The sequence below is a fragment of the Miscanthus floridulus genome, chromosome 15, assembly GCF_019320115.1.
Source record: "Miscanthus floridulus cultivar M001 chromosome 15, ASM1932011v1, whole genome shotgun sequence".
NCBI lineage: Eukaryota > Viridiplantae > Streptophyta > Magnoliopsida > Poales > Poaceae > Miscanthus > Miscanthus floridulus.
The window spans coordinates 34,876,179-34,944,521 of record NC_089594.1 but is presented as its reverse complement, the minus strand read 5'-3'; the positions used below and the strand labels follow the sequence as shown (position 1 = coordinate 34,944,521).

The following is a 68,343-nucleotide window of genomic DNA, read 5'->3' as shown; positions in this document are numbered from 1 at the left end:
TTCTAGATGTTTTCCCCAAAGATTTACCCGGTCTACCACCTGATAGAGATGTTCAGTTTGGAATAGATCTAAAGCCTGGAACAGCTCTGATCTCTAGGAGAGCTTATAGGATGCCTCCTAAGGAATTAGCTAAGTTGAAGACTCAATTGCAAGAGTTGATTGATAAAGGTTTTATCCAACCTAGTTCATCACCTTAGGGATGTCCTACAATTTTTGTGAAAAAGAAAGATGAAACCCTGAGATTGTGTGTTGACTATCATCCATTGAATGAAGTGACAATTAAAAATAAATATCCCTTACCTCGTATAGATTTACTTTTTGATCAACCAGCTGGAGCCAAGGTTTTCTCCAAGATTGATTTGAGGTTGGGTTATCATCAAATCAAAATTAAGCCTGAAGATATTCCCAAAATGGCATTTACCACCAGATATGGATTATATGAATACTTGGTAATATCTTTTGGTTTGACGAATGCCCCAGCTCACTTCATGTATGTAATGAATTTAGTGTTCATGCCTAAGCTGGACAAGTTTGTAGTGGTCTTCATTGATGACATCTTAATATATTCTAAGAACAAGAAAGAACATGTTGACCATCTCAGAGTTGTTCTAACACGCCTAAGAGAACATCAGTTATATGCCAAGTTCAGTAAGTGTGACTTCTGGTTAAAGGAAGTACAGTTTTTAGGACATGTCTTGTCAGCAGAAGGAGTTGCGGTAGATTCAAGCAAAGTTAAGGATATACTAGATTAGAAACCACCAACCACTGTTCATTAGGTTCGAAGTTTTCTAGGAATGGCAGGATATTACCATCGTTTTATTCTAGATTTCTCTAGAATATCCAAGTCCATCACTGGATTGTTGAAAAACCAAGCTAAGTTTGTTTGGTCACCTGACTATGAAGAAGCTTTCCAGACTTTGAAGAGATTGTTAACCACTGCAATAGTGTTAGCATAGCCAGATATCGAGAAGTCGTTCGACGTTTATTGTGATGCTTCTAGTATTGGTATTGGGTGTGTATTAATGCAAGAATGCCGAGTCATTGCCTATGCTTCCAGACAACTTAAGCGACATGAAGAACATTATCCAACTCATGATCTGGAGTTAGCAGCAGTTCTCCATGCTTTGAAGATTTGGTGGCATTATCTGCTTGGTAATACTTGTCATATTTATACAGATCACAAGAGTTTAAAATATATCTTTACTCAATCAGAATTAAACATGCGGCAAAGAAGATGGTTGGAATTGATTAAAGATTATGACTTGGAGGTGCATTACCACCCTGGTAAGGCAAATGTGGTTGCAGATGCACTCAGTCGTAAGAGTCATTGCAATTGCATGACCATGAAGACAATGGATCTAACTTTATGTCATGAGATGGAAAAGTTGAATATAGAGATAATTCAACAAGGTAGTTTGACCAATCTAACTGTTGAATCAACTATTCGAGACCAAATTATTGCCGCTCAGAAAGAAAACAAGGGTATAGCCCATATCAAAGAAAGAGTCAGGGATGGAAAAGCAGCATGTTTCAGAATAGATGATGCAGGTGTGCTATGGTTCAAGAATCGTCTTGTGGTACCAAAGGTTCCGGAGTTGCGATAGTCAATTCTTGAAGAGGCACATACCACCAGGTTCTCTATTCATTCGGGAAGTAATAAAATGTACCATGACTTGAAACAGAGATTCTGGTGGACCAAAATGAAGATAGAGATTGCTCAATATATAGCCAAGTGTGATACTTGTCAAAAAGTAAAAGCTATACATTTGAAGTCCGCTAGAGAGTTACAGCCATTGCCTATTCTAGCTTGGAAGTGGGAGGATATTAGTATGGACTTTATCGTCGGTCTACCCAAGACATCAAAAGGTTTTGACTCAATATGGGTTATTGTAGATCGACTAACTAAGTCAGCACATTTTCTTCCAGTCAAGAGTATATATCCCAGTATCCAATATGCCAAGTTGTATTTAGCACGAATCGTGAGTTTACATGGTGTACCAAAGACCATTGTGTCGGATAGAGGTACATAGTTTGTCTCCAACTTTTGGAAACATTTGCATGCTTCATTGGGTACCAAACTTCTACATAGTATCGCTTATCATCCATAGACTGATGGTCAGACTGAAAGGGTAAATCAAGTACTTGAAGATATGTTAAGGTGTTGTGTCCTTAACTATTCCAATAAGTGGGATGAATGTTTGCCTTTGGCTGAGTTCTCATACAACAATAGTTATCAAGAGAGCATTAAGATGGCTCCATTTGAAGCACTCTATGGTCATAGGTGCAGAACCTCATTAAATTGGTCTAAACCCGGGGAAAGATGGTTCTTTGGAGTTGACCTTGTGAAAGAAATAGAAGAGAAGGTTAGGCAGATACAAAATAATTTGAAGATAGCTCAGTCTCGACAAAAGAGTTATGCAGATAAACAACGTCGACCATTGGTGTTTAATAAGAGAGATTATGTATATCTGAAGGTATCACCAATGAAAGGAGTCAACCATTTCGGGGTTAAAGGCAAGTTGGCACCTCGTTATATTGGACCATTTCAAATTTTGGAGAGGTGTGGAAAAGTGGCATATCGCTTGAAGTTACCGGAACATCTCTCAGTTGTACATGATATGTTCCATGTTTCCTAATTAAAGAAATATCTTCGAGTGCCTGATCAAAATGTTGATATTGAAGGAGTAGAACTTGAACCTGATTTGACCTATTCTGAATATCCTATCCAAGTTCTGGATCAGAAAGACCGTGTCACTCAAAGGAGGGCAATCAAGTTATATAAGATACAATGGAATCAACATTCCGAAGAAGAAGCTACTTGGGAAATTGAAGATTACTTGCTAGAATAGTTTTTGGAGTTCCTTGCTTCTATATAAAATGCTATTAGTTGTACTCTATCTTTATTAACCATGTTTTATGAAAGGACCTTAGCTGTTTTATGGTCAAGTATAGAATGTTTTTGCTTGACACATTTCCTTTTCCATTACTTTATCCTAGGACTTTAAATCTCAGGATGAGATTTCTTTTAGGGGAAAAGGTTGTAACACCTCTAGTGTTTTAAACACTAAAATATGTCATGTCATCATATGCTTTGCACATCATCCTTGTGTTAGTGAAAACTTTGATATGCATTCACTAAAACAAGTTTACTTTTATGATTATATGTGTTGAATTATATGGGATGAATCAAGTTCATAACTTGAGTGTTAAATTGGAATTCCAAAACCCTAATTTCTAGCATTTAAATTCTACCCTAGAAAACCTAATTCAAAATCTAAGCACATTTTGGGGTTGAGCCTAAAAAGAAAAGTGTAGAGCTTGTCAATGTGTACAAAGTTGGTTTTTAGAGTTTTCAAAGTTGTTATATAAAATTTGAAGTAATTTGAAAGGGGATAAATTCTTAAAGTGTCCCCTTTTGATTTCATACTTGCATTTTCAAATCTAGATAGAATTTGGGTATGGTTATTAAAGAAAAGTTGTAGAACTTTGAATTTGGAGCAACTTTTATTTTTGGAGATTTTTGAGTTTCCATACAAATTTGAGAGTAATTTGAGAAATGAGGCGAGTGGCAATTCGGTAATTTGCTTGAACAGTGCAAGCAGGCAGCTCTCGCCGCCGACCAGCTTCCACACGCGTCCGCGAGCGCCACCTCCTGCTTCGATGTGTCGCATTGCCATAACGTGTTGAGCGCACCTTCTTCCGCCGCCCTCCGCTCGCCTGATAACTCTAGAGCGCCGTCCAGACGCTCTCTCCCTTCCCTCTGTTTTCCGTCAGCACCGCCCAGCTCCGATGAGCTCGCACCGGAGTCATAGAGCTCTCCTAGCCTCAACTGAGCATGTCACCATGATCGCCATCACCTAGCGCCTCCATATCACCCACTTGTGCAGCTTCATTCCCTCTAGTTTGCCCGGCGCAACCTCGTCTTCTCCAACTTCGGCAAGGAGCCGCCGTGATCCATTCCACCATGGACAGGGAGTTCAGGTGGGCTTCTTGCTTCATCCTTTGCTATTTCTTGATTTCATTCTCTTGTGATGTTCATGAGCTTCATCATTGATCAGTTGGTCAATTACTTTCCTCAGAATGAAGCTTTGTCGTGAGTTCACACCGCCGCTGTCGTCTCCAACGCCAACGACCTAGCTCTGCCTCGACTAAGCCGTCGTTCTCATGCGCATCAGCTTCAGGGTGAGCCACCGATCATGCCTGTGTGCTCTATTTTACTTCTACCACACCGTATCCATGGGACCGTAGGTCGCCGGCGAATTTTGCTCCACCGTGCCGCTGCGTGCGTCGTTGCTTGCGTTAGGGATTTTGGTTGGCTCAATTAACTACTCGGTTAGGTCCATTAGGAGGTGCTGAGTACACCAGAGACTTTTTGTTTTGCTAGCAAGGCCGTAGTTTGCCATCGCCGTCTTGGCGGGACACTGTCGTGCCGCCATCGTCGCCGGCGAGGTCACTACAGCCGCCTAGATGCTCAACCAGTACCCTCAGTCGAAGCGCAGCGCTGAGGGGGTTATGTTGGTGCAATCCTTACCGTCGGAAACCTCACTGTCGGTGGGTAGTTGCCGGTTAGAGGATCTCGCTACCGTGGTCAGCACGGGCTGACCGGTGGGGTCACCCTATCAGTGGCCGTTTTAATGAAAATGAATTTCTCTATTTTGCAGAAATGGTTAAATAGTGCTGTGAATTGTTTATTTTGTGTGGAAATAAATAGAGCTCCAAAAATTATGAAAAGTTTTGTGTGACCTCTCTGAGATGTGAACTATTTAGGAAAAATATTAAATGTTACTTTTCAGTACATTTTAAATGTGATAAAAATTGCTCAAATTAATTAATAAATGGGATTCCATGATTTTTCTAGGCTTAAATAATTATCCAAAAATTATGAAAATTGTTTTTCCACTTAGTTATCATGTAATGAGTCTTCACAAAAATTTGGAGCTCATTTGGAAAAGGTTGATTTATTTCATAATTTTGAATTAATTAATTAATTGATAAAAACAAATAGTAAACCTTAATGACTTAGATTTTGTTTGAATTTGGGATTGAGTGATGACCTTGGGTCGTTAGCATAAAATGATCCTTGTCACTTTAAGTGAGTGTTTGAGTTTATGATCAAGTTGTGATTAAGAAATGTTGATCTAAGTAAACCCTAGAGAAGGTTTAGTTAGTGGTTAGTTTGTAACTATACCGTGAAGGAAAGTTGTATCCAAGTTAATAACTTTTGCATCCATCGTCAAGTATCATGTTTCATATCTCGTATCATATTAAACATGGCATTATTACCATGTGTAGTGAACTAAAATGAGAACTTGGTAGTCAACCAAGTTGTTGAGGAAGTCAACCCACCGGTTGAGGTCGGGTTTGATATCTGTGGAACATCTCCGGAACCTGACTTTTCTGACAATCAAGGCAAGCCCTGGATGCATTTAAACCTATCATGTGTTTTATAAATTTACATCACTTTTATTATTAAATGTTGCATTAAGTGATTAGGAGTTGAGTGGAAACCTAATTGGTGCATTACCAACCTTGTTTTTCCATATCAACCTTGTTACCAGTTTTAATTCGAGAATGCCTAATTATGCTTTGCCATGCTTAGACCAATAAAAGTCGGGTGATTACCTGTCACCTGCGAGATATAAATGAATTTTTCGTTATGATTGGTTATTTATGTTATCATGAGATATAATTATGTGGAGTAATAAATCTAGACCGGGCGGACTCGGTGTATGAGAGCCACAAGACATGGATGTCTTGTGAGCGGGTTCTTTCCGCCTGTGTCGGTTAAGAACCGTCCGTTGTTGAATTGCATGAGGTGAGACTTTGTAGTACTGGCCACATACTCCGGTAAGCCTAGACTCGACTATTCTATTACGAGAATGGCTACTCATGCACTGGGAGTGGAGAGATGGTGAGAGTAGCGTGTACCCACATGGCAATGGGCTGGATTGGTGGAGTATTGTGCTCTCGGGTGGCGCGGACCCATTCTTGTTTTAGAGAATCTGAGGGTAGGTTGGTATATGTAGGTCAGGGACCTACATATGTCATGTGGTTGGGAATCCCCAGCTAGGTTATAATTGGTTTGAATCGTCGTTGCTCCTCGGTTATGGAGACTCAACTCACTATTCATCATTGTAGTTAACAAATGGAACTTGAGTAGGATTTGAGAAAGAGTTTGATATGAAATTCATGATCTCAATATGGATCATGTCAGCTTTATATATGATCCGTATGAAGATTTAAATGTTGAAAGAAAGAATCTTGTTAGAGAGCTTTTACGCAAAAGAACTTTGATTCTTGCTAAAGCCTTACCTTGAATCCCTGAGCCTACATTCCTGAGTCTTCTCCGTTTTTACGTCGGTTAATTCTTGTTGAGTACTTTTGTACTCGGGGTTCTTTAACCCTTGTTGTAGGTGAGCCTCATGAGCAGGTCTGCCTTAGACCGTGTTATATGACGGTTGTTCAAATCGAAGATGAAAAGTAAATGTGTGGCCGTTGGGTAGGGCACTTTAATTATGTGTTTTGTTTTATGTTACTTAGGCTACTCCACTACTATGGTTTATAATAATAATCATACTTGGTTTGTAAAACAACTGTTTTGTAACTAAGTTATTATAAGACTTCCGCTATTTTACTCTGATGTAAATTAATGAATAAACTATTGTAATACTGCAATGACTCTATAATGGATCCTGCTCGGAATAAATCGTGGATGATTCAGGTTTCCCGAGGACATCCGACAGACTTCTTAAGTTACCGGGAACATATGCATAGTCGTTAGAGGTCATTGGACATTGACAGGTGCATGTGGGCCCTATAATTTAGGAGGTTCTGCCACACTAAGGTCTTACTTATGGTGTTGATCATCGGATCATCACATTGCCTTCATCCAAGTCACATCTTGCACCCTATTGAACTACAAAACAATCACTTACAAATTCATTAGTCCAATTTGGTCGTGTTGGTCATCAAACACCAAAATCCAAAGTAAATGGCCCTAGGGTCCATTTTCCTTATAATCTCTCCCTTTTTGGTGATTGATGACAACACGACCAAAACAAGCAAATAATAAAAATTTGGAATTTAAAAACTATCTACTTGCTAGGATGCAATGCGAGGGGCAAGGTTATATTATGCTAAAAGATACTACTTATAAGACTAAAAGATACTACATAAAAACTTATCTTGCCCTTGCAAAATGTCCCCATGTGGCATTATAGATTTAAGCCTTGCTTCCTACAAATTCTCCTCATTACATAGACTAATCCATAATCCACTATCCTCCCTTTCTCAGACCATTACCACTTGTAGACCATTACCACTTGTAGACCATTACCACTTGTAAATTATTATGATCTGGCTTATGGCCCTACAAATTAATGCTTGCTTTTGGTCCTCTAAGTTCTCCCCCTTTGGAATCAAACACCAAAAAGGAAAACATTAGTAGCACACAGGAGGGTCAAACTTTGTGATCCTTTTGTGTGTAGAGTGGAATAGGTCATAAAATTTGACTCACTTTATATAGATTAAGCTCCCCCTAAATATATGCATACATATGGTAGGAAGCAAGGCATATGCATATTTGGCAAATTATTGCTTAAGGAAATTTAATCTATATAATGCATGGAGAAAGCATATAAATATCAAAATGAAATCAACATGATGATATTGGTTTAGAAATACCACATGTGGAAACCAATTTGATTTCTACCACTTGCAATAGGTGGTGGATATTTGAAGTATGATGCTTAACTCCGGGGACTCTATTTTTCTTGCAATGAGACTACTACACACATGATAAGCTTGAAAAGGTGTTAGTCTCAAAGCATCCAACTTGTAGAGTAACCTCCTAAATTTGTGCACACAACTGTGGGATACTTGTAGAAGTCATGCACATTGATTTTAGAATCAATAATACCACTTGAAAGATGACATCTCATGAATGTGAGAATCATTTTCGAAGATGATATTCGGGAGAAATTATCTACAATTTGGACTTTGGCACATATTAGATGAACAATCAAAAGACAAGCTATGTGTCGTGCTCCTAAACAATTTTAAACCATGTAGGTTTGTTCCAAGGGTTAAGAATGAAACCGAGCAAGCCTACCATAAGATATAACTAGTGTATGCATGACAAAAGATATAAGCATGCAAATGCAAATATAGGCATGAAAAGTAACTAGCTGCTTAACGATACCAATTTGTTAGCACTATGCAAGTGGAGATCAACCTAAGCACTTCGCAAAGCACCTACGCTAATCACCTAATGAATCACTAAGCACTATGCAAGTGGAGATCACTAAAATGGTGTATCAACACCCTTGGTATGTTTCCTCAGCTCCACCCACTTCAAATGCCCGATTGGAGGTCTATTTATAAGCCCCACTGAGAAAGTAGCCGTTGAGGACAAAATCCCACTTTTCTACTACTGATCGGAGGTTGATCATGTCCTGACCGAACGCGTTCGGTCGTCCCGACCGTTGGAGCCACGATCAACTGATCAGCACATGCCACCAGACGCGTCTAGACGCATTTTTGCTGCTCTGGAACCTCTATGTACTCAACCAGACTCTACTGTCCTACGTCTAGTCGATTTGCTGCCAGTGTCTGGTCCAACGTCAGGTCACTGCTGCTGTCAAACCTCTTGATCGGGCATCCGGTCACTGTGCTACCAGTGTTCGGTCCAGCGTTCGGTCACTTCTGTGAGCTTGTTTCTTCGCGATCTTGCATACGTCTTGGTTCCTATCTTTATGCCTAGACTTTGCTTGATATCTTGGGTCTTCTCTTGTGCTTCTAAGGTCTTGCTTATGGTGTTGATCATTGGATCATCATGTTGCCTTCGTCCAAGTCACATCTTACACCCTATTGAACTACAAAACAATCACTTGCAAATTCATTAGTCTAATTTGGTTGTGTTGGTCATCAAACACCAAAATCCAAAGTAAATGGGCCTAGGCTCTATTTTCCTTACATTGTGTCCTCTCCACAGTCTCTCATAGAACAGAGCCAAGGGAAGTCCCTGTTACTTCATCACGAGGAGGATGTTTGGGACCGCCTCGCCGAAGAGAAGTGATGGTGGGAGGAACTAGAAGCATAGCTCGCTGCCACCCATCAGGAGGTGGTTAAGCTCACTCCCATCTGCTAGGAGTTGGCTGATCTCTGGATCAAGGAAGCGGAGGCTCACATTGATGCCCAAGAGGCAGGGGAGAAGCTCGCAGCCATGGTTGAGAGGACACGTGTGGACGAGGCAGAGGTCGAGCGGCTAAGAAAGGAGCAGGATGACCTGCTCCAAACCTTAGAGGGGTTCTGCATGGAGCGTGCCGACGCCCAGCAGCGGATCTGCCTCCTGGAGGGTGAGCTCCAGGAAGAAAAGGACCTAAAGATTGCGGTGGAATCGGTGATCGTTAGACTCACCATGGAGGTCATTCAGTGCCGGGAGTAGATATAGAAACTAGTGGCTGAGGTGACCCGGTGAGGCGCGCAAGCTCCAGACGGACGTGGATAGTAATCCTCTAGTTTGCCTTGTTGTCCTTTTCCCTAGAACATGTGGTGAGTCCTTTGATGTGGTTGTTGTGTGACTTAGACAGAACTTGACGGCAGGCTCACGATGGAGGTGATGAAGAGCCGTAGCCTAGAGAAGGAGCTTGGTGAGGTAAAGGCCACCCTCCTAAAAGAGAGCGAAGAGCACGATGCCCTATGCGTTGCCGTCTAGCTTGTCTACAACGACCTTGAGCTAGCCCCGACGTAGGAGATGAGCTCACTCGTGGTTTGCCCCGTCTAGATCACGGATCGGGTGCATGACATTGCAAGGGGTGGTCTTCGCTTTGGCGTTAATCGGTCGTTCGTGATCACTCGCTCTCACTATGAGAACATCGATCTAGCGATGATGAGCCAAGGCTCCACGCTCGCTACTCCAACGCCGAGCTAGAGAACATCAAGAAGGAGGTGGCCCCTATGGCATAGGACATATCTGCCAAGATAGAGGATGAGATCATCCCCCCAAAAAATTAGTTAGATAAATGAAGTGGTGGTCTTGTAATAAATGAACAAGTTTTAGTTCTTTTGTTTCGGTCAAACAAACTTTTGGGTACATTTTTCTTTTTGGGTTATAAAAAATGTTACTACATTTCGACCCTTTTCCATTGTTAAGGCTACAAAGCTTAAGGCACGGGTGAAATAACCCTGATCACACTGGTGAGCAAGAACACCATAGCCGTTGGGGCATAGGTTCCTTGCAGTCCGACCAACTTTACTTAGTGTTTGTTTTCACAGCTCTCGCTTTTAGATCATAACATGAGAAGGGGTTGGGCATAGTGATTGTTTCTAAATAGGTATGCTCTTATCAGCCCCCGAGTAAGGCCCGGCCCCATGCCATTGCTGGGGGCGGGTGTCACTAAGGATCGAGGATGAGATAGCAAAAAAGAAAGCATTTTTGTACTTCAAAAACACCATTCTTAGATTTCTTGGGTACATGCATATGCTAAGGGTAAAAAGGACATAGCTACTCGATGTTTCATGCGTTGACGAAGACCTTGTCGTCAATGGTCTTAAGCTTGTAGGTGTCGGGTTGGAGCACTTCTGCGACAACGTATGGTCCCTCCCACGACAGAGAGAGCTTGTGATGGTTTTTGTTGCTCTAGACGAGGCGAAGTACCAAGTCCCTGACATTGAAGGCCCGACCTGGCACCCCATGGCTGTGATACCAGTGCAACACCAACTGGTACTTAGCCAAGCAGAGGAGGGCAACATCACATGCCTCGGCTCCCTACTCGTTGTACGCCCTAACCCTCAGCACTCCATAGTCAAGGTCGATCAGGAGGATTGCCTCAGAACCATAAACCATGAAGAAGGGAGTGTAGCTGGGGCCCGGCTGGGGGTCGTCCTTAGGCTCTAGAGCACTGATGGAGCTTCGCAACCCATCATCCACCAAACTTGTTCAACCGGTTGAAGATCCTAGGCTTGAGGCCTTGTAGGACCATGTTGTTCACGCGCTCGACCTACCTGTTCATGCGGGGGGGTGCCACGGCAGCCCAATCGATGTGGATATGGTATTCATCGTAGAATCAGAGGAACTTTTCTCGGTGAACTGCGTGTCTTTGTCCGTGATAATGGAGTTTGGGACTCCAAAGCGATGGACAATGTCAAGGAAGAATAGCACGGCTTGCTCGAACCTTATCATGAAGATCGGCCGAGCCTCTATCCACTTTGTAAACTTGTTTATGGTGACAAGCAAGTGCGTATAGCCCCTGGACGCTCTCTTGAGAGGTCCGACCATATTGAGCCCCCAGACCATGAACGGCCACGTGATGGGGATCGTTTGGAGTGCTTGGGCCAGCAGGTGGGTCTATCGAGCATAGTATTGACACCCTTCGTAGGTGCGCACAATCTATCTAGTGTCAGCTACTGCAGTCGGCCAGTAGAAGCCCTATCAGAAAGCATATCCGACTAGGGTCCTAGGTGCGGCATGGTGCCCGTAGACCGGGGTTTGTTTCCCTAGAGTATTTCAGGATGTTGGTCGATGGTTGGTACCGTAGTGGGAAGGTAGTGTTGAGGATGTGTTGGACGAAGGCCTAAGGTCCTAGCAGGTCGGGCTCAGGCTCCGGTCCTCGCCATTGTCATAGCGTCCATCACGATGAGGGTGGTAGCCACGGCCGGCTTCCTATCTCTTGTCGCTTCGTCCATGCCTACTGGCATCTAGGGTGTTACGTGCATCATGGTGGAGGCCAAGACACTCATGCACCTGGGCCACGGTGCACCCCCCACCACCGCGCGGTGCCTAGTGGACAGACACATCCCTGACATGTTGTCCTGAGGGCGTGCACTGACTAGCGTTGAGCTCGCGTCGCTAAGACAGCGAGCTCTTCGCCTGCTGCATTGTCATGTGCTTGAGCAGCGTGCGGATCTTGTGATGGGCCTGATGATCCCTAGGTGTTGCGGGCTCTAGGAGCCCTCGGAGCAAGGCTGCCATGGCAGTGATGTTCTGGCTTGCCTAGGCAAAGTGTGGGAGGGCTCCATCATCTTTGATGATCCTCCAGTTCACATCGTGAGCCATGGCATGCGCACGCCCACCATCTCTATAGCGCTCGAGCTCTACACGCTCCTGCTCAAGTTGGAGTCATGCATCCTCGAGCTCCTAGTGCCGCACCCTTAGCTGTTCCACCCGCATGCGAGGAAGGGCCCCTACATCTTCCTTGACCTCGTCATTGAGGTCATTTGTTGGGGTAGCCCCTCCCTCATGGACGCTTTCGACGCGTCCCTCAGGTGATGGCTCCACTTGCTAGAGTTAGAGTCGGAGAGTGACTCTGAATCTCCCACGAGAAGGTCATGGAAAGATTCTGTGATATATTCAGTCATCCCCATGAACTCATCATTCATAGGGGATGGGTGCATGCGCTGTGTCACGAGGTGGACAATGGTCCACACAGCATTGCACAAAACCAAATGAGAACACTGCTGAGGTGCCCCGGGTGAGGTGTTCTGGGGAGAGCGGTTCCCCTCCGGTGAGTTATAGCATGGCTTTGGCGAAGGAGAAAGTAAGGCAGCAGAGCTCCTCTCAGGATAGTCAGGGTCCCAGGAAGGCGTCGAGTTGGCATTGCAACCTCCCGTAGTCAAAGCCGAGGAGCCGGTCGCTCTCGGAGACACGGGCCTCTGATGCATGCAGCTGCAGCTCCTCAAGTGCCTCGATGGGCATCGAGGCCGGCGGGGTGGAGAGGCTGGACGGTGGCGGGAGCCTGCGCCAACTCTCCCTCCATCGTGACATTAAAGTCTAGGCTCCCAAAGTGCATGTGCATGCCTAGGACCTAGCTAATGCCTTGACTAGCCATCCAAGGCCTGATGTGGACGTCGAGACGCACAAAAAAACCCAACCAGGCACGCCAGCTGTCGGTGTTTCGGATCACCGGCTAGTAAATTTTTAGTTTGCGCGTCTGGCCCGGATGGTGTGCTCGGAGGACACAAGGATTATACTGGTTTGGGCAGAACATCCCTACGTCCAGTCTATTGTTGCTCATGTTGTCGGCTCTATCTATAGTAGGGGTTACAGATGGGCGAGAGAGGGAGCGGATCCCAGGTCTCTGGTGGAAGGATTGAAAAGTGCTGAGAGTTTGTTCAGCTGCTCAGCCATGTGCTTGTGCCTATGTCCCCCCATCTTGTGTTGCATTGTGTTCCCCCTTTTATAGAAGAAGGGGAAGATGCAGGTTACGTCAGAAAAAGAGAAGAGAGAGAGAGAGAGAAAGAGGGAGGAAATCAAGGAGAAGAAGCCCTCTGGGACCACCGCGTCCTTCTTCTCCTTCATGCGGGTCCTGCCAACGCTGTGGATGGAGACGGGGATGGCTCCACATCGGGCTCCTGTTCACCACTGGTGCTATGCCTTGATGTCATTAGCTAGTCGTGGTGTTCCATCCCATCCCGGTGGACGGCATGGTGAATCAATGTGCTTGTCAGTGGCCGTACCGAGATTAGGCAGCACAGCGCCCACGCACCCATCACTATTGGTGATGCGAACCCCTGGGCATGGCCTGTCGTGGCCACGGGTCATGTCAAGGCATGCCCACGCCCCTTCTGGTGTCAGAGGCTTGACCTAGGCCCACACAGTTGGACCCATAGTGGTTGGGGGTGGTATGGACCCCGCCGGGCAAGGCGGAGCCCACGCCCGAGGGGTCGGGTCATGTGAAGGCATGCCCACGCCCCTTCTAGTGTTAGAGGCTTGACCCAGGCCCACACACTTGGACCCATAGTGGTTGGGGGTGGTACAGACCCCACCGGGCGAGATAGAGCCCTTGCCCGATGGGTCGGGTGACATGGAGTTCATGCCCTCAGGGTTGGACGAGACGGCTCTCATACCCTCGGGGTTGGGCGACATGGGGGCTGTGCCTGAGGGGTCTAGCAAGGCAGAAACCATCCCTTCAGGGTCGGTCAAGACTGAAATACACCCTTGATTATCTAGCCTGAGGGATCCCTCCTTCGAGTATCCCTAATACTGATACCCGACAGCGGTGCACCACCCTGCCCTATCCGGTGGCACCGCCACTTTTTACCCAAGGCTGGTGAGTTCAAGTTTGAGCCGGGGTGGCCACCGCCATGGTGACGGCAGTGCACTGCCACTTTTTTCCAGAGAGGTAGGTAACCGAGGGGTTAGCTTGGGTGGTCTCTGCCACCCCTAGGGTGGTGCCACCGCCACCCTATCCGGTGACCAATGAGTTTATAGCCGTTGGAATTTGACCGTTGGGAGGGGCACCACCGTGTCCGGTGCCCTCGTAGAAACCAGCAACTTTGCTCCAACGGCTCTATTTGGCTTGGGGATATAAATAGAGGTGGAGCTCGACCTTAGGCTGGTTGCTGAGCACCCGTAAGCCTTGGTGGCTTTGTGTAGGTGTGCTTGGGAGCCCTCTAACTCACATACGCTTGACAGTGATCATCCGATTGAGTGTTAGTACGATTCTAGTGCGATTGCATTATGAGGTTGCATCGAGTGGCACTAGGTGATCGAGTTCCAAGTTGGTGGTGCTTGTTACTCTTGGATGTTGCCACCTCCTAGATGGCTTGGTGGTGTGATGAGGACATCACCACGCTGGACACACAGACGCCATGGTCTTTCCCAAGTTCCAATTCGTTCCCAACTCAGCTGCCACGTCGCCCTCGGATTTAGCAGACACGTCGTCACTGTTTCGGTCATAACTTCCTCATACGACATCGAAACAGGCCGTTCTTGGATGTGTTGGAAAGGGGACGACGACGCCGTCGTTTTGGATCTGGTCCCAGCTCCAGAAGGTCCGTGGATCATTCTGTGTGACCATGGCAAGGTGCTACATCACCTATTTGGGCCAACTTGGCCATGTATCGTGTCGGGCCTTAAGCCCAAGTTGTGGGCGCCCAACCCCTGGCCGTCCCCAACCCTAGGTCGAGTCTTAGACTATAAACACAGCCGCCGCCGCTGCTACACAATTGGGTTTTGTTTAGAGTTTAGTTTTCCATCGAGAAACTGAATCGTTCATTGTAACTGTGGTGACAAATCCTTTTACAGTGATCCAGGGCCCCGTTCTTGATCTCCTCCACTGTGTCGATTAGTCCTTTGGAACCGAGTTCTTGAACCCTCTATTGATATTCGCGTCATTCATATTTGCAATTTTAGATTGCGTGTTTTACCTTCTTGCTTGTGCTCTTCGATTCGCTTGTAGGAAAAGCCTTCTTGGCGAGGTCAATCAAGTTGTGCTTGGTTGATAACCAACGGAGCAGTGGTGTAACGGTTGCAGGGTTCGAATCGTGTCTGATTTGAAGCCGGATCGCCAACGTCGAGATCTCCACAAATCGAACTTACCGGCTACCTCTCGGAAGATCGGGCCTATACACATCATGGTGGTCTCTATCGAAGCACGCAAAGAAGATTGTGCGGTGCTCCAAAGAAGTGATTGTGAGGGGTACCATGCTCACCCCATGGGAGCCGCGAAGAGCAACACTAATAGATTGTGTCATTGAGCTACCCTCACTTATGGGTAGGTTCTTGCGTTGCCCAACGTGTGGGCTTGGCGGGTGATGCCAATTAGCCGCCAAACCACTAAGTGAGCGGTCGACACAACGGGGACTAGCATGTTGCCAAGCACGTGAACCTTGGGAGAAAAATCACTGTGCCAACCTTGTTCTTCCCATTAGTTTGCAATCCTCGTATACAAGCTTGTATTTACTTTCATATATATTATGCTTATATAGTTGCTCTTGTAATTAGTTAGCTTGTGTAGCTTGCTAGTTATCTTCTTGCTTGTGTAGCATAGAAGTAGCTCCTTGCGTGACTAATTTGGTTTGAGTAACCTTGTTAGTCACATTGCTTAGTTTGTGTAGCCTTTTTATTGAGCATTGCTAGTGAGCTTAGATGGCTTTGTGCTTTTGCTTACTAGCATGTGTAGAAGATCCCTCATTGCTTGAAGTACTAGTGGTATAGGTTTGTGTGACCTTGCTCCTAAAATTGACTAGGTGAGCTCTAGCTAGCCTGACACCTTTGTTGTCTAATTAGGATCTTTATAAGGTGCTTGTGAACTTAGATAGAGGGGTGTAGTCTTGGCTAGACCATTAGTTTTAATTTCGTTTTTGTTTCGGTTAGCCGGTGCGATTATTTTTAGAAAGGACTATTCACCCCCTCTAGTCCGCCATCTCGACCCTACAGAGAGTCATTGGGGCACAGCCTGGGCGCCGTGGGAAGGGGCGCGGCAAGCCAGGGGCCGGTGGATGGGGCGCACGGTGCGCCTGGGATCCTGCGGACGGGGCGTGCTCCTCCTCATCCTGGCTTCCGGGTCTTACCCGCGTGGAGAGAGAGAGAGAGGAGGGGTCAGGGGGAACGAGCGGCGGACGTGGGGCGGGCCGAGGTGGATGGGAGCGGGGTACGCGTGCGGGGCGGGACGAGGCAGATAGGGAAGGACTGCAGTGATACGGTGGGAGTGCTACGCGTTTCTGATGGGCTGTTCTACTGAGCCGTTCGGTACCAGAATCTTATCCCATCGAACGTCCGGGCACTAACAATTCTCAATAAAAATACATAGGAATTGACCTGAGTTAGCTTAACACTTTATATTACATTAAATCATTCTCTACGCGCGAGCAAGGGGCGGCGCAAACTGCGAGTGGCTGCTGGCACAGTAAGGTTGCGCCGCGGTGGCGAGCGGCGGCAGCTCATGAAGGTGGCGACGCGCAGCGCCAGGGAGCGGGCACGCGAGGTGCCTCAAGTTAGGTGTGAGCGCCGTGGTGCCGGGGGCGGGTGCTACGAGTAGGGGCAGGGGAGGACGGCCGATGGTGTTGTTTTCCTCTCTTTTTCTTCCCTTGGTGCTGTACACTTTGGTCAGTTTGGTTTTAACCGAAAAACCGATGTAATAAACAAAAATCAAACATCTCGGTTTCCAGTTTAGGGAAAACCAATCGCTACTTCATTGTAAAAAACCGAACTTTTTGAAAACCGAAAAACCAAACCGATCATTCGGTTTAAACCGATGCCAGCCTGAATGACTGATGAGACCTTGAAACCAGTTTTTTTAAACTCTGAAACCGGTTTCATCGTTGGGTTTGACGATTCTATCAGCGGATACAGACATTACTGGGTATTATATTCGACCGGTGGATATGTGTATGAGTAGGAGTATATAGGAGTACAAAAATATGGTTATGGATGGATATAAACTTTTACGTGTTATAAGTAATATATCGTGGATAGATATTTACTTTATGTGCGCTTTACTTGATCTAGTCTGAATGTCAACGGAACAGATTAAAATTAACCGAAGTACTAGCGTCTGGACGTTCGGACAGACACTCGTGTCCGGACGCCCGCCGCTGCTGTAGGCCCGCGCTAGGTGGGGACCGTCCGCATCGCTCCCCGTGCTTCCCCCTCCGCTTCCTGCGTCCGCAGCCGCGCAGCGCTCCATCGCTCCGTTTCCCACACGCATGCATGGCGCCCCAGCAGCTCCAACAGGCGACTGTGAAAGATGAGTCATATTGCAACATGTACAGCACCCGATCTACTTTTGAAACATCCAATGAAACATTTGCAACGACTGTCTGAAGATATGAAACACTTCAAATATGCGTCTGAAATACTTGTAAAAACACATGGAAACACTTGAAAAGACATTGCAAAACATATGCAAACAACCCGACAAAAACTCTTGCAACATATGTGTGAAACATAGCAACATCCAAATAAAAATATTTGCAACATACGTATGAAAAACAGATGAAACATTTGAAATAGACGCTTGTGACATACATGTATAGCCATTGTAACATATGCAACATCCCGATTTACTTTTGCCACATCATATGAAACAGTTGCAACACACCTCCGAAATATATGAAACAATTTAAACATATGTTTACAACATAGGGGGTGGAGAGGCCGGGGCCGGTCGATTCCGGCCGTCAGGGTGGGAGCCGGCGGCAAGCGGTGGCGCGCGAGCACCACCAGCACCGGCCGCACTCATGGGTGCCCATTGGCTTGGCCGGGGATGACCTAAGGCGCTCCGGCACGTGCGCCCAACCGCCATCGGCAGGGGCGGCGGCGGCGGCGAGCCATCCCCGCACCGCTGGGTTGGGGGAGAGGCCGGGTAGGGGGGAGACACTGCCGAACTGAGGGAGAAGGCGTCGTGGTCGACTTGTGCTATGCTGCTGTGAGCGGGCGCGAGAGAGAGACCGAGAGAGGAGGAGGGCGAGACGGAGCGGGGAGATTTTTTTTCTTGAGAGATGTGGGAGAGGCAGAGTGGGAAGCCGCGTCCGAATGGATGCGGGCGGCCGAACGCCCGTGTCGAAGTATTTCTGTAAAATTAAGGCACACCATAAGTTGCCGTTTTCTATGAAAAAAAAACAAAACACTGTTATTCAATTAAGAAAAAAATAAGGATACTTACTTGTTAGTGGCAAGCTACACACACAAAGAGGAGACGAAACTGCCTTATAGCGAAATAAAAATACATAGCAGCTGACCTGAGTTAAGCGTAACACTTTATATTACATTAAAGCATTCTCTGTTTTTGTTTCATCAGGTTTTATGCCACTTGTTGCTAACATTAACCACATAAGTTAACTTGTTTCATGAGGTTTTATGCCACTTGTTATAGAATTATATTAAGCAAAACAATACCTTCTTAACACGAGCATAAAAGGGACCTTAAAGGTACCATGTATCCTGGATTTATTTAGATACAACTGTGTAAAATACAATGGGACGTGGCTAGTAGGAAGGTTCGATTCCGGCAATGATTCTGGCTTTAGACCCGATAATAATCCATGGATCTGAGCTAGCTAATGTTCAGAGAGGGGCGACAGTGTTTCAAGTAATGCATGGTATTGTCCTTTAACCATTCACACTATCAAGGACAGGAGTCCAATTATATCTTGATGAAGAGAGATGAACAGGCCGTAGTGGTTTCTGAAATCTGTTCACTGGCCGATCGGCAGCTGAGCACAGACGACAGAAGCAAAATAATAAAGACGCTGTCGCTATCTCTTCTTTTTTGTTCCTGCCTTTCATACTGAAACAAGTAGCTGCAATGCAATTGCACAGCACCATATATGAAGATGAAGACGGAAGTTAGCAGACAAGCGACTAGTAATATAAGCAAGTCTGATCAGAAATGTTAGATTGGATGATACATAGACGACGACGACATCATATTTCTGGCAAGGGCTGAATACATAAGACAAGTGCTGAATAATATGGCTATGGTGTTGTCGTGCTCGAAATAGGAGAGGACTTCCGTTAAGTTATATAGTGTTGTACTATACGTACTCCTTTTTTTTTTGCGAATAAATACTACACTACACGTACTTCCAATGCAAATATGCAATTGGCAATGATTAATGCACATCCGATCCATCCATCGACACTGATCTGCTGGCATAAAACTGCTGGTTTGCAACCTCAAAATAAGAACAATATTCACCTGGTCCTTAAAGTTGTATAGAGGTGTTATCTACAGTCCCCAAAGTTTCAAAATATATTTTTTTGGCTCCCTGAAGTTGCAACGGATCTCATCCACATCCTAACGGATGTTTACCCGACCCGTTATCCAACTGTGGCATGGATCTGACAGATGCATGGGACCCACATGTCAGTGGTAAAGCTCCACCTTTAAAAAATCATACATTTTCCATACGACATTGGATGAAGATCATTTTTATATGCAAATTGTAGCTCTCAATGATATCTATAATTTTCTAGTTTTTAGTTTTTTCATTTGAGATCGTTAAGTTGCTCAAAAAAACTATATTAAGTTTGAGCAGCCTATTAATCAAGTTTTAGGGCTTATCACATTAGAAAAATTATATTTTTCTTGTACGGTGTCAGATAAAGATACTTTGTGCATATATCAAAATTATAACTTTTGATGAGAACCACAAATTCCTAGTTTTGATTTTTTTTTTTTTTTTGTCATTTGAGATCGTTAAGATGCTCAAAAAAACTAATATAAAGTTTGAGCTGCATGTTAATCGCCGGGGCTTATCGTATTAGAAAAATTATATCTTTCTTCTATAGTGTCCGACAATAATTTAGCTCATTTTGTAGGGAAAACTCATAAGCGCCGATGAAATGAGAAGGCGATAAAGGACAAAATAATACAATCCACTCTCCCCAATTAATGCAAGAGGTTCATGATGATCAGATGATGAGATGACACAAATACAATGACCACAATTACACATCCAAATTTTCCCTGCAGTTTGGGCGCACATCTAGGTACGCACGTACATGTACACCAGGTCTCCCTCCTCAATTAGCTTCACCCCACTTCCAGAAAACGTTGGAGCCGCACTTGAACTTCTCCTTCCCCTCGCACTCAATCTCGAGGTCGTCGGTGATGAAGGGCACTTTCTGCAAGAACACAATCAAGCACGGACACACATGATATGGCACAGGATGAGAAGAAATCAATCCAGATTATTATCAGGTGAGCGAGGTTTCTTATGAGTGTCTCCTCTTAATGCAACACACATCAACGGACGTGTTCTCGAAAAAAAGGTTTCTTATGAGTGTGATGAGAATGAACCTTCTGCTTGGCGAGGTCCTGGCACCCAGTGAAGTTGTAGGGGAACGTGCAGCTGCCGAACTCGACGGTGTAGGCGCGCGCAAAGTTGGCGCCGCTGGTGGCCAGCCTCTTCTTGTCGTTCAGCTCCTGATCGCAGCGAAAAATCTTGTCAGGCCTCAGGTTCACTTTCATCGAAACAAGCAACAGCTCTGGTAAATACAGACACAAAAAAAATGACCTTGTTGGCCTTGCTTTTCTCAAGGTACTCATCGATGATCCCAGCCTTGGCCGATCCGGTGGTGGCGGTGACGGCGAAGACGGCCGCCAGGCCGAGCAGCGCGGCGCGGCGGCCCTCGGGCGCGACCAGCTGCACCCGCTTCGCCGGCGACGAGGCGGCGGCGGCGGCCTGGGGCACTGCCGCGGCGGGCTTGAGCCCGACGACGCTGGAGTTCACGCCGGCCATGACTTGGTGTGGTGTGGCTGACTGGCTGTGCGTGCTTGGAGCTCGGTTGGCTGGCAGCAGGGAGAGTGAGGATGGTTTTGTTTTTGATCGTGGGTGGCTGCAGGTGCGGTGGAGGGGAACTGAGGCTGCCGAGGGTTGTGGTTGTGGTGCTGGGCGTGTGGATAAGGTGAGGCTGCTTCCATCCCATTGGCTGGGCTTCGCGCACGTGGCACACGTTATCCAAGTGGCGATGGTCCCGTGTGACAGGTGGCGGGTGACCCTTGGGTATGGAGATCTTGAGGAAGGTATTGCTTGCTTAAGTGGCATCCATGGAGGCCTGTGAGTTTCAGAGACTCCACCCCATTCCACTTTTATTTAGTGTCATATCTTGGCATCTTGCTATATATGTTTTCTATCCATGGAGTATATAATTTGGAACAGACGGAGTATCTAGAGCCACCACTTGATATATACTCCATCTATTCCAAATTATAAGATATTTTAGCATTTTTAGATATATAGTTTTTACTATATATCTAGACATAATTTATATCTAGGTGCGTAACAAAAACTATGAATCTAAAAAAGCCAAAGCGTCTTATAATTTGGAACGGAGCAAGTGGCGTTCTACTTACATTACTTAAGTTGCTTTTTGTTTTAATGTAAATCGCCTCAAATTCTTAGTTACATATGAGCCATCCATTCTAATCCGTTCCGATATTATGATGAGCCAAAACATGTTACACATTCCATCTAAGCATCAACGGCGGAGGACAAATAGAAATCAAGGTGTGGCACAGTAGAATCATGTGAGCTCCCTGCCTTGATTAATTGCATAGCCATTGAGAGATGACATGTGAACCAGCCAGGATAATGAAGAACATGGCAGATTTAAGGTAGGGCGGCTGCCACACGTAGCCCTACTGAGAGCTCCGCCGCTGCTAAGCATAGTGCAAACATGGGAATATGTGCAATTCTGGATTAAAATCCCAACCGGACACTGGCGGAGCTACATGCATGTCAAAGAGGGCCATGGCCCCTCCTTGCTGATTGAAGTATGCATATTAAGTAAGAAATTAGTGCTGATGCCCCCCTCTTGTTTCACCATCAAGCTCCAACACTACTGCAACCGGATATCATTATTGGCCTCAAACTTTTCTAAATTTAAACAAATTTAGGGTGGGTTTGGTAGAGCTCTGGCTCCAACTAAAACTGCTCTCTAGACCTTTTGATGGAGCAGTTTTCTTTGGTTCTAGATCACTTCTCAAAAAGAAATTGGTAAAATAATTTCTGACGATAAATAAAAAATAGTATAATGTCCATAGTGTCATTCCTTTTTTTTAGTTTCTTTATTTTTCCTTCCTCTCTCTCGCCTCAACCAGTTGCCTTCCTAATAACCTCCACCTCCCCACATGCGCCACCTCCATCGTCTCCACCTCGACTGTGCCACCTCTTCCTCGCCTCCACCATGCCTCAGGTGCCTCGAACCCCGTTGCCTCTACCTCGTGCTCTAACTATCGTCCGCCCTGCATTTTGGGGAGGGCCCACGTGCATGGACAGAGGAGCCAATGAAGCCACTTTTTTTGTTTTCTGCGGTTGCTTTCTGGCTCTAGTGAGTGTGAATCCTAGCCGAAGCGAAGCATAGCGCTAGCCCTCAAGCCCGTTTGGATGGTGGCATGGACCTGCTCTAGGAGTGCTATCGAACAGGGCCTTATAAAATAGAAAATCTAAACATCACTCCGGTGTTGGTTATCTATTGCACACCAGCAACCGATTTTTCTACTGTTGTTTTTCCTTGCCTTGTCTTATTGGTCAAAAATTTAAAAAAATGACTTAGAACAAAACTAAAATATATATTATACCTATATTCTGAAACTAATGAAGTATTTCGGAGTAATTGCTTATCTTCACATCATCGTTTTCGTCATGTCATTTATGCTACTGACACGTGGGACCCCTAGCATATCTCACGAGCGTATGGTATCGAGAGTGACCCAGTACTCTCATCATCAGGCATGCCCATTCTTGTTTCTGATTCCACCAACACCCAATTTTCTAGGTAACAACCTCACTAATATATTGCAGTATATCGTTCAAATGTACTATACTACTTTACCATATCATTATTTTGCTTCAGATCCCGACGCCCAGGAAGTCGAAGAATTGCACGTCCTTCCTCTTTGCAACCGCATCGCCGCCATTGTCATCGCCACGGCCAAGAAGGTATTTGCTCATGTCATGACGATGGCCGTCCAATACGACGGCAGCGGCGGCGGCCACGTTGCTGTTGCTGACACCGTACGTTCCTGGTCTGCTGAGACCGAGCGGCCCGGGACCTGCAGGCACCGCGAAGCACAGCGAGTGGGTGGTCTTCGCTATCGTCGCCGGCGGGCAGCTTCCGAAACGGAAGTACTGAAACGACGGCTGACGAGGCGGTACAACAGAGCCGGTGGTGGGATCGCCGGTGAGGGTACCGCCGGAGCCGGAGCCGGAGTGGTAGTGGCGGCGGCGGCGCGCCATGACGACGTGCCAGTGGTTCTTGAGGGCGTTGTCGGTGCGGCCCGGGAAGAGGCGGGAGATGAGCGCCCAGCGGTTGCCGTGGGCGCGGTGCGCCTGCAGGAGCAGCTCCTCCTCCGCCGCCGTGAAGGCCCGCCGGTTGATCCGCGGGTCCAGCTGGTTGAACCACCGGAGCCGGCAGCTCTTGCCTACGTCCATCCGTGACATTGCCATGCATAAACGAATCAGTCTTACTGTCTCAGCAACGTTACAGATTGTTTCTGAACGTTCATCTCTGAAATGGAAAAAAAAAATGTGGATGCGCATGCAAGAAAACCTACTATAGTGATGCAGACATATCGTCCTTGTGATGTTACTCCAGTTTGTACAGTATATACATGGACGGGTCATGGATGATGGATGCATAATCAACCAAACGATGAGTATGAAGTATGATATATACTAATAATCATTACATATATATACATACATATTTTTCTGCAGCTCCAACATGTGGTGCATGGCATGATGAGAAGAGAAGAAACAAAGTTTGTAAAGTAGCGCAGGCAAAGATGCATGGATGCCTCATGAACTTGAAATGAACCAAGGTGACATTCGAATATATATCTAGTACTATATCGTATTACTCATTTATAAATCAACTGAATATTCTCCACATATATATGTGTACAAATACAAATGATGATCGATCGAGATGGTGAACATCGATCTCACTTTTCTTGTCACTCCATCTATGCTAGAACTAGAATTGAGAAATTCGCCTAGACGAACGAGAAGGAACAAAACAAATATAGTACAAGATTAATTAAAGAAGCAAATATGTTGTGCAAATCATGCATGGTACGGTGAGCAGAGTTTTGCTTCATGTACATGCATGCATGATGTATATATGCTTCGTCAGAAAACGAAGGAGAAACAATCAGGAGAAAGAGTTTGAAGTTAATTCAGAAGCCTAGCTACGTAGTACCTGATCTCCCCTCCAGATTCTCAGCAATGGAGTTCCAATTCTGCGGGCCGTACTTGTCCACGAGCTGCCGCAGCTTGTCGTCCTCACCCGGCCGCCAGTGGCTACTCGATAGCCTGGCCCTCGACTTCTCCATTAGCTGGACTGATCAAAGACAAAGATAGTAGCCAAAAGAACTAAGTAATAATGAATGACGAGAGAGCTTGGAGATGAGTCTGGTAAATAGGATGTTCGTTCGTTTAAGGTTTGGATGGAGGTCACACTCTTGTTTAGTTTTGCACGACAAGAGAGCGGCTTAACAGGCCTCTCTTTCAATCCACCACCTATGAACTTTATTTGCGGATATACATACCCAGCTATATATATATATATATATGTATCACATCTCATCTATGCATCTCTGCGTGTTCAGCAGCAATTGGCCAATAACAAGCTATATATCCTGTGTCAGTCACAGCTCTCGATCGTCAGACTGGAGACTAGCTAGCGTCTTGCATGCTTAACTTCCTTAACAATATTCTTTCGTCATCTCACCGATCGAGATATTTTCTCGATCTCGTAGATTGGATTAGTAGGGCAGGCAAACTGACGGCCGATCTGCATCTACGCCTCATGGGTCATCAGCGTCATCGTCTTTATGTTCTTGTTCATTTCTGCACAATTTCCTCAGGACAGATCGATAACATCGTCTTTTCCCATGGGAGCTAGCTACGTATTTATCAATAATTTTGAGCGCCAGTAAAATAGCAGTGTCTTTAATTAATTTCATCGGACTAGCATGCTAGCTAATAATGTACACGCATATATACATATCAAGGGATTACTTTTGTGTTTATTTATAATCTATAAGCAGCTAGCAATATCCCTAGTGAGTTTGTTTCACTCTGCTGTTAATTTGTTCCAAATTAATAACTTTACGAACGCTGCAAGTTACACCTAGAAAACGTTAATTTTGATACAGGATGTATTGTAGCTCCCTTCTTCCGTTATACAATCATGCGTATATAAATAGTAGTAATCCAAGTAACTAGGTGAGCATGGAAGCACTAGGTTCTTTGAGCAAGGTGGTTGCACCCTGAAGCCTTATAAAATACAAGTTTCAACAGATTTGATTTATATATGAAAGAAAAGGAAAGGAAAGAGATGCATATGAGGAACAAAAAAGAGGGAAACAAAATAACCTAATTGTGACTAGTTTGCATTAGAGAAGTGGCGCAAGAAAGAAGAATCGACACACTAATAACAAAATAAGTGGCATGTGCAACAAACTTTCACTAAGTTTAACATGATTATTGTTGTTGGTAGTAAATGCATTTATTTTTATTTCTTTTTTTTTTTGCATTGGTTACACTATCGTTTAAAAGGGAGTTAATGATGCTGATGCTGTAACTTTGTGATTTTATTATTGGTGGAACCACATGTAAGCATTTGGCATTAGAATTATAATTGGTTTATCATTTGTTCAGGCCTTGCTATCAATACACACCAAACAATATATGGGGAGTCTTTATAGAAAAGACCAAAGTTTTTTCTTTTGTGAATTACACAGTACAATGCAGATATTCACAACGCACGCACACTCACACCTATGAACACACGCAGACCCTACCCCCTACCCTATGAGCATCTTCGAAGACCAGGCTGGCAAATCCTCGAGATTGACGAAGTCATCACAGGTGCCTCGCTGTCGACGGAAACATCGTCTACCACTGAAAGCACAATGGAGTTAAATCCTGGAAAATTTGCTCCCAGAAGGAGTCGAACTCAGGACCTGAGGCGCTACTAAGGCTCTTGTAACTACCAGGCTATAGGCCCTTTTGCAGAAAGACCAAAGTTTTGATGTATATTCGTTTGTCATGTCGAATACTTACACTGATTAGAATGTATTGTATGTGAAGAATAGAACATTTAATAGTTACTTTGATAATTATGTTGCTTTCTCCCAGATAAGATCATGATAACCATTGAAACATGAAAGCATCGTTGCAACTGCTGGTAATAGAAAAAACATTTATGGTTACCAAATCCAAGCTTAAGAGTCTCATGACACTGTAAGCATGACTTGTCTTTCTAAGAATGTAGCTTTAGCTTGTGATAGTGAAGAAGTGTTTCTGAAGTATTGTTTATTGCAAAAAGTGGTATGGAGTTGGACAAATGGAAGGACTAGATGAATGAAGTGTTGTTGCGCAAGTAGTTTCGTGTCTGGTGAAACTATGAATGAAAAGACAGTTCAGAGGCTGGCAAGTCAGTATTGTGCAAGTCCAATAATTTAGCATTTGTCATATGGCAAAACCAATAGCAATAGTTATTAGCTAACACCATATATATGGCTGACCAATAACAAAAAAACAAATTCATTTTGCTAGGTAACGTTAGAAGATCAATTGTACATCTGCTTATAGCAGGCGAAAAAGGGAAATACTGCAGACTGGAATTATAAGTATTCCATAAATATATATATATGTTGCTTCAGGTGGTAAATGCAAATGCATAGTTGGGATAAAGGTTTTTTCTATTTTACTTTTTGTATCTGAAATGACCTTCTTTTTCCATTTATCTACAAAATAAGTTGAGGTTACTTTCTGGGCTTCGAAGGTTACCATTGTCATATATTTATAGTAGTAGGCTGACTCAAAAGGAGGAGCAAGGAGAAGCCTTAGTTAAAACCATTCCTGTTGAAATTAAAGGCAACGACGTTAAACTGAGAGGGACAACCAACCAGTGACCAAAGGATAAAAAAGGATACTAAGAAAACTATCGAGCTAACCAAAGTATATCTCAACAACTGACCATGCAAGTTATGTTATGGTATAAACAACTGGGTTCACACCAACTTAATTATATATATGCGGTGGTTTAGTTCAGTGTGAATGATACACTTGTACAAACCAACTAGATTTGTTCTACCTCATCAATGTGAATGAGTTGGGGATATAGCTCCTGCATGCATACTGACAGGTGATTCACTTTTGTTGAAACATTCATGGTCATGTAAATTAATTAACCAACTCATATAATGTTTCTGTTTTAGGCCTGTTTGGGATAGCTCCACGCACCACGCTTTTTAGCTAAACAGATGCAACCTCACAAACTCTGCTCTAGAAAAGAAAACCTGAAGTTTCTGAAACCCCTTTTTAGGTATTTGTGGACTAGAGATTGCGGAGCAATCCCAAACAGACTCTAAGTCCATGAGATTGGTTTGTTGGAGCTCTTAATCGATGTGTTCAATCGATTATGGTCAAGCAGCTGACTAGACGTGGCGGACTTAGTTTCGAGAATTTATCACACATTTATATCTGTGTGCATTCCTGCAGAAATTATTGAATCATCTCAGGCTACTTGAATTGACATTATCAGTTTACACTAGCATTTGAGATGTCTTATATAATGCACATGGCATTTCTTTTATAAAAAGGTATTGAAAATATTTCTTACAATATAAGGGCGCGTTTGGCGCAGCTTCCGTGGCTCTGGCTCTACATGCACTCGCACTGTGCGATCCTGCGCGAAAGGAGCTCGGTTTTTAGTGCTCTGGCTGGCTTCGTCACAGGCACAGGGGGGCTAGCGTGCGCCATGCCCCCCTAACGATACAATTTTTTTTTATATATAATATATATAGTAAATAGTCTATCTTTATATTAAAAGAGTATAATAAAAAAATCTTGTTATAATGTTTATTGATATCTTTTAGATAATAAAATCACATAGAATATAATTAGAATAAAATAACTTGATTTATCTAAATTTGTTTTGCCGGATATATCTATTAATTTTTTGGTTTATTAAAATACTTATGTTTCATTATATTCCATATTTTATTGAACAAGTATTTAACTAGCAATAACAATTTGGTGACCATTCATTTTTATTGTGAATCACAGTATAAATGTAGGCGCTCACGTACATGCACGTACACACACTACTATGATCAAACGCATGTCCTACTCCACTATGAGCACTTTCGAAATACTAAGCTGGTAGATTTCAAGATTCATGAGTAATCATATGTACTTCCGTTATCGACAAACATGGTCACCTACCACGGGTTTGAGGATTTCCGAAATACCAAGTTGCTAGATTTTAATATTCATGAGTCATCACATGCGCCCCACTGTCGATATACACGGTCGTCTACTACGTGAAGAATAGCGAGCATGGTAAAATCGTCAAATACTAGAATAAATCCAGAAATATAGGAGCGTAACCCTGAGACAAAAATCTAAACAAATAAGCTACACTCAATTCTCATATTTTAAAATTCTTTGATAGGCCCTCCTTATGCATAATTCCTGGCTCCGGTCACTACCTACAGGGAAAGAGCTGAAGCCACCGGGAGCTGCACCAAACGCGCCCAAAGTTAGTGATGGCAAACAACTCGATCAATCATGCTCCCATCTACGTTCATCTCTCTCCTGCCACCAATTTGTTCTTCCTTGAAACAAGCCAAGCATGAGTTGCAAGTACGCCATCAACTAATTTAAGAACTTTCCAGAGAGCAGTCATGAACAGGTAACTAATATTTCTGTCACCGAAGGTAAGAAAGCCACGTACTCCCTCCCTCCTTAAATATTGTCGTTTTTGCTTCCCGAGAAATAACTCTGACTTAATATATATTAAAAAATATTAATATTTATAGTACATAATTAGTATCATTAGAAAGATCTTTGAATCTAGTTTTTTAATAAATTTATCTGAAGATACAAATGTTGCATGTATTTTCTACAAATCAAATAAAACTTACGGCACATACACCAACTTTGACAGTTATTAAGGGACGGAGGGAGCAGTTGGCTCCAGAACTACACCCAAGTTGTATCATACAACTAACCCACTTGAAGATCGAGTGAAGGCAACAAGCAACCATAAAGATCCTGGTCTAGCCATAAATTAATGAATGAATTCAGCTCTGATCTTCTGTCCATCAACAACAGTTTGGGGTCAACGAACTCAATAGCTGCCCGTATTTGGGGTTCCTCAGGCATCTGGCTGCATCAGGATCAGGTTCACGTGTCATATTGTCATTTACCGCACTTCTGTCAGCAGTGGCTAAAGCTCTTTCTTTATGTTTTACCTCGTTCCATTATCTAAAACAATACAAACATATCACAGGTGAAACAAATAACAAAAGCTGCTTCGAAGGCTCACAGGTGAAACAAATAACAGAAGTTGCTTCGAAGGCACCATGTTAATGCCCAAAACAATTTTCTTCCCCTGGAGCGATAAAATTAAACCACTAAAAGCATGAACACAGTTTCCTCGAGTGTAAATGGTAAGGGCCATATTATGAATTGCAAAACATGGTTTGATATGCTTGTATGCACTTTAGCTTTGCTACATTTTTTGCAACGGTAAATGGCAAGGCTCATAGTATTATGGATTCCAGAACTTGATTTAATATTATTATTAATATCACAATAATATGGTTGTTACAACAGTTTCCTACATTCCTCTGTAATCCATATATTCATCTGAAAACGGATGCTATCAATGTGCTGACACGCTGCTTGCTACCGATAGACCAGTTCCGATAATGCATCACTATGCCCTATGCCGACATCTACAGCCTAATCCTAGCCTGACAAAAAAGGTAGCATGAGTACATCTTTCAGAATTCAATCCACAAAATCTATATCAGCCGGAACTTTTCACATCAACAGGTCAGCCTGCATGCCTGACACCCTTCTATAATCGCTGAAGCCATATCCATCAGTACATTAATTCAAAGATGCCTGTCAACAAAACAATTCAGAACGGTGCACTGTTCTGCTTCCAGAAAAAAAAAACATGTAGGAAAGGAGGGCATAAAGATACTTACAATTAATGTTTAACGCAGCAGAAGCATAGAGCAACTTCGGCTTGGGCTTGTAAATCTCCCAAAGCTTGAACAATAATTTCCCGGCTATCTATTGTTTCTTCTTCATGGTGAAGCATTTTCCGTAATCTTCATGAAGTAGCACAGTTACTATGTATATCCGTTTGGCATTGCATATGCATTAACATCCAAATTTTAATGTGGGTTATATAAGCATCATTTTTGGAGCTATAGTAGCAATTATATTGGAATAAGTAAGATTCATCCAACTAAACTATATTCAACAATGCAGCACACCACAAAGCAACTAACAGAAAGTGGCCCTAAAGGCAGCATAGTGATTTCATCACTCAGTAAGCAATTGCAATAGAACAGCTCTACAAGACAAACTGGTGCTACTAAAGGTAACGTGGGAGAATGATTTTGTAACGTAAAATAGCTTGTGAGCATCTTTTACTTGTATCTTAACAGACCGATTATACTAGAAAGGTAAAAGGTACATGTATTGCCAATTTGCCATGACTATGTATTGCCAATTTGCCATGAGAAACTATATATTGACGATTTACCATGAGTAACTTTACCTTTGTACTAGAGGAGTATCACCATGGCCAGTGCATACAATAAGCATAGCATTATCAGGTAGGGCCCCATATAATTGCCTTATCTTTTTATCCAATTCACACAAAATTTCCTTTAATTCAGGACAAATTTGACTTCTTGCTTTTTTTGAAGCAGTTTTTGCATCACATGTTTTTAATGCAATAGCCTCTGCGACACATGATTTCAACTTTTCTGGATCTTGAACTCTTCGGCGGAGGTAAGAGATCAATCCTGAGAATTGAGTCCAAACAAAAGCCATTTTGTCATTCTTCACCTGCAGTAGGATTTCAACTTATGATTATGAAAACATCTTAAAACATTTTGGGAAGAATGTCTACACCTACAAATGCATTGCACCAACCTCCTTCATTGATCTGGAGAGGGCATCATCATCAGAAAAAACAGCAATTGAATTGCAAGAAGTATCTGAATACCGCTCTAGAATAGACACGTCATCAATAAGGGAGCATTTTTTCCCACTCTCATGCAGTATAGATGTCAATTTCCGCCTTGACAACGATGGTTGGGAACCAAAATCAGGACCTGGTTAACAAGTTCTTAGAAAGTACCAACAAAATGATATGCTTATGCCATGTTATCTCCCTATTCACATTAGCAATTTACAGAAATCGATGTTAACCAAACAAAAGCGATAGCAAAATGCCTTCTTAATTCTTACCATGTTTTATTTTCAATATAGCAAGTTCTAGAGCAGCTCTAGCATCTTCCACACTGTCATGCCCAGATCCTGTGTTCTGGATCTCCCTGCCAAGGAATTTTTTTGTCAAGACACGCAAAGCAATCTTACAGCGAGACCCTCGATTATACTTGTACAAAACAGCTGTATCGATGATTAAACCATGGGATATCCGTAATGCCATAAGGTCATTTTCCAAAGAATGTCCAACTAAGAATTGTTTCTTTATATACAAGTCCAACAAACTCTTCCTGGAAACACGAACAAAACAGTGTAAAGCACAGGCAATGTTTCATGACATCCTAATGTACACATATGAAAATATCACTAAAAGAATCCAAGAATTAACCTGAATTTCCTGTAGGGTTGTGGACACGTCAGCCAACATCTCAGCAGTGATTCCACTGAACCTGCTCTATTAAAAAACAATTACATCACACAATGGACACTTAGCAACCCGTTCAGAATATTATGGCAAATGAAGTTCATGTAACAAATAATCAGTTCTTTAATATTCATAATAGAATGGACAAGCATCAAAATACATCTGCGCAATATAGTGGCTACTAACCATAAAGGGGAGGTGAAAGCACCATATACCTTGTATTGTAATCAATGATTGGATTAGCAGGCTTAACTAGTCTATCTAGCACAACCTGAAAAGATTAGAACAAAGTCAGAACTTATTGAACAGCAAAGTGTGATGAAAAGAATTGATCATGCAGGAGCATACAAAGGAAAATGTCCTCATACTATTGACAGGAGGTGGAATTAAGCACTAAGAAAACAATTGTTGTAAGAACTCACAGAGAAATGAGAAATATGCCATGAAAAAGGTACGGAAACTAGGAAAGAAAAGTTCATACCGATCCTTTAATATCAATTAATGTCACTCTTGTAAGCTCAAATCCAGCTTCCGTCACGCACTGCAAATGTTGCAAATTATCACTAAATATAACAAATATTAGCAATAAGTATTTATGATACCGGCAGTTCAGCACAGTTGTAACAATAATAGTAATGCCTTCTCTAAGATAATAACACTAAAACAGTAGTGATTTTTTTTTAAAACAAAGCAATGGCTTCAAACCATACATCATTACAGTTATCGGGAGTCACGTTACCATTTCACAATCAAGTGCAAGAACTTTATGTGGCGAGGAACCTGAAGGAGCTGAAACAGTAGGGACAAAACCTAAAATGGCAATGATAAACAGATGTCATTTGAATAATAGGCATTAAAGTGAAAGGGAAAAGGATGGTTCAGTTTCATCCATTAAACTTCTCTAACTTTGACCAATTTTATAGAAAAATACACCAGCATCAACAATAACAAATTATTTTCATTAAACCCACCACGAAACATCTTTATGGTGCAATTATTTTTTTTCAATATTTTGGACAAAACCAAATAAGTTTGACTTAGGACAAAACTGAAACAGCCTACATTTTGGAACAGAAGGATAGAAGGTAACCTGGCAAATTGAACGAGTAGCCATTATCTTCCAAGTCTTTCTCCGAAAGTGTGTAATATGTAACAGGAAATGGTATGTCCCCAAGATCATCCAGACTTGATAGTTTTCCTGAGACTGAAATGAACATATTAACCAGTTGCACAAAACATATTCTCAATCTAGGTTCAAAAGTGCCTGTTTTTTCCATGGACAAAGTCATATCTACTCTAATGTCAATAAACATACATATACAACAAATAAATAGAATAAATCGCTACAGAAATAAGAGAGCATCTTTAGCTTAGAGAAGCAGATAATAAGTGGTCAGCAAGAGATGTATATGGCTGATACTATAAGATGAGTTAGGGGGAATTACTGCTATAGTTGTAAACTTATGCAAGATGCCATAATGACAGTACATTTGTGATGAAACATGACTGATAAAAACACAATTAATATTTAGAGGAGGGTATAAAGAAAAAAATCATCATTTGTAATGTCAACTTAAAATGAAAAACTTGTGACCAAGTAAGGGCAATACAAAAGGATTGAAATTGTCAAATCAGTATGAGAATCTTTGAAATAAAGAAGGCCAACTCTCATGCATTTTTTAAAAGAAAAAAAAAACATGCCAGTCTTCATAATTAAGCTCAAATCTTCCAGTGGCTATCACAATAATAACAGACCAACACTAGGCCCAGTAAAGCAGAACATTGTTCATCCTGAACCACATGACAACACAGTGCCAAGAAGTCAATACATACCATCCATGCCAGGTTTAGATGACTGATTTGATGTTTTTACATCACGCTTTCTCTTTACTCTGCAGGTTAGGAGCGCATCAATGGTGTGCCGCTCATCCGGTATACAGCTGCTAGAAAAGGATTACATTAGCAATCATATAGGAAGAAATTATACATTTTCCCTAACTGTAGACAATAACACAAAATGCACAAACCTTGAAGCTAGAACAGGTTTTGGATTGCCACATAATTCTTTCAGAGAAGAAAGAAGTCGAGTTTGTGACATATATAAAGCTGCATCAAGGCCAGGAACATATAGTAGGACAACTTTGGGTATAAGAGGTTTGTTCTGAAAACCAACATCAGGAATATTTGCAGTGTTAATAAAGATAGTTAATATTTGTGAAAGGTGGCAGATAACATACAACTAATAGAAGAAGAAATCAAATGCATTGAAGAGTGGGTTGATCACTGAAGTGCAGTGCAAAAAACTCAGTTAAGATTCATTGAGTGTGATGAAGACAACAGCAAGAAAAGACCAAGCTCTACAAATTGAAACTAAGATAACATGTCAATACCTCAAAAAAGCAAGACATGTTTGAAAACGCACAATCAGAAGGACAAGTACCTTAACAAACACCCAAGAAGGCAGCATGCCGTCACCAATAACCCAAGTAACTAGACCCTGAACATCCTGCATTACAACAATATGGCTCTTTACTAAACTACAAGAACAAGAACAGTTTTCACAAGCCACATTTCATTGAGCTTTTGTTATGAACGAACCTGCAGATTTAATGTAGAGTTTAAAGCAGCCTCCTTAAAAACAACATCAGGCTTCGCCTGGACAGGACAAACAAGAAGAGACAGTATAAGTTGGAAGCACAGAAAATAAATTAAAAAAAAAAAAGCTAAAATGTCTATTAGCAAAGTAAGCAGGCAGCAGCACAAGAATGATTCACCAACAAGAAGACAACTAACAGCTAACTTTTCGACTAAATGAAGGTTTGAGAGTACACTATTAAATTAATAAATAGGCAGCATGCCATCACCAAATAGTCAATTATTATGCCATGTCGATAGCTCTAGTACAAACAAGTGATTTTGGATTCAACTAAGAAAGTCCCTATGATGAGCGGTCCCTAAGTTGGTGAGCAGGCTCTGAAGTCTGAACACAGAGTACAGATAGCATTACTGCAAGTGCAGTATCACTTTACTATTTGAACAAGAGAAGACCCACTTTGCTACCCATCAAGCAATCAGTCAGGGTTCACACCTTCGAAATTCAGAGTATAAAACTCCTAAGTGAACAAGCTACGAAAGTTTTCAAACTGTGTCCTCCAGCTCAAGGCTGATCAATGGATCGATCCAGTAAGCCCTTGAAGTTTCCCAACCAATCAGCACTGCTTCACATCCATAACATCCATTTGCACAAATTTGCTTTGAAACAACAGTGCAAACTTCATAGGTACAGTGCACGCCCACCAACAGTAGCAAGCATTTACACAAAATCCCACCCTCACTACAAATCCCATGGTAACTCAGCCAACATCGATATCAATCACAGTCCCATCAGTCGTGATGCAATGCAACATCCCCTGTTTCAATCTCAGCAGAACTCCTACTCGAAGAATTCCAAACAATCAAATTAACATACTCGCAGCTAAAACCAACCACCTGCTGGCTGCAGCACCTCTAATTTTGCCATACATCGAGGAGAACGAAAAAATGCGATCTTTTCCAATAACGGACCAACTCAGCTCTACTTGATGACAAATTCCCCTTCATGTCACACCACACCGAAACCTTAATATTCCGAGAGGGGGGAAAGGGAGGCGAAGAAGCAAGACAGCACGTACGTTAGGGCCGTACAAGTCGTAGAGCGCGGAGGAGGCGCCACCACCGCCGCCGTTGCCGTTGCCGGAGGGGGTCGACATGGAGACCGCCGCCACCGCCGAGGTGGATGCCCTAGTGCTTTGCCGCTCCCGAACAAACTTGCAGGAAAGCCCTCCGAGTGTCGTCTTGTTTTGGGCTGTTGGACTTGGACGGGGGCCTTTCTGCAAATATAGCATTTCCTTTGAGGAGGGGGAGACAAGACTTGGCTGCTGGGAGAGGATGGTAGTGTTTTGTGATGGGACGGGACGATCCTCGGATTCCTAGCGTTTGGTTCAGGGGCGAAGTGGGACGGAGCCGCCCCTGCTGAGAATATTCGCCTGAGAGCCGGGTGACCCCCGATCGAGGGGACGGGGACGTCCCCTGTCAACGGCGTGTTTCTCCGTCTCGCACGCGTACCTGGTGAGACAAGAGGCGCCGGTGCAGAGGGCGGTCGACGGCGCCGGTGCAGCAGGCGTGCGGGCGGAGCCGCTGCAGGGCCGGCCAGCCGAGCTACGTCGAGGCGGGGCGGGGCCAGCAGAGCGCCGCCGGGGCAGGGGCGTGCGGACGGAGCCGCTGCAGGGCGGGCCGGCCGAGCTGCGCCGGGGTGGGGCGGGCAAGCGGAGCCGGGGCGGGCCGCGTCCGGCCGAGCTGCGATGCAGGCGTGGGTGGCGTGGGGGCGATCTCCGATGCGGGCGTGGGGCTGCGGCGGCGAGCTCCGATGCGGTCTCGAGCAGGGACGCGGTCTCGAGCATGTCCGTGAGATTTGAGTTGAGGGTTTTTTTATTTTTGAGATTTGCGTGGAGGTTTTTTTATGCGTGAGATTTGGGAGAAACTTTTCCTTTTTTAGTATGAGATTTGTCAGCAATTTTTTTAATATAAGAGAAAAATGCTACAAAGACTGACACGTGGGTCCAACTATAACCATGGCTAACGGTGTTAAATCAATCGTCTATCTCATCCTCTCTGTCCTTTCTAGCCAACAGAAGTTCGTCCATCCCTTCAACCAAACAAAAAAAACCTTCTTCAACCAAATAGAAAATAAAATCGTCCCGTTCTGGTCTCATCCCACGTACTAGAGGCACGACCATCCCATTCCTACGTCTACGTCTGGACTAGTGTCGTTCTGGCGACTAGGGTCTGAGTCCGGACATAACAAGTTGTTTTTTTCAAACCACATAACAAATTGTTGAGCTGGTAGGATAGCTTTTTTAAAAAAAACTTTGGATAGCTTGTTTTAAGATTATTCTCATTGAACTTATTTTTTAAAATCAAAATAACTTGATCTTGAATTATTTTTTACTATAGCTTGACATGTTAAACTAAGTTCAAAGTTAGGCCTCAAACAAATCAAATGACTATACTCAGTAAGATTATGTTAAATAAAAAAATGTAGTCAGCTCATTATACACCCCTCCAAACTAGGTGGGCTTAATAAACATGAAACATGTGTAGACATACTCAAAACCCCATTTTAAAACTGCAATTAAACACATTTATTAAACGCCTAGTAATGTATTCAAACAATTGTTTTGGTGGGAATAAGTTGTTATATGACTGTTGTGTTAAATGCGAACTGGATGCCAATACTTTTTTTGAGTTCTGGAATAAACATTTCCATCCCATTAGAAATGGTCTTGTATGGACAAGATGTTCGATGAACATAGTGTAGTTTGGCTCGTTATGGTACCCGTCCAGTCGGGTTTAATTCCTTGTCTTAATATTCATTTTCCCCTGAATTTATATGGGAATTTAACTGCTATTCAATTGAGTTTAAGTCATTGACTGATAGGAGTGCTCACAGTTTCCTAAATTTATACTAGAATTTAACAATGTTATTTCTCAATGATAGATGACATGTGCCTCGATAGCGAGGAGCATATGGATTTGCTGGCTCAATCTTTTAGAGGTGCTCATGGTGATAGTGTGTGTTCGTGCCATGAGAAAGGAATGACGGGGAGAGAGGAAGAACAAGATAGAATGGACGGCAAAAACAACACTTTTATACCCCTTTTCTCTACTGATGTTGGATAAATTTTATTACGTGTAGTGTCTATGACCAAGAAACACGATTCCCGAGTGGGCAAAATAGTTAGATAGAAATATGGGCAAATTTTAGAGCTGTGTCAGTGTGCATTGATAAATTACGTGATGGAACGGTGTCCATAAACAAAATTTGCCATAAACCACTTACGTCAATGCAATGTAAGAGTGTTGTCGATGTTTTCGGACCACCGACGAGTAAATTTGTATTTGCGCGTCTGACTCAGATGGTGTGCTTGGAGGACACAAGGGTTTATACTGGTTCGGACGGAACGTCCCTACGTCCAGTTCGCTGTTGCTCATGTTACCGGCACTTGGTTTGCAATAGGGGGTTACAAACAGGCGAGAGAGGGAAAGAATCCCAAGTCTTTGGTGGAAGGAATGAACGGGTGCTGAGAGCTCGCTTGCCGTTCAGCCGTGTGCTCGTGTTATGCTCTTGTGTCCAGATCTCCCGTGTCCTGATCCTCCTTCTATGGGGCGCCCTGCTTCCCCTTTTATAGGCGAAGGGAAGCGCGGGTTACAGAGGAGGAAAATGAGAAGAACAAGAGAGAAGAAGGCCTTCAGGGTTGCCGGGTCCTTCTTCTCCTTCATGCGGGTCCTGCCGATCCTGTAGATGTCAATAGGGATAGCTCCATGTCGCGGCCCTTTTCGTCACTAGCGCCATGCGCAGACGTCATCTGCCGGTCATGGCGTTCCACTCCGTCCCGACGAACGTTGTGGTGAACTGAACCACCTGTCAACGTCCGTACGAGGATTAGGCAGAGCAGCACCGGCACGCCCGACACTGTTCTTGATGTGAATCCCCAGGTATGGCCCGTCATGGCCATGGGTTACATCGAGGCGTGCCAGCCTCTTCCCTGGCGTCAGAGTTTTGACCCAGGCCCATACGCTGGGACCTAGAGTGGTTGGCGGCGGTATGGGTCCCCATCGGATGAGACAGAAACAGCGTCCTTAAGGTCGGGCGAGACGGAGGCCGCACCCAAGGGGTCGGGTGAGATGGAGCCCACGGCCTCAAGGTCGGGCAAGACAGAGCCTGTTGAAGGGTCGAGATGGCGACTAGAGGGGGGTGAATAGTCCTTTTTGAAACTTAATCACGTTGGCTAACCGAAACAAGTGCGGAATTAAAACTATCGGTCTAGCCAAGACTACACCCCTCTATCTATGTTAACAAGCACCTTGCAAAGATACTAATCAAGCAACAAAGGTGCCGGGCTAGCTAGAGCTCTCCTAACCAATTCTAGAAGCAAGGTCACTCAAACCTATGCCACTAGTACTTTAAGCAACAAGGGAGCTCCTACACATGCTAGTAAGCAAAAGCACAAAGCCAACTAAGCTCACTAGCAATGCTCAATAACAAGGCAACCAATGCTGAAGTAGAGAGCGCAAATACTTAGCTACACAAACTAAGCAAGGTGACTAACAAGGTTACACAAACCAAATTAGTCACGCAAGGGAACTACTTCTATGCTACACAAGCAAGAAGATAATTAGCAAGCTACACAAGCTAACTAATTATTAAAGCAACAACATAAGCTCAATGTATATAAAAGTAATTGCAAGCTTGTGTAACGGGAATGCAAATCAACAGGAAGAACAAGGTTGACATGATGATTTTTCTCCCGAGGTTCACGTGTTTGCCAACACGCTAGTCCCCGTTGTGTCGACCGCTCACTTGGTGGTTCGATGGCTAATTGGCATCACCCGCCAAGCCCACACATTGGGCGCCACAAGAACCTACCCCGGAAGTGAGGGTAGCTCAATGACACGCTTTACTAAAGTTGCTCTTCGCGGCTCCCGCGGGGCGAGCACAATGCCCCTCACAAAGCACTTCTTCGGAGTGCCGCACAAGCTTCTTGCGGGCTTCCACGGAGACCACCACCAAGCCATCTAGGAGGTGGCAACCTCCAAGAGTAATAAGCACCACCGGCTTACAACTCGATCACCTAGTGCCATTCAATGCAACCTCACGATGCAACCGCACTAGAATCGCTCACTCACACAATCGAATAATCACTATCAAGTATGTGTGAGATGGAGGGCTCCCAAGCACTCTCAAGCACGGACACAAAGTCCCCCAAGGTGCTCAACCCCAGCCATGGCCGAAGGCCACTTCTATTTATAGCCTCAAGGGCTAAACTAGCCGTTACCCCTTCACTGGGCAACTATCGAGTCGACCGGACGCTCCGGTCGTGTTGACCGGACACTGGACCAAAGCGTTTGGTCGCCCGATGACAGCCACGTGTCACCTACGTTCAACGGCATTCTTTCGATCTCAATGGTCATCTTCTGACCGGACGTAGCAACTTCAACTGACCGGACGCTGGACCTCAGCATCTGGTCATTTACAGTAAGGTACCAACCTTGACCAGACACGTCCGGTCGCACATGATCGGACGCAGCCTAGCATCCGGTCATACTCCAGCTCCTGTGTCACCATGCGTCAGCCTGACCGGACACGCCATACCAGCATCCAGTCACTACATGACCAGCGTCCAATGCACTCTATGAGACCCTATCTTTTCTGTGTAGTGTGCCGGTGGCACCGTCGGACTATCCGCACTCTACGGGCGGACACTCTGCCGGTGGAGTTTCTTCACCAAGTTGATCCACATCAACTCCAACTCCATCTCCTTTGTAAATGTGCCAACACCACCAAGTGTACACCACCATGTGTATGTGTGTTAGCTTTTCACAATCATTTTTCAAAGGATGTTAGCCACTCAACTTGCCACACCACTCGATCCTAGCGATGATGCAAAGTTAGATCACTCGAGTGGCACTAGATGACCGATATGCAAACAAGTTTGCTCCTCTTGATAGTACGGCCATCTATCCTAAACCCAGTCATAAACTTCTCTACAAACCTATGACCGGTGAAATGAAATGCCCTAGGTTATACCTTTGCCTTACGTATTCCATTCCATCTCCTCCAATGTCGATGCAACACATGCACCAACACGATCAACAATGATATGATCCACTTCATGTCATCATGTGATCATATTGGTTCATTGATCTTGACTTTACTTGCTCTTCACCGTTGCCATCGTCCATCGGCGCCAAGTCTTGCTCAAGCTTCATTGCCACGCGGTCCATCACTCCAAAGCCTTCGACTTACCCTTCATGCTTGCAACCGGTCCATCAAGCCAAGTCTTGTCTTGATCTTCTCCACCTTGATCACATGACTCAATGTCATGTCTCATGTGCATTTAAGCTCCTTCATCATCACATGTGTGAGCTTTACAACATCTCCAAGCCATTTTCACCTTCATGGCATATGTTGCTCACACACATGTACCTGTGGACTAATCACATGTGTATCTCATATAAACACAATTAGTCCACCTAAGTTGTCACTCAATTACCAAAACCACACAAGGACCTTTCAATCTCCCCCTTTTTGGTAATTGATGACAACTCTACAAAGATATAGAAATTAAGCTCTTTTGGATTCATGTTGCTTGTCCAAACAATTTTACCATGTGAAAAATGATTTTGGACAAGTACCACAAACCCGAAATGGTAGTATTAGCTCCTCCTACATATGTGCTAGAGTGTTTGACTTTAAGTTTGCACATATGCATAGATTTAAATTGTAGGAGAGTAATTACTACCGAATGATGCTAAGGTGTATAGAATAAACCTTTGAAGCGTGTATCAATCGGAGTTGCACCTTGAAGTTCATCCTTAGCACCATGGTTAGCTAGATATCACTTGACAATAAAAACACTAGATACCTTGTGAGATCAACATTAAAAGCAAGGTACTAGCATTACTTGAAAAGCATACCAAGTGTCTAGCTATCATCCTATGCATGCTAGTTATCAAATCATCATTCAAGTTCTACAACTAGCATACACCACACAAGCATGCATATTGAATTTGAAAACTTATGCAATGCAAGCAAGCACATGAATATGCACATATCAAATACAGTCAATCAAAGTTCATGAGCTTGCTCCCCCTACTTGTGTGCTTCTCTTGTCCAAGAATTTTGATCCATCTCTTTTATCCAATGTTGCTCCCTCTATGCCCATGGTCATGTCCAACCTCTATTTCTTTTATATCTCATCTCTCCCATTGTACAATCTCTCCCCCATTCAATCAAGCTTTCATATCTTTGTATAATCTTTCCCCCTTGTCATCAATTTCCATAAAAGGTAAGCTTCTTATTGATGCAAATGTATGCATTTAGGGTAGATGGTTGAGGCTTGAATCTTGCATTTTTATGGACATCACTTGATTGTTGGAATGACACCACTTGTAGATACCACTTGTAACTTATACCACTTGTATCTTATGTAGGGCTTCTTGAGATACCACACATAAGATTTTTTATCTTGATATCAATTTGTGGGACACCTCCCCCTATGTGATAGCATGGGTCATCCATTTGATACACTTGAGCTCTTGTAGGTGAGGGATGCATTCTTCATTTGATGATCACTTAAAGTTGAGGATCACTTGTGGAACCATCATCTTGCATGAATGATACTATGTATAGATACCACTTGTAAGAAGTGAATACCATTTGAAAGAATCTTCTAGTATGGAACCACTTGTTTGATTTATCAATAAAGACCATTTCTTGAACATTTGCTATCTTCATGAGTACCACTTATAGGATATCACTTGTGAATTGATCTAGATATCACTTATGAAATCTTGATGAAATACTTGAGTCTAGATACCATTTGAAACAAACAAACTAGATATCCATTTGCATTGTTGTCTTGTGCTTGTACTCTTATCACCATCATGAGCTTTTATGATTGACTTGAACTAAATTGATTTGCCTAAGCTTCCAAGTCCGGTTTGAACCAATGACAAGCTTCTTCACATCTCTTGCAAGGGTTATCTTGCCAGTGTTGTACTTGTCACTTGTTAGCAATCCAAATTGAGTCAAGTACTTGGGTTTACTAGCTCATGAACAAATTCATATACTAACCACTAGATCAAGTAATCATTCAAACAATAGTGGTAGGCTATGAATTTAAACATTTCATTTGTTATGCATGATCCTATGAAGCATGTACTATATGTACTAACCGCATACTAGTAAGGGATGAAATGATCATGCATATTACAATGATACCTTTGCTATGTTGGAGTAGAGGATAGTCACATAGATTCCAATTCATTACTCCAATAGCAATGTGAAGTCTAATTATAAGCTTGGTGAAGACCAATAGATACCATGTTGAATTTCATTCTTCACCCATATGAAATGAATACCACTTATGATCAAGTGCACTTTTTTGTTGTGGTTGACTTACTTTATCTTTTGATCTTTGCTTGCATGAGAGTATCAATTTGTGAATACCACTTGAAATATCATGACTAGCTCTCTTTTGGGTGTTGCTTGCTTTTCTTGATCAACCCTTTTGATTTCTTCAACTAAGCATCTTAAATGTTCCTCAGATCACCACTTCCATGTTAGCCTTTCAAGTACCACACTTGGTTTACCTATATATAGGCGGCAAGCCCCTACACTAGGGAGAAGTGACCTCTCTCCAAGAACCATTATTGACACTCACTTGAAATAACTTGATTGATTGATCCAAGTGATGGACTTAACTTGATGAGTAACCTTGATTCCTTCTTTAAGTCCTTTTCTTTCTTCTTGTTTAAGTTCTTTTCTTTCTACCAAATGATTTCCAATAGTCACTAGAACTTAAACTTCAACTTCATCTTGAGTTTGATCTTAATCTTCTAATTTGAGTACCGAATGTGTGCAAAGTACACTCCACAATCAAATAGCCTTATACTCATATCTTGTCATGCTTCTAGATCATTTCAAAACCAAAATTAGGTACCTCAAACACTTGTAAACATGTTTCCAACTTGAGGACCTTTCAATCAAAGTGACTCTAGATCAATCCAACATTTGTCACTTTTCTGACAGATTTTGTACCCTTCAAAGAAATAATAATATATCCCAAAGTACAAATCCAAATACCACAAAATTTGGTGAAGATGTTCTTTACTAAGTTATCTAGCAGCTGTAAAAATTTGAGCTTTATTTGACTTCTAGATTGCTGCTATATATTAATTCTTCCACCACTGCTACATGCTGAAAATTGCTGCACTATAGCTGACAAGATTCACTCCAAAACTAAAGCATTTCTTATCCAATTCTCATGAAAATTTTACAGCATCTTATACCATAAGTCTAGAGCATGTACACCAATTTTCATGCCAATCCAATAAGTTTTCAATACTCAAACATGGCTAAGTTCACAGCTAGCTCAGATTTTGCAATATAAGACAGATTTCAATAATTGAGCTATTCTTCATCAAATATGAATCAAACTTGATACTAACTTGTTTGAATACTTTTATAAGACATATATCCATTCAAACCACTTACTAAAAGTCATCTTATGAACTTATCCAACACAAATCAATCCAAACTTGACTACTAATCAATTATCCATTCAAACATCTCATAGCAAGTAACATTGCATATTTATCCAATTCAATCAACTCATATGCACCCAAATAAAATGATCAATAAGAGATATACCTTGGTTAGCTCATGATCATCCAACTAGCAAGCTTCAACTCAATTATTTGCAAGTCATCAAATATTCCAATAAATCACCCCAACTTGAATATGACACTTGTATGTTGTAGCACTTGGACTTCATTCAATTTTCATTTAGCATTGGGTTAGATATGCACTAAGCTTCAATGCTTGATTCAACATATGATGATTAATATGAACACAATTGAATCAAGTCTCCAATGCCGATGGTACCTACAATCAATCATCCACTTTTTGATGGTACCCAAACAAGTTTGGGTCCTCTCAAGTTAGGAGCAACATACTTAGGCATAGCCTTAGTATGAATAGCGGGATGTTTTGCAATTGCAACCAATGAGGTACCATTGCCATCCTTCCTAAGCACATTATTATCAACAATTGAAATAGGCTTAGAAATTTTACCTAGGGGACATGAATGTGCCATGTGTCCCCTTTCCCGGCATGAGTAGCACTTTCTCTTTGCTTGAGCCTTCTCTTCTTTGCTCATGTGGTGCTTCTCATTGCCTTGCCTCTCATGGATTGCTTGAGCCTTCTTCTCAAGCTTGGTAGGACACTTAGAGGCAAAGTGTCCCATACTTTCACACTTAAAGCACTTGATGTGAGCATGATCTTTCTTCTCATCTTTATTCTTGCTCATCATCTTGGCATCTTGAGTTTGCATTGGATGCCTTGCCTTTTCACCCCTTCTTGTTTTCTTCTTCTTTATCATCAAATCCCCACCATCTTTATGGTTGATCTTGATTTGAACTTGGGGTGTCTTCTCTTGCTCAACTTGTGGCTTTGGTTGAGGCTTCACTTGTTGCTTTACCAATTGCTTGGTTGGGCACATTGAGGTAAGATGACCCCAAGTGCGGCACTTGAAGCACTTGACATGCTTTAGCCTCTCTTCTTCTTTTATACTCTTGAGCTTCTCAATGTTAGGGCAACCATTTGCAAGGTGTCCCGCTTCATGACACCGGTAGCACATGGTATGAGAGAGCTTTCTTTGTTGTAGCTTCTTCATCTTCCTTTCTCTCTTTCTTTCGCCCTTTGTCATCTTCTTCTTGAAGCCAAGGCCATACTTGTCACTATAGTTTCTTTGAGTCTTCAACATGTGCTCAAAGGTGACTTTTGAGTTGTAGCACCTCTCTAACTTATTGCTCAATTTCTTCACTTCACTTTTGAGCTCAATGTTCTCCTTTAAAATGTTAGTCTCACAAGACATAGAAGTAGAACAAGCATCTATATGTGAAGAGCATGGCATATCTAATAAATCGTCACAAGAGGTGGATACATGCTTCTTGCCTACATCACAAGGGTTAGCAATATTTTGCAATTTATCATTTGATCCATGTGATGAGCTCTCATTATTTTTAAGTTTCTTTGTAAATACTTTAATGAGAGAAGCATGTTATTCTAATAATTCATCATGAGATGCAAGTAGTGTCTCATGATTCAATTTAAGCTCATCAAGTGAAGATTTATATGCATCATGTGATTTCTTATGTTCTTCACAAGAGTTCTTTAGCAATGAGTTTTCATTTTCTAATTTCAATGTTTTAGCTTTCTCATTTTCTAAAGACATGGTCATGCTAGCAAGTCTACTAACAAGCTCATCATATGAATCAACATGATCAACCACATCATCATTTGATACCTTGGTGTCACCTTGTGATATGAGACAATGTGGTGTAGTGGATGGGCTTGTAGTAGCATCATCATGGCTTGAGCATGAACCATCATCACCATCAAGTGTGCATGGGGTAGCATCGTCACTTGCAACACTTGTGGCACCTTCATCAACCTTGTCAAGTGAACTTGTAGTAGATTGATCATCATCATCATCACTTGACCGTGAGGTGGAGCAATCTTCCACAATCACCAAATTGTGGTTATGCTCAACACACTCATGCACCTCCTTCTTGAATTTACCATCATCCCATGTGGAGGAATCACCGAAGGTTTCCTTGATGGACTCCCATAGCTCACGAGCGGTTCCCTTGATGTTTACTTGTTTCATCAAATCAAAGCTTAAAGCATCCATTAGAAAACAACAAGCATATGCATCAAATTCATAGAGAACTCTTTGAGCTTTAGTGAGATTTCTATGATCCAAGACATGGGTGAGACCACTTGTGACAACCCACCAAAATTTAGGTCCCTTTGCACGAAAATGATCAAGCATATGATTTTTCCAAAGTGCAAAGTTTGTGCCATAAAAAATGTGTGCCTCACAAACATCTAGCCCATTAGACGCCATCCTCTCGGGTCGGTGAAGACCACAAATGAGAGACCGGGCTCTGATACCACTTGAAGGGTCGAGGTGGCGACTAGAGGGGGGTGAATAGTCCTTTTTGAAACTTAATCACGTTGGCTAACCGAAACAAGTACGGAATTAAAACTATTGGTCTAACCAAGACTACACCCCTCTATCTATGTTAATAAGCACCTTGCAAAGATACTAATCAAGCAACAAAGGTGCCGGGCTAGCTAGAGCTCTCCTAACCAATTCTAGAAGCAAGGTCACTCAAACCTATGCCACTAGTACTTTAAGCAACAAGGGAGCTCCTACACATGCTAGTAAGCAAAAGCACAAAGCTAACTAAGCTCACTAGCAATGCTCAATAACAAGGCAACCAATGCTGAATTAGAGAGCACAAATACCTAGCTACACAAACTAAGCAAGGTGACTAACAAGGTTACACAAACCAAATTAGCCACGTAAGGGAGCTACTTCTATGCTACACAAGCAAGAAGATAATTAGCAAGCTACACAAGCTAACTAATTATTAAAGCAACAATGCAAGCTCAATGTATATAAAAGTAATTGCAAGCTTGTGTAATGGGAATGCAAACCAACGGGAAGAACAAGGTTGACACAATGATTTTTCTCCCGAGGTTCATGTGTTTGCCAACACGCTAGTCCCCGTTGTGTCGACCGCTCACTTGGTGGTTCGGTGGCTAATTGGCATCACCCGCCAAGCCCACACATCGGGCACTACAAGAACCTACCCCAAAAGTGAGGGTAGCTCAATGACACGCTTTACTAAAGTTGCTCTTCATGGCTCCCGTGGGGCGAGCACAATGCCCCTCACAAAGCACTTCTCTGGAGCACCACACAAGCTTCTTGCGGGCTTCTACGGAGACCACCACCAAGCCATCTAGGAGGTGGCAACCTCCAAGAGTAATAAGCACCACCGGCTTGCAACTCGATCACCTAGTGCCACTCGATGCAACCTCACGATGCAACCGCACTAGAATCGCTCACTCACACAATCGGATGATCACTATCAAGTATGTGTGAGATGGAGGGCTCCCAAGCACTCTTAAGCACGGACACAAAGTCCCCCAAGGTGCTCAACCCCAGCCATGGCCGAAGGCCACTTCTATTTATAGTCTCAAGGGCTAAACTAGCCGTTACCCCTTCACTGGGCAACTGTCGGGTCGACCGGACGCTCCGGTCGTGTTGACTGGACGCTGGACCAAAGCGTTCGGTCACCCGATGATAGCCACGTGTCACCTGCATTCAACGGCATTCTTTCGATCTCAACGGTCATCTTCTGACCAAACGCAGCAACTTCAACTGACCGGACACTGGACCTCAGCATCTGGTCATTTATAGTAAGGTACCGACCTTGACCGGACACGTCCGGTCGCACATGATCGGACGCAGCCCAGCATCCGGTCATACTCCAGCTCCTACGTCACCATGCGTCAGCCTGACCGGACGTGCCCTGCCAGCATCTGGTCACTACATGACCAGCATCCGATGCACTCTATGAGACTCTATCTTTTCTGTGTAGTGTGCCGGTGGCACCGTCGGACTGTTCGCACTCTACGGGTGGACACTCCGCCAGTGGAGTTTCTTCACCAAGTTGATCCACATCAACTCCAACTCTATCTCCTTTGTAAATGTGCCAACACCACCAAGTGTACACCACCATGTGTATGTGTGTTAGCTTTTCACAATCATTTCACAAAGGATGTTAGCCACTCAACTTGCCACACCACTCGATCCTAGCGATGATGCAAAGTTAGATCACTCGAGTGGCACTAGATGACTGATATGCAAACAAGTTTGCTCCTCTTGATAGTACGGCCATCTATCCTAAACCCGGTCATAAACTTCTCTACACACCTATGACCGGTGAAATGAAATACCCTAGGTTATACCTTTGCCTTGCGCATTCCATTCCATCTCCTCTAATGTCAATGCAACACATGCACCAACACGATCAACAATGATATGATCCACTTCATATCATCACATGATCATATTGGTTCATTGATCTTGACTTTACTTGCTCTTCACCGTTGCCATCATCCATCAGCGCCAAGTCTTGCTCAAGCTTCACCGCCACGTGGTCCATCACTCCAAAGCCTTAGACTTGCCCTTCACGCTTGCAACCGGTCCATCAAGCCAAGTCTTATCTTGATCTTCTCCACCTTGATCACATGACTCAATGTCATGTCTCATGTGCATTTAAGCTCCTTCATCATCACATGTGTGAGCTTTGCAACATCTCCAAGCCATTTTCACCTTCATGGCATATGTTGCTCACACACATGTACCTGTGGACTAATCACCTGTGTATCTCACATAAACACAATTAGTCCACCTAAGTTGTCACTCAATTACCAAAACCACACAAGGACCTTTCACCTGTGGCCTCGAGGTCGGACGAGACAGAGCCTGTGGGGCGAGGCGGAACCCACGTCCTTGGGGTTGGACGAGACAGAGCCCGTACCTAAGGGGTCGGGCAAGATGGAGCCCGCGTTCTCGAGGTCGGGCGAGACGGAGCTCGTGGCCTTGGGATCGGGCAAGACCTTTTAATACGTCTCGAGCCATCTGGGGAAGTTAGTGTGGGTGCTAACTTCCTTCCTTTGTGTATCCCTAATATCGATACCCGACAGTAGCCCCTGAGCCTGCCGAGGAGTAGAATACTCCTTTGAAGGCTTTTTTGGACGGGAGGGCTCTGAGGGCCTTGGCCTTATTTTTATAGCCCATGGCATGTCTTGGTAGGATAGTGATTCCCTTTTGTCATGATCGGTCTTCTTGGGGACATGTAACCATAGAATTCTAAAGGTCGGAAAGATTTTTCTTGATTCTAGTCCCCTAGGATCCGATTAGTCCGCCATCGTACTACGACCATGCATTCGGTCTCCTTGTGAGTCCAACTTCCCTCGAGCCCTCGCGCGTAGCAGGGGTCTGGTCGAGGGTTGACTCGTCTTTGTGATCATCATCCCTCAAGCATTTTTTTTATAAAATGGAGGGGTTGAGCCATGCCATGTTTTTCCTTGATGGACGAAACATGGTGCTCGGTGAGCTGTTAACGGGCTAATCCGAGTGGGGCCCTGGCTTCCCGTTCATGGGGGTCCAGCATGGGTCAGCTGGTGACCGACTACAAATTCTCAGTGGACAATCCATATAGTTCTCGGGTCCATTTGACTGGTCCCAAGGTCTCATTGCCTTTCTTTGAGGAAAAACCATGGACTGAGAACTGACCAAGACTCAAACGTGGGGCTGAGATGCCCACGGTGCTCATGCGCCTGGGTACTAGCCGCTAGTGGGCTCATCCCTTTCCACCCCTCACTCTAAGGGCGCCCTAGAGCGGCTATGAACCCGTCGGAGGGCCAGCCTTTGAACTCCTGGGCCTAAATGGGCCATAGGAGCATTTTTAGCTCTATGTCCCTCCTTACCTATGACGGTTCTCGCATCTATCTACCCCAACATAGAGCTGGATGACATCGAGAAGGAGGTGGCCCCTCTGGCACAGGACTTACCCCTCCCTAGGATTCGAACCATCGTCCTACGACCACACATTCGGTCTCCTTGTGAGTCCAACTTCCCTCGAGCCCCCACACGTAGTAGGGGTCCAGTCGAGGGTCGGCTCATCTTTGTGATCATCATCCTTCAAGCATTTTTTATATAACGGAGGGGCTGAGCAGGGCCATATTTTTCCTCGATGGACAAAACATGGTGCTCGGTGAGCTGTTAATGGGCTAGTCCGAGTGGGGCCCTGGCTTCCAGTTCGAGGGGTCTGGCATGGGTCAGCTAGTGACCGACTCTAGATTCTTAGTGGTCAATTCATATAGTTCTCCGGTCTATTCGACCGGTCCCAAGGGCTCATTGCCTTTCTTCGAGGAAAAACCATGGACTAGGAACCGACCAAGACTCGAACGTGGGTCGAGATGCCCTCGGCGCTCATGCACTCGAATACTAGCCGCTAGTGGGCCCATCCCTTTCCACCCCTCACTCTAAGGGTGCCCTAGAGCGGCTGTGAACCTATTGAAGGGCCAGCCTTTGAACTCCTGGGCCTAAATGAGCCATAGGAGCATTTTTAGCTCCGTATCCCTCCTTACCTATGACGGTTCTCGCGTCTATCTACACCGACGCAGAGCTGGATGACATCGAGAAGGAGGTGGCCCCTCTAGCATAGGACTTACATGCAGATATAGAGGATGAGATCATCCCCCCAAGAAATTAGTTAGGTAGATAAGCCAGGCGGTGAACTTATAATAAGTGGACAAGCTCTTAAATTTCGTTATGGCCAAACAGATTTTTAGCTCTTCTCCCCTTTTTGTATAAAAAGGTTAATGCGTTCTGACCCTTTCCGTTGTTAAGGCTGTAAAGCTCCGGGTGGGGGTGAGAAAAACTTCTGATCACGCTGGTGAGCAAAAACGTCATAGCCGCTAGGGCGTAGGTTTCTTGTAGTCTGACTAGTTTTACTCAGTGTTTGTTTCCGCAACCCTTTCTTCTAGATCTTCATGTGAGAAATTGTCGGGCACAGAGAATGTCTGCCGGGTAGATATACTCTTTAATGCGTTCCGTCTCTTTTCGTAGTTAAGGCTAAAAAGCTCGGGGTGTGGGCAAAAAACTCTTATCACGCTGGTGAGCAAAAACACCGTAGCCGTTGGAGCATAGGTTTCTTACGGTCCGACCAGTTTTACTAAGTGTTTGTTTTTGCAACCCTTGCTTCTAAATCTTAATGTGAGAAAGGGTCGGGCATAGAGAATGTCTACTGGATAGATATGCTCTTATTAGCCCCCAAGTGAGGCCCGACCCCTTGTCATTGCTGGTGTCAGGTGTCACTAAAGATCGAGGAGTTGATAGCGAAACTGATAAGAGAAAGCGTGCGTAGATTAAGGGTAAAAGCGATGTAGTTGTCCGATGTTCCAGGCATTGACGAAGACTTCATCATCGATGGTCTTGAGCTTATAGGTGCCTAGTTGGAGCACCTCCATGACAACGTACGGTCCATCCCATGACAACATCGAGAAGGAGGTGGCCCCTCTAGCACAGGACTTACCTGTCGAGATAAAGGATGAGATCATCCCCCCCAAGAAATTAGTTAGGTAGATAAGCCTGGTGGCGAACTTGTAATAAGTGGACAAACTCTTAAATTTCTTTATGGCCAAACATATTTTTAGCTCTTCTCCTCTTTCTATATAAAAGGTTAATGCATTCTGACCTTTTCCGTCGTTAAGGCTGTAAAGCTCGGGGTGCGGGTGAAAAAACTCTGATCATGCTGGTGAGCAAAAATGTCGTAGCTGCTGGGGCGTAGGTTTCTTATAGTCCTACTAGTTTTACTCAGCGTTTGTTTCCGCAACCCTTGCTTCTAGATCTTAACATGAGAAAGGGTCAGGCATGGAGAATGTCTATCGGGTAGATATACTCTTTAATGCATTCTGACTCTTTCTATAGTTAAGGCTAAAAAGCTCAGGGTGTGGGCAAAAAACTCTAATCATGCTAGTGAGCAAAAACACCGTAGCCACTGGGGCGTAGGTTTCTTGCGGTCTGACCAGTTTTACTCAGTGTTTGTTTCCACAACCCTTGCTTCTAGATCTTAACATGAGAAAGGGTTGGCCATAGAGAATGTCTACCGGATAGATATGCTCTTATAAGCCCTCGAGTGAGGCCTGGCCCCTTGCCATTGCTGGGGTCGGGTGTCACTAAAGATCGAGGAGTCGATAGCGAAACCGATAAGAGAAAGCGTGCATAGATTAAGGGTAAAAGCGACATAGCTATTTGATGTTCTAGGCATTGATGAAGACTTCATCGTTAATGGTCTTGAGCTTATAGGTGCCTGGTCAGAGCACCTCCACGATGACCTACGGTGCCTCCTATGGCGGAGAGAGCTTGTGGCGGTTCTTGTTGCTCTAGACAAGATGAAGCACTAGGTCCCCAATGTTGAAGGCCCGATCCCACACTCGATGGTTGTGGTACCGATGCAACGCTGGCTGGTACTTGGCCGAGCGGAGGAGGGCAACATCACATGCTTCATCTAGCCGACGTCCTCGTCCTGATTTGCCTTGCCCTTGGGGTGATCAAAAATCGCCCCGACCGCCTCCTCGCCCGAGGCGTGGCTGGTGGCAATGTCAAGGAGCTCTTTGGTGGTTTGCGAGCCCTTACATCCCAGCTTATGAACTAGGGACTCATAGGTGGTCCCAGACAGGAAAGCTCCTATGATGTCGGCATTGGCGACATCGGGCAGCTCGTTGCACTATTGGGAGAAGCGTCGAATGTACCCATAAAGAGTTTCCCTAGACTTCTATTGGTAGTTTTTGAGATCCCATGGGTTCCCAGGATGCAGGTATGTTGCCTAGAAGTTTCCCACGAAGATCTCTTTTAGGTCCACCCAACTTTGGATTCGGTTGGGTGGAAGGTGTTTCAACCACGTTCGCGCTGAATCAGCCAGGAACAATGGAAGGTTGCAGATAATGAAATTGTCACTATCTACTCCACCGACTTGGCAAGCAAGCCGATAATCCTTGAGCCATAGTCTAAGGTTTGTTTTCCTAGAGTATTTTGGGATGTTGGTCGGCGTTTGGTACCATAGTGGGAAGATGGCGTTGAGGATGTGTCGGCCAAAGGCCTAAGGTCCTGGCAAGTCAAAGCTTAGGCTTCGGTCCTCACCACTATCATAGCGTCCGCCACGATGAGGGTGGTAGCTATGGCTAGCCTCCTCCCTCTCATTGTTGTGGGCATGCCTACGAGCATCTAGGGTGTTGCGCGCGTTACGATAAAGGTCGAGACGCTCATGCACTAGGGCCGCGGTGCACAGCCTACCGCCTCGATGCGCCTAGTGGACTGACACATCCCTCTTAGGTCGCTCTAAGGCCGCATGCTAGCTAGCGTTGAGCTCGCATCATTGGGACATCAACCTCTTGGCCTGCTATGCCACCGCACGCTCGAGTAGCGTGCAAATTGTGTGATGGGCCCGATGATCAACGGGTGTCACGGGCTCGGAAGCCCCCAGAGCAAGGCCACCATGGCAGCGATGTTCTGGCTTGCCCGGGTGATGTGTAGGAGGGCTTTGTCATTCTTGATGATCCTTCGATTCATGTCACAGGCCATGGCGCACACACGCCCACTGTCTCTATGGCGCTCGATCTCTCACTCGAGCTCCGCGCGTTCCTGCTCGAGCTGGAGTTGTGCTTCTTCAAGCTCTTGGTGCCACACCCTAAGCTGCTTTACCCATAGGCAAGGTGGTGCCCCTACATCCCCCTCAACCTCGTCGTTGAGGTCATCTGTTGGGGTAGCCCTTCCCTCGTGGATGCTTTTGATGTATCCCTCGAGGGTACCTGCCATGAAACATTCTCGTGAGCCTACTGGAGTCCGAGTCAGAGGGCGACTCTGATTCTCCCATGAGAAGGTCATGGAAAGATTCCATGACGTACTCGGTCATCCCCATGAACTCATTGTTCGTAGGGGATGGGGGCATGCGCTGCGCCACAAGGTGGCCAATGGTCTCTATGGCGTTGCGCAGATAGAACGGGAGCACTATCGGGGCGCTCTGGATGAGGTATTATAGGGAGAGCAGCTCTCCTCCAGCAAGTTGCGTCATGATGTTGGCGAATGAGAAGGTGAGGCGGCGCAGGTCCTCTCAGGATGGTCGGGGTCCTAGGAAGACGCCGAGCTGGCACTCTAGCCTCCCATAATCGAAGCTGAGGAGCTAGTCACTCCTAGGGGCGCGGGCCTTCGGTGCGTGCAGTTGCAGCTCCTCAAATGCCTCGGTGATCACATCGAGGCTGGTGGAGTGGAGATGTCGAGGAACAATACCAAGGTACCTTAAGAGGAGGAGCTAATAACCATCAACATTGATTCGTCTGAGTAGTCAAAAGCACGACTACAGCTCCAACCGACCCTCAAGGGTTGGCTCTGCCTCGCCTAACATCGAGGCCGTGGGCTCCGCCTCACCTGACCCCTAAGGGTTAGCTCCGCCTCATCCAACACCGAGGCCACGGGCTTTGCCTCGCCTGACCCTTGGGTTTGGGCTTTGCCTTGCCTGATACCAAGGTCGCGGGCTTTGCCTTGTCCGACACCCGAGGGTTGGCTCCATCTCGCCCGACCCCTGAGGGTTAGCTCCACCTTGCCTAACCTCTAAGGGCTAGCTCCGCCTTACCTAACCCTTGGGTTTGGGCTCCACCTCACCTAACACTGAGTCCACGGGCTCCGCCTCGCCCAACCCCTGAGGGTTGGCTCTACCTCGCCTGACACTAAGGCCACAGGCTCTACCTCACCTGACCCTAGAGGGTTGCCTCTACCTCGCCCGACCCTTGGGTTTGGGCTCTGCCTTGCTCGACACCAATGCCATAGGCTCTGCCTCGCCTAACCCCTAAGGGTTGGCTCTGCCTCGCTCGACACCAAGGCTATGGGCTCCACCTCGCTCGACCTCTAAGGGTTGGCTCTGCCTCACCTGACCCTTGGGTTTGGGCTCTGCCTCGCCCAACACCAAGGTCGCAGGCTCTACCTCGCCTGACCCCTGAGGGTTGGCTCCACCTCGCCCAACCTCCAAGGGCTAGCTCCGCCTCACCTGACCCTTAGGTTTGGGCTCCACCTCACTCGATGGAGACCCATACCACCGCCGACCACTCTCGGTCTAAGCGTATGGGCCAGGTTCAAAGCTCTGACACTAGGGAGGTGACCGGCATGCCCCGATATAACCCATGGTTATGACAGGCCATACCTAAGGACTCACATCAGGAATAGTATTGGGTGAACCTATGCTATTCCTCCTAACCCTCGTACAAACACTAACAGGCATGTTAGTTCACCATGATGTCCGCTAGGACGGAGTGGAGCGCCATGACCGGTAGATGACGCCTGCACATGGCGCGAGTGATGGACAGGGCCACGGCGTGAAGCTGTCCATGTTGACGTCTACAGGGTCGGCGGTACCCGCATAAAAGAGAAGAAGGACCCAGTGATCCTGGAGGACTTCTTCTCCTTCTGGTTCTTCTTTTTTTCGTCTACTGTAATCCCTGCTTTCCCTTGGCCTATAAAAGGGAAAGCGGGGCTTCCCACTATGGGCATCGAACCAAGCATCGGACCAATGATCAAAACACATCACATCGGATCGGACGAACCCCGAACCAATTAGAACACACAAGCACATAACAGAGAAGCGATCTAACCCTCAGTGCCATTTCACTTTTCTCACAAGAGACTTGGGACCTATCCCTCTCTCAACCGTTTGTAACACCTACTATGAACTTTTAGTGCTAATAACACGAGCAACAGCAACGAACTAGATGTAGGGACATTCTGCTCGAACCAGTATAAACCCTGTGTCCTCTTAGCACACTATCCGGGCCAGACGAGTAATATTAGAAATTTACTTATTGGAGTTTACTCGAAACACTGACAATTGACGTGCTAGGTAGGAGCCTTTTGCGTGTCTTGACATCCACCCCAGGCCATGGATGGCTAATCACAATGTCAGCTAGGTCCCGAGCACACGCGTGCGCTTCAAGGACGTGGACTTCATCGTCACAACAAATTCCAAGTTGTCATAGGCTCCCACCTGAAAGGTCCTAATGGCTAGAGGGGGGGTGAATAGCCTAATAAAAATTTCTACAACAACACTTAACAAAATGGTTAAACAACTATGAAGCGAAGCAAGTGTTGCGCTAGCCTACTCAAAATACAAGCCACCTACCACAATTATAGTTTAGATAGTATCTATACACACAATAGCTATGACACTACCCTATGTTAGTGTGCTCTCAAAGGCTAACTAAAGAGCCACACCAACCAAGCAAGCAAGCTCTCACAACTAGTTACACTAAAGAGCTTGACAACTAGTTTGTGGGAATGTAAGGAGAGTAATCAAGAAGGTTATACCACCATGTAGATGAAGGAACCAATCAATCACAAGGACAAATAACAATGAAGACCAATCACCTCGGAATCAATGATGAACACAATGATTTTTTACCGAGGTTCACTTGCTTGCCGGCAAGCTAGTCCTTGTTGTGGCGATTCACTCACTTGGAGGTTCATACGCTAATTGGCTTCGCACGCCAAACCCTCAATAGGGTGCCGCACAACCAACACAAGATGAGGATCACACAAGCCACGAGCAATCCACTAGAGTACCTTTTGGCTCTCCACCGGGGAAAGGTCAAGAACCCCTCACAATCACCACGATCGGAGCCGGAGACAATCACCAACCTCCACTCAACGATCCACGCTGCTCCAAGCCATCTAGGTGGCAGCAACCACCAATAGTAACAAGCGAATCCCGCAACAAAACATGAACACCAAGTGCCTCTAGATGCAATCACTCAAGCAATGCACTTGGATTTACTCCCAATCTCACAAAGATGATGAATCAATGATGGAGATGAGTGGGAGGGCTTTGGCTAAGCTCACAAGGTTGCTAAGTCAATGAAAATGACCAAAGGTATGAGCTTCAATAGGCCATGGGGCTTAAATAGAAGCCCCCATGAAATAGAGCTGTTGTACCCCTTCACTGGGCACAACGCGGGCTAACTGGATGCTCCGGTCATGTTGACCGGACGCTAGTCCACAGCGTCCGGTCGCCTGACGACAGCCACGTGTCACGATCTCAATGGTCACTTGAGTTGACTGGATGCTACGCTATAACTGACCGGACGCTGAGCCACCAGCGTCCGGTCGTTTCCAGTAAGGTTCCAGAAATGCATTTTGCCCACCGGATGCGTCCGGTCATGCACGGCCGAACCCTGCCAACGTCTGGTCAGAGACCCTAGCCTCTATGCGTTGCCCGACAATAGGACTAAACCCTACCTCCAGCGTCCGGTCGCTGAACGACCCAGCATCTGGTCGCTGAACGACCCAGCATCCGGTTGTTTGACCGACGCTAGCATCTCCGCTGTTACAACTAACCAGACACGCTGGTTCCACTGGGACCAGCGTCCGGTCACCTTGTGACCAGCGAGACTAACTCCTTTTCATCTCTAACTTCTTCACCCTTGCTCAAATATGCCAACCACCAAGTGTATCACCTTGTACACATGTGTTAGCATATTTTCACAAACATTTTCAAGGGTGTTAGCATTCCACTAGATCCTAAATGCATATGCAATGAGTTAGAGCATCTAGTGGCACTTTGATAACCGTATTCCGATATGGGTTTCACCCCCCTTAATAGTACGGCTATCAAACCTAAATGTGATCACACTCTCTAAGTGTCTTGATCACCAAAACAAAATAGCTCCTATGATTTATACTTTTGCTTTGAGCTTTTTGTTTTTCTCTTTCTTCTTTCCAAGTCCAAACACTTGATCATCATCATGTCATCATCATTATCATGCTATGATCTTCATTTGCTTCACCACTTGGAATGTGCTACCTATCTCATGATCACTTGATAAACTAGGTTAGCACCTAGGGTTTCATCAATTCACCAAAACCAAACTAGAGCTTTCAATCTCCTCATTTTTGGTAATTGATGACAACCCTTTCACAAAGATATAAATTGAAATTCAATCGAATCCATGTTGTTTGTCCAAGCATATTTACCTTGCGTAAAAGAATATAGACAAGTTTCATGAACCCCAAATGGTAGCAATTGCTCCCCCTACATATGTGCTAAGAGTTTTGTCGCACCCAATTTTGCAAAGCAAAACCACGTACTCATATATGTGTGCCTAGGATGTCCAAACACACACATATATATCACAAATTGTAATAGTATCAAAGTAAAGTACTTATTACATCGCATAACTCATCATAAGTTAATACAAAGTTTGCTCGAAGGCAATATTATTACAATCACAGCAGAATAACTAGCCCAACTGCCACAGGGACTCCAACTGGTGAACGTCTCCCTAGTAGTCCTGGACATCTTTCAGAAATTCTTCATATCCATTATCTATTACCCATCCGGGATTTTCATTGGATGTAAAGCAAGTGTAAGCTCACCATGCTTAGCAAGTATAACAAAGGGATCTATGAGGCTCAAAAAGGCTTGACACTATTTGACTATGGTTCGCAATTTTAGTTGATCAAATTTTAGCATCCTGAATTACTACTTTAATGAACAGTCCCAATTCCCAAGTGGTATTAAAGTATCATCAAGTTTTATCTCATATCCCAACCATCCATCATCCACAGTAACCACTAATCTTGAAGGATCCAGACCACTCGTATCCGTGAGCACGGCTGTTATAATAGGTTAATTATTTCTGTAGAAATTGTACATCTTTACCCACCGAGCCGTGATTCCCAATGCCGAGGTTCGCGAGACCCACTACACCTCTTCCCAGGAAGTGTGACAAAGTTTCACTATGAAACCTTTAACTTGTTGCACTAACAGATCATAGCTACAAAGGAATGGCACGCGTGGGCATCGCAGCACGGTGCACACCCTAATAGAAAAAGGAAAGATACCCTCTTACCCCTTACTAAAGCTACAGACGAGCTAGTATAATCTAGTTAATAGGTTAAAGTTAGAGCCATGTGACACTCGGGGTTGTACGGTCCCTCCTAGGTTGCCGCTTTAGGATTAAGTCCTTATGGAGAGGCACTAGAGTACTCAACCCCGTACTTCAGCCCCCTATCTGTTGCTAAAAAGTTCCATTTTATCACATTGCATATAGCCTTTAATCATGTTTAACAATTACTTCATGTTAAGCGCTGCAGCATCTATCCAAAATGCCTACCCAATAAACCTAGGTATCAAGGATATGTGGTACAAGGAATTATCTAGGTAAAGTCCTTAAAGGCAATTCAAATTAAACACATGCATGAATGTAAGTGGTAGTAGTTCATAGGTAACAAGGGGCCTTTGGTACACTTGCCTTCCTCAAAGTTGTCCTAGGAGTACTGCTGATCCTGCTGGGGTCCTCAGTCACCTCAAATGGCTCACCCTCTAATCGTGATCCAATCAATCAAGCATCATTCCAATCATTACATGCATACAAGATAGACTTCCATTAGAACAGTACACCAAATAGTGAAAACATAAGTTGAAAAGCTTACAAATCTATTCTATGCATTGCTACGAACACATGAGTAAAAGAATCACTCAAATCGGACTTAAAACGTGAAAGTTATGCACGAAATAAGATGTAATACCAATTCTGTAAATAAACTAAACCTATTTTTTGGAATTAAAACAATTAAAATCTGAATTTAAATGAATTTTGGACTAGGCATACTATTTCTAGAAACTACAGGGACTTGAACGAATAAAAACAAGACTGAATAAAAATTAATTTGAACTGATGAGTACCGCGGGTTGAATCTGAGAAAACAGAGGGGCTAAAGCGCAAAAGTGCTCAGCTTTGACTACGGCTATTGACGGAGCGGCCATGTGGTGGCTGCTGATAGGCACGGTGCACCATGCAGGCGTGGGTGCTGATGCGGCCACAGTGGACTGAGTCCACGGTTCACTGTGGACCGAACCGGTACCAGCTAATCTGGACCGTCCACGTGGATCCAACGGCGCCGGGTGAGGGTAGGGCAGTGGCTCGCCGGGGAAGAGAAGGATGCCGGTGGCGCCATGGCCGGTGCGAACTGGTGTTGCCGGTATGGCTGTCCAGGGTGCCAAATCATGAACGGAGGGCATGGGGAGGTGGAGAAACTCACCGCAAATCCAATGGAGACGGTTGCAGTGACCAGGAAGGCTCCGAATGGGCTGGTCGATGGCGGCGACAACGACTAGAGAGAGAGGGAGGTGCGGGTGAGATGAAATCCAAGCAAACCGTGACAAAAACCAAGAGACGGTGGTACCTATGGGCACGGAGGACAACGACGAAGCTCCAAGTGGCGTCGGCGTCGAGTTTTGGGCACCGAAGCAGCGGCTATGGGGCGGCGGTGGTGACTAGAGCGGCGAACAGAGAATGGGGAAGGAAGAAGGGGTGCGGCTCGGGTTTTATAGGCAGGCGAGGCTGCGGCGTACAAGGAAGGGGAGCGGGGCGGATTGGTGCTTTCCTTACGTGGGCGCCGGTGGCCTTCCATATGGGCGTGGGTGGCTTGCCGTTCAGGGCTGCGCCATCGACGGGCAGAGAAAGGAAGGAGCAGCGCGAGGAAGAAGGAAAGGCCGCGCTAATGGGCGGGTCCCGCGGGGTAGTGAGGGAGAAAGCTGATGGGTGCCTCGACGATGAAGGCCGAGCGGGCTAGTGTGCCTGGCTGGGCTACCGAGCTGATGTGCGCGCACGGGCGAGCAGCAGGCTGGGCCGCGCAGGGTGCGGGCTAGCGTGCTGGTGTGGGCAGGCCGCCGAGTGGGCTAGAGCAACAGTTCGGAAGGAAATAAGAAGGAGGGAGGATGGGTGCGGCTGGGCTGCAAGTGGGCCGCGCAGGAAGGGAAGAAGGAAAGAAGAGCTAGGCCTGCTGGGCTGAATAAGGAAGAAAGTAAATTTTCAAAACCAAATTCTTTTCCAAATATATTTTTGAACTCTAAGCCAAATTCAAATGGAATTTGAATTCAACTTCAAATCTTCTAACCCTACACTCATCCAAAAAAACATATGTTTCGGCATGAATGCAACAAACAAGTTTCTAAACCTTATAGTTTATTTTATTTATCTAATATTTAAGATTGAGCCTAAGTTAGAAATACCTAGAAAATGTATTAAAAGGGCAAGAATTTAATTGCTAATTTGTAGTAGAATTTTGGGTGTTACAAACCTACCCCCTTAAGATGAATCTCGTCCTCGAGATTCAGATGGTTCAAAGAGATTGGGATAGTCAGTTCTCAGATCTTCCTCTCTCTCCCAAGTTGCCTCATCCACTGAGTGTCTGTTCCACTGAACCTTGCACATTCTTATTATTTTGCTCCTTGTGATTCTCTTCGCTGTTTCTAGGATTCTTACTGGATATTCTTTGTATGACAGATCCCCTCGGATATCAAGTTCTTCCAAAGGTAGTTGTTCCTTAGGTACTCTCAAACATTTCTTAAGTTGTGACACATGGAAAACATCATGAACACCTAAGAGCTGCTCCGGTAACTCTAGCTGGTAAGCAACTTCTCCTCTCCTATTGATGATCTTGAATGGTCCCATATACCTAGGTGACAACTTTCCCTTGGTATGAAATCTCTTTACCCCTTTCATAGGTGAAACTTTGAGATAGACAAAGTCACCGATTTCAAACGACAAATCTCTTCTTCTCATGTCCACATAGCTTTTCTGTCGGGACTGTGCAACCTTCAAGTTTTGCCTTATTGTTTGCACTTGTTTTTCTACCAGTTGCAAGACATCTAGTCCAAAGACTTTCTTTCCCCCGTTTGATTCCAAAACAATGGTGTTCTGCACTTCCTGCCATACAATGCCTCAAACGGTGCCATCTTAAGACTCTTTTGGTAGCTATTATTATAGGAGAATTCGGCATAAGGTAAACTCTTATCCCAACTTGTCCCATACTGCAGAGCACAAGCTCTTAGCATATCCTCTAAGATCTAATTTGTTCTCTCGGTCTGTCCATCTGTTTGAGGATGGTAAGCTGAGCTAAAGTTCAACTTCGTATCCATTGACTCATGCAATTTCTGCCAAAAATGTGATGTGAACTGTGTACCCCTATCCGAAACAATCTTCTTTGCTACACCATGTAAACATACAATCCTTTCCATATATAACTCTGCTAACTTTGCACTCGAATAAGTTACCTTGATCGGAATAAAATGTGCCACTTTTGTCAGATGGTCAACAATCACCCAGATAGAATCAAATCCTCTCTGTGTATGGGGTAATCCAACTATAAAGTCCATTCCAACTTCTTCCCATTTCCACTCGGGTATCTTCATAGGCTGTAGCAAACCTGCTGGCCTCTGATGTTCTGCTTTCACTCTTTGGCACATATCGCATATAGCCACATGTTCAGCTACATCTCTCTTTAGTCCATACCACCAGTATCTCTCTTTAAGATCAAGATACATTTTAGTACTTCCTGGGTGTATGGAATAGGCTGAGTCATGAGCTTCCCTCAAGATAGACTCCCTAATAGATTTTACTTCTGGCACACAAATCCTTTTACCAAACCATACCGTCCCTTGATCATCCATATGGAAACTTGGGGCTTTACCAATCACTATACGCTCAGCAATGTCCTTGATCCTTTCGTCATTCAATTGTCCCTTATGAATTTCTTGTTCCAGAGTGGATTCTACCTCTAACTCCATGATGTTGGCCACAATACCCAAATTTAAGTATTTGAACTCCTCACACAACTCTTCAGGTAGTTGAGTTGTATAGGCCATGTTCACATAACTCCTTCTACTCAAGGCATCTGCTACAACATTAGCCTTTCTCGGGTGATAGTGGATATCCAAATCATAATCTTTGATTAACTCTAGCCATCTATGCTGCCTCAGATTCAGATTTGACTGCGTGAATATGTACTTCAAACTCTTGTGGTCCGTATAAATCTCACACTTATGACCAATCAAGTAGTGCCTCCAAATCTTAAGAGCATGCACCATAGCTGCCAATTCTAGATCATGAGTCGGATAATTTAACTCATGTTTTCTCAGCTGTCTGGATGCGTAGGCAACAACTTTGCCTTCTTGCATAAGAACACCTCCTAGACCTTGCCATGAGGTGTAACACCCTAGGTGTTTGCCTTCCACATTTGCACTTGCATTTCATGGACATGAGCATCATTCATTCATTCACAAGCTTATATCACATGAAACATGTCTTTGAAACATTGCAACATATCGTTAGGTTTCATGTGTGTTGTTTCTTTTATGAAATGTAAAGTGTGCAACACTTAAGTGCAACATGTGCCACTCCGTTAGTGAAACAAGGTTAGTTAGTACTATGCAACACACTCATGAAACAAGTGAAACATGACTATGAAACAGTTGTAACATTTCATGTGTTTTCATTGTTTTAGTACATACCTTGCTTGATTATTGTGTGACCAATGTATGGTGTGGCTAAAAACTCTTTTAAGAAACTTAGTTACACCTAGAATATCATTTGGGACATTGTTCATGTTGATCACTTTGGCTAATTAGCTTCCCAAGTCATGGTTTGACCACATTTGACCCCTAAACCCTTTTGTTTGACTGTTTAAAAAGTGTGGCTTAGGATGTTTGCATGTTTGAGCAACCTAAAGCAAAGATGTAGAGAATTATGTAAGGAACAAAAGTTATTTTATGTCCATCTCATGAAAATGTGCACAACATGCTCAAAAATGGCCCACAAGTCAGTTTTGAGGGCTATTTGGAAACTCAGAAAAATTCTAAGTCAAAAACCAGTTTTTAGTTTCATTGGCTCGACTTTGGGGATGATTTTACTCATGATTCTTTGGGAATTAGGTCTTAGTCTTTTAATAAGAATTGTAGACTATACAAAGGGCTACAATTTTCATTTAGAAGGTTTTCGCTAATGACCAACGGATTAGGAGGATGAGGGCCATCAAGTAACGCTGTTAGGCTCGATACGGTTAGCTGAATCAGCGTTTCAGTCAAGCTACAGTGATCTCCATTTCAGAAAACGCCCGACGCTTGTGTGCCGCGTGTCGCCGCTCGCCTAAGCATGCTGGCCACGCGCCGTGGATGCCCTGGCATGGCCAGCCACATCTTGAGCACCCCGCGCGCCTGCCCGACGCACTCACCCGCTCTAGTTCACAGTTCTTCACCTCCACTGTGCGCTGCGCCAAGCAAGCAGCCGCTCCGCCATTGCCGCTCCTGCTTCACCGTCGCCTAGCTCACGCACCACCACAAAAACGCGTCGGCCAGCTCGTCTGTAGCTCCGCCGTGTTCGCCTCTCCGTCCTCCACCATTTAGCCGATCCATTCGAGCTTAGGTAAGGTCACTGTGACCGTTTCCACCACTGCCGCCATGGCTGAGCTTCGCCAGAGTGGGTGCTCACCATGGCCAGCGCACCACCGCACCATTCCTCTTTCCCTAGCCCTCGTCTCATCTTCCCCATCTCTTATAGCAGCTCCTATGAAGACATTACCGACCAAGCCGGTCCGGTCATGCCAGAACGCGGCCATGCACCGCCGTGCGCCATGGCAGAGCCGCCGTGTGCCATGGCCGGCGTGCTTAGGGGCCGCTAGGGTCTAGGCTTAGGGGGTCAATCCACGCGGGGGAACTTGGGGAGCACGCCGGTGCCGTTGAATTCGCCGGAGGAGCCACCGTCGGCGAGCTTCGCCATGTGCCACGCTGTCGTCGCTGCCTCCCCTGTCTTGTCTCGCTGACCGGTGGGTCCGACTGACAGCCGGGTCCCACTCGTCAATGACTGCGTGTTTCTAAGGATAGCTCAAAAATGCAGTTTTGAATGCTGATTTGATATTTTTGTATCTCCTGTTTTGTAGATCCAAATTGGATGGTTCCAATTTTGTTAGGCTTACATTTAGGTCTAGTATTTAAGAAAAATATGTATTGAACACATTATGTAGAAATTTTGGATGAATTAAATAGGAACTTAAAAAGTGTTTTTGAATGCATGCAAACTTGTTTAAATCATATCTTGAGTTTCTGTAATCCAAAAATTATAAAATTTTGTGGGTGAGCTAGTCTTGTATGGTAGAAGCTCTGGTTAAAATTTGAGAGTCATTGCATGTGTAGTTTTTGAGTTATAGATTTTCCTTTTATCATTGGTAGATACTTGTGTGAATTTTTGTAAATTATCTATGAATCCTGTGGCCATGAAACTTGGTAGGTAGTATCTTGGTACCTTATAGATGCTAGGAAAAATATGAAATCTATTGCTTGACACTTTTCACTAAGGTTTCCTAATTATGCCATTTTAAGCCATTCTGCCTTACCATTTTTATGTAGGTTGTTATACTTACTCAAATGATGTGAAATTTTTATGGTAGTCGACTTAGGGCATGTAGTGTCTACTGTAATTTTGGTATATTTAATGGTGTAGTTTTCATATATGTTTACTATTTCCTCTAATTAATTAAATAAATTAAGAAAGGTATTAGAGGAAATGTTTTGGGAATGAACACCCTACTTTCTGGTGTTCTTGTAATATGTGTGACATGTGAGTAGATTAGTTTTGTCTAATTATATGTTTACATCATGAGTTACTAATTATTTCGTTTGCATTATGTCCCTCTACATAGATCTAGGGACTTTAGAAAGCTCCACATGATATTTTGGTTTTCTGTGATTGTCATGAATACAAGAGTTGTAGATAATTTATGTATCTAGCTCCTGTCAAAATTTGAGGGCATTTGGCCCAGTAGTTTAGAAACTACAGCTGTTTAAAGTTTGGTTTCGGTTTTTGCTTATTCTCTGCCTTGTGAGGGTAGAATTCTGTTGATTTATGAAGTCGACTTGGTAAAGTGTTGAATCATGCTTTGAGATCTGAAAATGAATTGTAGACAATTTCATAAGCTTTCCAGATTGCCTTGTTGCATGTCATTTGGAATTATAAATCTTCAGTTATGGTTAGTTTACTGCACCGTTACATAGTATTCATTTTTGCTGAAATACAAATGCTTGAGTGTATGTTGTTGCAAGGTTCTCGTTGATTGTTAGGGGTTAGCCTAACTTGAGAATATGCTTAGGTGCAGGTGCTAGGTCATTAACTGAAGATGAGCAATTATACATTAGGTTGTATAAACTTGGTAAGTAAAGTGATTTGAATAGGGCTTAAGTTGGAATATGCAAACTATAGCGAACATGTGCATTCCCCGAGCATCCCTGACATTCGTCCATGTGCATCCATGATATTTATCTTGCGCATTCATGCAATAGGTGTGCCGGAGGGAGTGACGTTGCTGGAGTTCGAGGGAGCCAACCAGGAGGAGGAGCCCGAGGTGCAGGAAGCCAACGAAGCAGTCGCCGTGGAGGAATTGCCCGAGTGCCCTGACCACCAGCCTTCCTCATTCCTGAAAGGCAAGCCCCGGAGCATATTAAGCCTCCCATGTTTTTACAAATACATTGAGTATCTTTTATTGTTGATGATGCATTAAGTATAGAAATTGGTTGGAACCAATTGCTGCATTATATATCCTTCCTTGTCCAGATATCGCACTGGAATCCTATTTAAGTTCAGGAACGGATTAAATGCTTAACCATGCTTAGTGTGGTAGAAGTCAGGTGATTTCCTATCACCTGTGAGCTTTAGGATGAGGTGGATCACGGTTGGCTATATTTGCTATCGTGGAAAAGAACCATGTGAATAATGAATTAAGACCGGGCGGGGTCTTGTGTAGGTTTGAACATAGTGACTCCGTCTGAGTCGTTTAAGGACCGATACGCTGTACGTCCTCATGTCATGTTGAACACAGCCTAACACTTAGCTGGCCGGATAAGTTGTTCCGACCGTGAAGCCTAGTAGCTCGATTTAGGCCGGGAACGCGAGCAGTGGCGGCACTCTGGAGGTAGTAAGGATGTGTGGAGAGCCATTGGCATAAGTCTAAGGTGGGTTAGAGTCCCGAACAACCTTGGCAGAGTGGTTCTCTGAGAATGCCGATCTGTTCGGACCCGTGACTCCTGAATTGTACCAAAGGTGACTTGTTGCGACCCTGACGGAGGAAGCAGGGTTTGTGTTTAGGAATACCCCTCCAGCTGGATAGGAATCGATTCAAATCGCCGTCTCTCCCGGATAGTGAGAACTTGACTGAGCAGCGGCAACATAGATTCAATTAATTTAACAATATGGTTAATTGGATGATGATGATAAGATTGCCACAATAAATACCTGATATGGTTATTAATGTTTGCACCTTAATAAAATGATTGCTTAGTACAGGTGCTAATATAGATGACAGGATAACAGCTAAAAAGTCACTGCTAGTCAGGATAAGAGTTGATCATACTACTTATGCTTTTCTGCAAAAAGAAAGTGTCAGCCAGCTCCACTACATTAAGCTATGCATAATTCTTGGTGTCATTTGTTTGGTTTTCGACGGGTAAGTCTAGCTGAGTACATTCCCGTACTCAGGGTTTATTCCCTCTTGTTGCAGATGACCTTCTATATCAGGGATTCTACAAGTATTGTCTCCACTCGGTGGGTGATGAAGACTAGATCATGGGCATGATCTCTGTTCTCTTATCTGAATGCTTTTGCGGTCGGTGATCAGCAAACCAGTATGTATATTTGAACTCGGTGTGTGAGTTAAACTATTTGCTTCTGCATGTTTACAAGACTTGTTTTGTAATAACAATGACTCTGTGATGATGTAACCTATTTGCGAACGTATGTGAAATGTTGTAACGTATGATATGTTATGTTGAATTACTGTGATCTTGGTTGTATGCAAGTTGGTTTGAAATCCTTTGAGATTTCGGTTGACTACCGGGTTTATATGGGCTCAAGTTCGAGAATTTGATTGTTTCGGCGATTGTTTTTGTACTTGTGCTCTTATAAATTGGTCGGTTCTGTGACATGAGGCATCACAATAGATAGAGAAACTTTTGGTGAGATCAGGTAAGATGAGCACTGGGGCAGAAGTCAACCTCTTCTTCAACTCCTTAAAACTATCCTGACATTGCTTAGTCCATACAAATTTGGCATTCTTCTCTAACAACACAGTCATGGGCTTGGATAACTTAGAGAATCCCTCGATGAATCTCCTATAATACCCAGCCATACCCAGAAAACTTCGAATCTCACTAACATCTTTAGGTGGCTTCCAACTCAACACATCTCTAACCTTCTTGGGATCTACTGCTACTCCTCCATTAGAGATTATGTGACCAAGGAAAGATACTTCTTTTAGCCAGAACTCACATTTGCTAAACTTGGCATAAAGTTGATGTTCTCTAAGCTTCTGCAACACCAATCTCAAATGTCCTTCATGTTCTTCTTCATTCTTAGAATACACTAGTATGTCATCAATGAACACAACAACAAACTTGTCAAGGTACTCCATGAACACTTTGTTCATCAGATACATGAAATAAGCAGGTGCATTTGTCAGACCAAAAGACATGACTGTGAACTCATACAGTCCATAACAGGTCACAAAGGCGGTCTTGGGGAT

The 68,343-nt window shown here is 44.3% G+C and overlaps 3 protein-coding genes across 3 annotated transcripts; all 3 read right to left on the bottom strand.

Annotated features, from left to right (window-relative positions):
• Positions 1-20,085: 20,085 nt before the first annotated feature.
• On the bottom strand, positions 20,086-21,083 carry LOC136508215 (photosystem I reaction center subunit N, chloroplastic-like). Its single transcript, XM_066502857.1, has 3 exons — positions 20,743-21,083; positions 20,526-20,651; positions 20,086-20,350 (listed from the first exon to the last, which is right to left on the bottom strand). The coding sequence occupies exons 1-3, from the start codon at positions 20,965-20,967 to the stop codon at positions 20,249-20,251; spliced, it is 453 nt and encodes a 150-aa protein (XP_066358954.1). The 5' UTR covers positions 20,968-21,083; the 3' UTR covers positions 20,086-20,248.
• Positions 21,084-22,993: 1,910 nt separating this feature from the next.
• LOC136506453 (transcription factor MYB105-like) lies at positions 22,994-24,626 on the bottom strand. Its single transcript, XM_066501382.1, has 2 exons — positions 24,431-24,626; positions 22,994-23,651 (listed from the first exon to the last, which is right to left on the bottom strand). Exons 1-2 carry the CDS (start codon positions 24,561-24,563, stop codon positions 23,080-23,082), a joined length of 705 nt encoding a protein of 234 aa, XP_066357479.1. The 5' UTR covers positions 24,564-24,626; the 3' UTR covers positions 22,994-23,079.
• A 5,171-nt stretch (positions 24,627-29,797) lies between these two features.
• LOC136508349 (small RNA degrading nuclease 5-like) lies at positions 29,798-35,992 on the bottom strand. Its single transcript, XM_066503002.1, is given in 16 exon segments — positions 29,798-30,156; positions 30,243-30,368; positions 30,824-31,116; positions 31,204-31,385; positions 31,522-31,753; positions 31,755-31,790; positions 31,889-31,949; positions 32,140-32,195; positions 32,406-32,465; positions 32,664-32,734; positions 33,015-33,128; positions 33,758-33,864; positions 33,952-34,085; positions 34,365-34,430; positions 34,523-34,579; positions 35,596-35,992. Coding segments are annotated over 15 exon segments (1,806 nt in total). The 5' UTR covers positions 35,809-35,992; the 3' UTR covers positions 29,798-30,156; positions 30,243-30,244.
• Positions 35,993-68,343: the final 32,351 nt, after the last annotated feature.

What these genes read in the sequence shown, in the direction of transcription:
- LOC136508215 (XM_066502857.1), bottom strand. Translation starts at nt 20,967, where the DNA reads ATGGCCGGCGTGAACTCCAGCGTCGTCGGGCTCAAGCCCGCCGCGGCA. An exon ending in AGAAAAGCAAGGCCAACAAG is followed by an intron (nt 20,652 to 20,742) that starts GTCATTTTTTTT and finishes CGCTGCGATCAG; the next exon opens with GAGCTGAACGACAAGAAGAG. An exon ending in AGGACCTCGCCAAGCAGAAG is followed by an intron (nt 20,351 to 20,525) that starts GTTCATTCTCAT and finishes GTGTTCTTGCAG; the next exon opens with AAAGTGCCCTTCATCACCGA.
- LOC136506453 (XM_066501382.1), bottom strand. Translation starts at nt 24,563, where the DNA reads ATGGAGAAGTCGAGGGCCAGGCTATCGAGTAGCCACTGGCGGCCGGGT. An exon ending in GAATCTGGAGGGGAGATCAG is followed by an intron (nt 23,652 to 24,430) that starts GTACTACGTAGC and finishes GGATGGACGTAG; the next exon opens with GCAAGAGCTGCCGGCTCCGG.